The sequence below is a fragment of the Prosopis cineraria genome, unplaced genomic scaffold, assembly GCF_029017545.1.
Source record: "Prosopis cineraria cultivar Desert tree isolate PC_DT_omini unplaced genomic scaffold, ASM2901754v1 PC12, whole genome shotgun sequence".
NCBI classification, from domain to species: Eukaryota; Viridiplantae; Streptophyta; class Magnoliopsida; order Fabales; family Fabaceae; genus Prosopis; species Prosopis cineraria.
In genome coordinates, this window is record NW_026555343.1 from 3,705,454 (window position 1) to 3,767,252 (window position 61,799).

General features: G+C 30.7%; 2 protein-coding genes and 2 pseudogenes across 6 annotated transcripts; 3 read left to right on the plus strand and 1 right to left on the minus strand.

The window, feature by feature from the left end:
• Window positions 1–1,086: 1,086 nt before the first annotated feature.
• LOC129288205 (uncharacterized) lies at window positions 1,087–15,388 on the plus strand. 5 transcript variants are annotated; one of them, XM_054924696.1, is made up of 10 exons: window positions 1,087–2,074; window positions 3,643–6,396; window positions 7,030–7,302; window positions 7,561–8,289; window positions 8,600–9,415; window positions 9,534–9,944; window positions 11,828–12,457; window positions 12,624–12,695; window positions 12,906–13,427; window positions 15,060–15,388. In XM_054924696.1, exons 1-10 carry the CDS (start codon window positions 1,991–1,993, stop codon window positions 15,087–15,089), a joined length of 6,321 nt encoding a protein of 2,106 aa, XP_054780671.1. In that variant the 5' UTR covers window positions 1,087–1,990; the 3' UTR covers window positions 15,090–15,388. The 5 variants fall into 5 exon arrangements, with proteins under 5 accessions (XP_054780671.1, XP_054780670.1, XP_054780667.1 ...); XM_054924695.1 differs by having other exon boundaries at window positions 1,087–1,899; window positions 2,008–2,074; window positions 12,624–13,427; XM_054924692.1 differs by having other exon boundaries at window positions 12,624–13,427.
• A 2,837-nt stretch (window positions 15,389–18,225) lies between these two features.
• On the plus strand, window positions 18,226–22,821 carry LOC129288724 (3-ketoacyl CoA thiolase 1, peroxisomal-like). The gene is made up of 14 exons (XM_054925451.1): window positions 18,226–18,441; window positions 18,912–18,985; window positions 19,101–19,185; window positions 19,309–19,435; window positions 19,661–19,759; window positions 19,830–19,897; window positions 19,990–20,097; window positions 20,179–20,256; window positions 20,585–20,717; window positions 20,816–20,912; window positions 21,507–21,630; window positions 21,715–21,823; window positions 22,028–22,111; window positions 22,742–22,821. The coding sequence occupies exons 1-14, from the start codon at window positions 18,346–18,348 to the stop codon at window positions 22,783–22,785; spliced, it is 1,326 nt and encodes a 441-aa protein (XP_054781426.1). The 5' UTR covers window positions 18,226–18,345; the 3' UTR covers window positions 22,786–22,821.
• Window positions 22,822–23,180: 359 nt separating this feature from the next.
• On the minus strand, window positions 23,181–29,191 carry LOC129288297 (serine carboxypeptidase-like 11; annotated as a pseudogene).
• A 286-nt stretch (window positions 29,192–29,477) lies between these two features.
• On the plus strand, window positions 29,478–37,520 carry LOC129288300 (uncharacterized; annotated as a pseudogene).
• The last annotated feature ends 24,279 nt before the right edge of the window (window positions 37,521–61,799 follow it).

Below are 61,799 nucleotides of genomic sequence, written 5' to 3' on the forward strand. Positions count from 1 at the left end.
ATATTTTATTTTATACAATTATTTTTAAAATTATTTTATAAACTGAGACAGAGACTTGGAAAGGAAATGATATTGTAATATTTATTAGAGTAAATAATAAAGGAATAATTTTTCCTTATAAAATGTGTTTAATTTAAAAAGAAAGAATTTTATTTTATTAACTAATTCTATTGAATTCTATCAAACATCTAATAAAAGTCTTTGGGCAAAAAAAAAGAAATCCAATTAAAAGTGAGAGTATCAGTCGCATTGTCAAGCATTATTCCTCGCTGCATCACTCATACCTTCTGATTGCATCTCATTTTCTCTGCTTCCTCTTCCTCAGCCACTCTCTCTGTTCTTTCAATTTCTTGTTCTGTTTCCGTCTAGAGTCTTAGTTGCAGACTAAAGCATTTAAAAAAAAAAAAAATCGTGGGGTTTCTTCCCGCTAGTATGTCTCTCCATTCCTTCTTCCCAATGTTCTATTCAACTTGTTTTCATTTTCCAGTATCCACTAATTTTTCAAGACTGACATGTGTGGCCAACCCTAGCCATTTTCGGAGCCCACACGGTTTATGCGAGAGGAGCTGCCCCCACCTCATTAGCTGGTAGAATCACTATCTGGGATATATTGAATAGGCAGAACGTTGACATTTTAAGAGGATCAATTTATTCAAGTGTTAAATTTTAAAATTTTAAAAATTTATTTTATAATTTTATTACAATGAATTTATAATTTATATGTTAAATTTTAATAAATAAATAAATTTATTTATTTTTTAATCATATTAAAATTTAAAAAATATGTTATAAATTTATTAAAATGAAATTACAAAATTACAAAATAAACTTATAAATTTTTAAATTTTAATATTTGAAATCTAATTTAAATAAATTCAACTTTTAGGACCAATATCTCAGTCTTCCTATCAAATATTGAGGACCAATATCTAAGTCTTTCTATCAAATATTGATGATGATATGATTGATGAAGTTGATTTTTTCCAGCCTGGATTTTGTCGTGAGTGAGAGTTTATGTATTGACTTGAAAAAGCAAGTCATTTGGGATTGCAATTGCATCTTATTTTCATTGCCTACGATCTTCGTCTGCTTTTCCTGCAATCTGCTCTTCTTACTTATTCTGCTATTTCCTTCTACTCTCACCTACAAACCATTCCAAGGAAATTTGTTTCCTCTACCTCTCTTCATTCCTCTTCTAAGTTTTCAGTTCAACTTGGTTTCTTTCATTTCCCTGTTACAACTGCCTCCCAAAAAAAAAAAAGTGCCTTTGTTTAAAGATCTATTTCCTTGTTATCTCTTCTTTTCGTTGTTGGTTTTGAAAATCTTTTGCCAAAAAAACTAAAATTCTTTTTCTCATCATTGGAGGGGTTTGTATTATCTCGTTCCGTAGTTCATATACAAACTAAATTTATTAAAAGCCAAAAAAAATAAAAAAGTTGACGTCGTTGTTGTTTAGAGATTTCTTGCAACTCTGCTCTCTGTTACTTCTGTTTGTTGCTTTAAAAAATCTTCCAAAAAAAAAAAAAGAAGTTTCTCATCTACCTGTCCCTTAGAAGTCCTGGTAGTGTCTCTCTTCGTTCCTTCTTCTAGGTTTTCTGTTCAACTTGTTTTCTTTCTTTCATTTTGGGCAAAAGTTTCTTTCATTTTCTTGTATCAGCTTGTGCGAGAAAAAAAAAAACAAAAAAAGAAAACAAAAGGTGTCTTTGTTTGAGGGTCTATTTTCTGGATACCTCTTCTTGTATTTGTTTCCTTTGAAAAATCTAAAAGAAAAAGGGAAAAAACTTCTCATCCTCAATCCTTTGTTCCTTGGAAGTCTTTGGTACTGCTGCCTCAGTTTGTAGTTCTTCAGAGTGAGAGACAAGTTTAATTTGGCGTGAAGCAGAGAGTGATTCCGCTAAAGTTGGTCTCTTGATGTTTAGAATCTTTCTATTCTATAATTATTAATGTTCATTAATAATGTGAATTGTGTTTTTCCTCTATTTTTGTGGTTATGATTCTGGACAACAGAATATTACTTGTCAAGGGAAGGGCAACTGCGGCAAACACCTCTCTCGTCTTTCACAGGCTCTGTCTGGTAAGGTCCTTTCAATTTTTTATTTAAGTTTTGGTATCCATATTAAACACCAAATCTCGACCATTCATTTTAATTTTAAAATTTGATACGTTTGTTTATATTTTTGAGTAAAATATAACTTTAAAGTATGAGTAAAATATAACCACCTTCTCTACAGCTACATGGATCTAAGAAATATTCAAGTACAATTCTTAATACCGTTAAAAATATTCTTTTAAAAGTTTTAGAATTATTAATTTGTTTTTATAATTTAATTGTCTATCCTCTCCGAATTTTAAAAAGTGAAAATAATTTTTAGTCTAATATATATAATTTAATAGTCAACTAAGGTTGTGTAGATGAAAATAAAATTTCAAAAATATTCTAACATTATTAACAACTTCTGTAGAAAAAGTATAAATATCCCTTTTTTTATTGTATATTTATATTAAAAACTAAATGATGGAAATTTATATTTTTTATTAATGTTATTTAAAAAATTGTAAATTATTTTGGAATGGGGTTAAAAATGATGCATTGTTTTTTTTTTTTGCATTTTTATGATTTTTTAAAGAATAGCATAAAGTTATAGTTTTGATTTATTTAAAAAAAATTGTGAAAAATAATTATACCTTTTATATTTATAAGATATTAAGGGCCTGTTTAGTTTTTACTTTTTAAGTAAAAACTTGTTTGGATAATTGTTTTGGATTTAATTGTTTTCAAAAAAAAAAGAAAAATATTTTAAAATTGGTTTCATTTCGTTTTTTTTTTGTTTTCAAAATACATTATGCTTGGCCAATTTCTATCCTAAACAACCACCACTAAATGCCTGCAAACATGATTATCAGTCTATTTTGTAATTCTATAACTATTTTTTAATTAACGTAAGCATATTTTCATTTTATTTTATTTTGAAAAATTGTTCTGAAAACTATATTACAAAATAATGTAAAAATAAAAAGTGAGAATAGAAACTAAACAGGCTTTCAAGCGTCTTTAATTTCATATTTTGTTTCTGAATTCTCAGTGGAAATAATATTGAAGAAGCTATACAAAAAATCAACCAAAAAAAAAAGTAAGGACCTATTTGTTTTCTATTTTAAATGACTATTTTTTATTTTTAAAAATAAAAAAATTTGCAAACTTGTTTAGATAAATATTCTTCATTTAATTGTTTTCAAAATTGTTTTTATTTTTTATTTTTTTAAAAAATAGAAACAATTTCAAGTTGTTTTTATTTTATTTTTCTTGTTTTTGAAATATACTGTATTTGATTATTGAAAATTATAAACACCTTAACCATTTTTTATTATCAATCATCATCATTAACTGTTTATAATCATTACTATCAATTCATTTTTTAATTGATATAATTAAATAGATTTTTATTTTGTTTTGTTTTAAAAAATAATTTTAAAAACTATGTTAAAAAATAATTTAAAAAAAAAAAGAAAACAAAAACCAAATTTCTCGTTTGTTACTTGCAGCATAGGAATGCAAATAGGCATGTTTATGACACCCATTTCTCCATCTGATATGATTTTATTTTTTGATGGTTGTGTTGTGTTAATCGTACATCAATTTAGGAATCAACAATGGAGATTCTCGGTGCCATTGCCGGCGAAATAGCAAAGTATACACTGAAACCCATTGTACGACAAGTGGGATATTTGTTTTTTTACAAAGACAATTTTAAGGAGCTAAAGAATCAAGTCGAGAAGCTGGGGACGGCAAAAGAGCGAATTGTGCATGAGGTTGAAGCAGAGAGAAGAAATGGAAGAGAGATTGAACCTGATGTGGAGGAGTGGCTGAATAAAGCTAATGACACTTTAGAGAAAGCCAAGCGATTGTGTGAAGATCCTCGCTGTGTGAAGGCAGAGTGTTCTGGATGGTGTCTTCCTAATTTGATTTCACGCCATCAACTAAGTCGAAATGCAAAGAAAACGGTAGAAAATGTTGCTGAAGTGCTGACACATGGGAAGTTCGATCGAATTGGGCACCTCCCTCGTCTACCCACCATCACAACAAGAGATAATGTAAAGCTCGGGTCAAGGAACTTAATGAAGGAGCGCATTTTATCGGTTCTAAAAGACCTTAAAGTAAGTAGAATAGGGGTCTATGGATTAAGTGGGGTGGGGAAGACCACTCTAGCAAGTGAAATTGTTGCACAAGTTAAGGATGACAAGTTATTTGATGAAGTGGTTATGGTGACTGTATCACAACCTGTAGATATTGAGGGAATTCTTGATCAGATGGCAGATCAGTTAGGCCTGCGCTTTGAAGAGAAGTCCCCCATTGGAAAGGCAAGCCGCTTACGTGCGAGAATCAAACAGGACAACGCTATCCTCATCATATTGGACGACATCTATGAAGAACTTGATTTGGCTAAATTGGGAATTCCATCACTAGATAATCATAAGCTGGGAATTTCTACACAGGATAGTTATAAGGGCTGCAAATTGTTGCTCACTTCTAGAAACGAAAATATTTTACAAAAGAATGCAACTCAAGAGAATTTCAGACTCGAAGAATTAAATAATGAAGAATCTCTTGAATTATTTCAAATGACGAATGATGTGGGTGTCGAGTTGCGAGATATTGCAACGGAAGTGGTAAAAAGTTGTGCGGGCTTGCCTGTGTTGATAGTCGCAATGGCAAAGTTATTAAAAAATAAAGAAATTCATCAGTGGAAAAATGCCTTGGATGAACTGAAAAGAGTTAACAGTGGAATAGTGGGTGAGAAAATTTTTCCACCTTTGAAATACATGTACGATTGTTTACAAGATGATGGGGCGAAGCAAGTATTCTTGCTTTGTGGAGTGTATGGAACGTCCATTCTTGTTGGTGACTTGTTGAAATACGTCATTGGTTTGGATGTATTCAAATATATAAAAACCATTGATGGTGTAAGAAACAAGCTTCAAACAGTGATTGATGACTTGAAGGCATCCTGCTTTTTGCTTCACAGTGATGCAATTGCACGAGTGATCAAAATGCACGACCTTCTTAGAGAAGTAGCAATATCAATTGCATCTGGGGATCAACATGTCTTCACAATGAATGTTCCATTTCAAGATTGGCCAGGAGAGGATTTTTTTAAAAGGTGTACCTGGATAAACTTGTATCGTTGTTGCATCCAAACACTTCCTGAAAAGTTAGATTGCCCCAGTTTGAAATTTCTTCACTTAAATAGCAAAGATAATCCTTCATTGGAAATTCCAAACTCCTTTTTTGGGGGAATGAGAAACCTTGAGGTGTTGGATTTAACAGGAATGATGATATCATCGTTACCGACATCTCTTGCCACATTGACTGAACTTAAAACATTGTGCTTGGATCAGTGCTCTTTGAAAGTTATGGCTGGAATTGGAGCCTTGAAAAATTTAGAAATTCTCAGCTTCATCCGTTCATCTATGGAAGAGTTTCCAAGTGAAATAGGGCAGTTGACTCACCTAAGAATGTTGGATTTGAGTGGTTCTGGAATTGAGGTTATCCCACCCAATGTTGTGTCCAAGTTGACCACACTTGAGGAATTGTACATGGGCAATGCCTCGGTAAAATGGGAGGCAAAAAGTCCGACAAAGCAAAACAAAAATGCTAGTCTTGCTGAGCTCACGCATTTGACGGGCATGAGTACTCTAGAAATTCAAGCTGAGACTTGGATTTTACTGAGGGACATTGTATTTGAGAAGTTAGAGAGATATAAGATTGTTATTGGAGATAAATGGGATTGGCGAAATGATAATAATACCTTGAGGTTGTTAAAGCTAAAGCTTCACACTTGCTATCAATCAGAACATGGCATTAAAACGTTGATGGAAAGTGTGGAAGATTTATATTTAGAGGAAGTAAATGGCATTTCAAATGTGCTTCTCCAATTGAATGGCAAAGGATTTCCACAGCTAAAGCATTTGCACATCCAAAATAATGGAGAAATTCAGTGCATTATCAACTCAACAGGAAGGAATCAAACAAATATAATCTTGTTTCCAAAATTGGAGACATTAATACTTCATAATCTCTCCATGATGAAGGAGATATGTGATGGGCCACTGAGAGTTGATTCTTTTAGAAAGCTAAGAGTCATGAAGCTCAAAAGTTGCGAGCAGCTAAAATATGTCTTCTTGAATTCAATGGTTAAAAACTTTTCTCAACTTGTTGAAATTGAAGTCTCTGAATGCCATTCTATGGAGAACATAGTGTCTTTGGAAAGTATTAATAGTGGCATGATCATCAATAAAGCTGAGTTTATTCAATTGCGACACTTGGCTTTACAATATTTACCTGCAATGGTTAGTTTTTGCTGCTCTGATATTCCAACGTCATTCTTCGATGCAAAGGTATGCTCATTTTGTTGCATTTTAATATTTTGTATGCATTTGTTATATGGAAATTTGAGCAGCAGTTATAAAATATAGATCATATAATAGAAATTGTTATATGTTTAAAATTTAGCTGTATGTATTACTATCAAGACGAGTATATATACTTGTTTGTTTATATATATGTATATATATATAGGATATATATCAAAGAGTATCCTATGTGTGTGTGTGTTGTGTCTAGTAATTCACTACTAAAATATATATGAATAAGATATTTAGTTTTATGTTATTTGGTTATAATATATATATATATATCAAAGCATGTATCCTATGTGTGTGTGTGTTGTGTCTAGTAATTCACTACTAAAATATATATGAATAAGATATTTAGTTTTATGAAAAATGTTATTTGGTTATAATATATTACAATAGTTGACTTAATTTATAAAATGGACTGAAGAACAATGAATTTGATGGCGACACTATTTTCGACTGAGAGTAGTAGACACTGTGTCCTTTTATTGGGTCTCCCAAATTGAGAACTTAAATTGTACTCTGTTTCATTAAAATATAATACGTCTAAAAAGTGGTGGTTTTTTGCATATATCGGATTAAGATTTAGAGTAACAATTTTTTTTATTTTTGTAGGTTTCATTGTCAAATTTGGAGACCCTGAAATTAAGCTCGATTAATTTGGAGAAAATTTGGGATGATCATCAACATTCAACAGCCACTTCTTTCCGAAATCTAGTTAATTTAATCGTGAAGGACTGTGGCAGCCTGAAATATTTATTCTCACCTTTTATGGTTGAAAATCTAGAAAATCTCAAACGGCTTGAAATAAGTAAATGCCACGCGATGGAGGAGATAATGGCCATAGAAGTAAGTAACAATGAGATTACACTGGCTCAAGATCAGGTAGTATGATTTTGTTCTTGAGTTATTTTGAAGTTGCCAACATTTGCATTTATTTTCATTGTAGTTTTAATGAATATAAAAGTCTTAAATACCTCCCAATCTTATAACTTGGAATATTTCTTGAATTATAATATCCAAAATCAATCACACAAGCACATTCAAGTAACTATATAACATTAATATTAATGGTTTTTTTTAATTAGTTGAGGGATTGGTATTGGTTTATTGTACAATGTTCATGATTTGTTGTGCGTCAAATAGGCTGGGTTTCCCAAATTGGAGGAGATCATAATAAATGACATGAAGAACTTGAAGAGAGCATGGCACTACCAATTTGGCAGATCGAAGACAATGGAAGTGAACAAATGTGAGAAACTGGAGACTGTTTTTCCATCGGGCTCCATGCTTGAAGCACTAAGAAGTCTTGAGACGTTGAGGGTCAAAGATTGTGCTTCAGTTGAAGAGATATTCGAACTCACCACTGCTGATGGAATGCATGCTCAAGAAGTGACAGCACAGCTGAAAAATCTAGAAATAAGTGGACTGCCAGAGATGAAACGGATATGGAGCAAGGATCCCCAAGGACTTGTTCGCTTTTCCAATCTAGAACTCGTGGATATTGCGGGCTGTTACAAGCTGGAATATATCTTCCCCTTCTCCATTGCTAAGGATCTTCCACAACTTCAACATCTCAGACTAGTTTTGTGTAAGATCAAGGAAGTTGTTTCGAAGAAGGATGGATCATTGGATGAAACTACCATATTTGAGCTTACTCATCTCACCTCCCTGGTCCTAGGATATTTGCCTAAACTCAAGGGATTCTATGCAGGGGTTCATACATTAGAATGTCAATCCTTGGTAAGGTTGCAAGTGTTGGATTGTCCACATTTAAAGGTATTCAATCCGCGTGCAAATAGATGCCGGCAAAGTTTTGCTGATGACCGATTTCACTTCTCAATGCAACAATATCTATTTACAGTTAATGAAGAGGTATGGTTGATATAAGCTTTTAAACTTACCCATAAAATCGTTACACAAGTCATATTTAGCTTATATCTGCCTAATAGTTAGCCACTCGCTTTTGTGTGTACAGCATTGCTATATTTTTTGTTTATTTATATCGCATCTTGTCTGATAAAAATCTTCAAATTACATTGTCGTTACATTTTGTAACTATAAATAGCAAATTTATATCGTGTTATACGTGAACTCCAATTATTCTCTTTTTACTAAGTCATGATCCAAAACAATGACTCTGACTTCTAACGATGAAATTGTGCATTGTGCAATCATGAGGTAGGTGACTGGCAACTTGGATTCTTTGTACCTGCAATATTGGGATGCTAACGTCATATTGCATCACCAAGTTCCCTCGTACCGCAAACTCAAACATCTTTGGATATTTGCTTTTCAAGATGATCAAGCAAGTGCTCTGCTTCGGTTTCTCAAAAATGTACCTAGTCTCGAAAGGCTAAATGTTTCATTTAGCTCCACAAAGGAGATATTTTATGATGAATTGCTAACACATGAGGAAGAACGGAACAAAATTAACACCCGGCTTAAAGCATTGCGGCTACAGCGTTCACCGAAGCTTCAGAATTTATGTAGAGAAGGAAGTCAAATTCACCCTGTTCTTGAGGTTCTTGAAGTCTTAATGGTGGAAGAATGTTCCAGTTTAAGAAATTTAGTCCCTTCCTCTGCAACTTTCTACCACTTGACATATCTGGTGGTAATACAGTGCAACAGTTTGAAAAGCCTAATGACCTCATCAACGGCGGGAAGTCTTTTCAACTTGCAAAGGATGAAAATAGAAGAGTGTGATTCGCTGGAAGAAATTGTGACAGAAGAGGTGGATGGGGCAAAAAATGAAATTGCATTTAATAGTTTGTTAAGTTTAGAGCTAAATTATTTGCCAAGGCTCCGTGGTTTTTCATCAAGCAAGTGCCCCTTCAAGTTCCCATGGTTGGAGAGATTTGTTGTTAGCCAATGTCCTCAGATGCAAATTTTCTCAGACAAAGCAATAAGTGCACCAAAGCTTAGGACAACACTAGCGGAGGGAGAATCTTACTGGGAAGGAGACTTAAATGAAACGATTAGGAAGATGTTTCTGAACAAGGTCTGTATGATTTATCCAGACAAATTTTGAAAGATTCTGAGTGAATTGAAATAAATTGTTTAAAGCGTTCAAGTGTGATCTTATTATAACTGACACTATAAATTTTTTTTTTTAACAGGTGGCATTTTGTAGCTTCAAGCATTTAGAGCTTTCGAAATATCCGGAGTTAAGAGGATTGTGGTATGGCCAGGTTGGTCATGAAATATTTTCTAATTTGAAATCGTTGGTGGTGCGAAATTGCCAGTGGCTTTCGAGTATTCTTCTTTCTGGAAGCATGCTAGAAGCTTTGTTCAACTTGGAAGAGCTTGAAGTGACTGAGTGTGATACACTTGAAGCTGTGTTTGATTTGGGCGATATGAATGGAAGAGGAAGGATGGCGAGAGAAACTATTCAGCTGAAAAAAATGAGACTTGATAGTCTGCCAAAACTGAAGCGCATGTGGAAACATGATTCCTGTGAAATTGCTAGTCTGGGTAATTCAAGCGATGTTTGTGCCGGTGAATGCCAATCATCAAATGGAGAAGAAAGGGTATGCTCCATAATCTTAATTAGGGCGATAACCTGCGCTAAATTCAACGGGATAAAATAATGATAATTTTTCAACATCAAACCAAGCCTGATTTATTTTTTTTAAAAATATATAATACATATTAAATATTATTTTAAATTGTAGTTTATTATTTGAGTAAATTATAAATATATATTTTTTAAAATTTTTAAAATTTCATATTATTATATTTTCATCATTTTTAATCTCTCAAATATTTTAAAATGATATTAGAAATATTTTTAAAACTTTAAGACTTAGAAAAAATTTCAGTCCTCTATTTTTTAACTGTCCCGAGAAAAGTATAATGCATATTTCTTACAATAGTAGTAGTAATAGTAATTAATTTTTAGATTAAAATTTAAATTTGCTTAAAAATTGTTGACTATTCGAGCATTTAAGTTGGTTTGAATAAACTCCAAAGCTAGAATTGTTAGGGCCAAACATGATTATATAAGATTTTTTTATAAGTTTAGGCTCATTCAAGTAAGCCTGAATTGAGCTCCACATGCTTGAATGACTAACAATAATTTTAATATGTTTGAGTGTTCACATTCATTTGGCTTAAAAATGTTTTATGGTAATGTTGAGATAAAGAAAATTGCATTTATGGCTTGTGTAAATTTTGTTTAACTTAATTACATCTTTTATTTTTGAAATTTATACATTTAAACTTCCTGTGAAATCAAAAGCCATATAACACATGCCTCTCCTCCATGTTTAAAATTCCATCATTCAATAGTTAACTGTCCCTCTTTAAGATAAATATTATCTAAAAATCTTCTAGCTCCCAAAAAAATTTATCAGGGAAAAAATAATTTTAAAGCGTATATTTTTAGACTTTTTTTTATCATATTTTAATTTTTTTCAGTTAAATAAACTTACTGGTCCAATAAATTCTAAACGTTTAATTACATACGGAAAAATTAAAAAAAAAAAGTAAATTTGATATGTTATTGAATAAATTTTAATATAATTCGTTCTTATTTTGCTGTAAATTTTATTAACATTAATTATTTTTATTAATTTTAATATTTTGTCGGAAAGTATTTTAAATATAACCATACTTAATTTTACGAAATTCTTTAATTTGGGTAAAAAGAGTAGACACTAGACAAGTAGATTTCGAAGGAAAATTAATAATTTTAAACATAATTTCAATTAATATAATTAAGTATCCTTTAGAACTTTTAATAGAATATTTTTACCCATTTTTGAAATTGGACTAAAATATCGGTTTTAAAATGGAGAGAGTGTATCTAAAATTTCAACAAAACTAAGAAAGTCATTATATTTTTCTTTTAAATTATTTTCCCACTAAAAGAAAAATTTGTGGAGTTTCCAGAGTCCAACTGTATACAAGAAAATAGAGATTATCATCTTGAAAGGCTCCAAAACCATCTCATTTGGAACGTGAAAGGTTGAAAGTCATGGATTCAAAGCTTACGAATCTACACTCTCCAAAGACGCTTAATTATATTTTAATTGTCATGATAAGGCTTTTTGTGAAGTACTTCTGACTAATTTAGATGGGCATAAAAATAGAGAGGAGGGAAACAAGAGCCAAAACTTCTAAAAAAGGTAAAATATAGGTTTTAAAATGAAAATTTGTCCTCATATTTTTCTCTCCTCATTTTCTTCCCTGTTTTGAAGCTCATAATTATTTTAGGCAGATCCGCCGTCAGTCTTGAACGTTGAAAGGCATATCAAATTATTACGAATTTATTGTTGTTTTTAATTAAAATAGAAATAGTTTCTCGTAAAATATGCTTCTAACGAAGACTTGTACCAAACTGATACATTCTAGATAATATAGCACAGAGAACGTATAAAATATAACTCATGCTCTGCATTTGTTTAAACAGGTCGATTTCAAAAGTTCGGATCATTTGAAGCTCATTGCATCGAATTTGTTGACATTGCTATATTCATTGGAGGAACTAGAAGTGAACGATTGTGATTCCTTAGAAACAGTGTTTGATGTGAAGGTCATGGACGACACAGAAATGCATGTAAAGGAAGAAAGTCAATTGAAAAAGCTTACTCTCTTGGGACTGCCAAATCTGAAACATATATGGAATAGAGACCTTCCAAAAATACTCAGTTTCAAAAATTTGCAGATATTGACAATTGCAGGATGCCTGAACCTGAAACACGTGTTTTCGGTAACATTATGCCAAGATCTGCAGCGACTTCAAGAGCTTTCCATGCTTCATTGTGGCATTGAGGAAATTGTTGCAATTGAAGGAGAAGGACTAGATGATCTTGAGTTTGATTTTCCAAAGCTGACTTCCTTCATGCTATGTTGGTTGTCACGATTGAAGAATTTTTATCCAAGAAGACATAAGTTAGCATGTCCTTCATTGGAGACATTAGATGTCTGTGGTTGTGAAGAATTGGAAATATTTGACTTTAGCCATTTGGATTCCCAGCATACATCTACGGTGGACGAAATTGACATGCCGATTCAACAACCACTCTTTTCTTTTAAAGTGGTATATGCATGCCCTTTTTCTATTTATTTTTTCCTTCTTGGTTATTCTTTAAACGAATTTTTGAGTTAAACTAAGATAAATATAAATATTATGACTCTCACAAATCTATTAAATTATTGCATGATTTGAGAATTTATAAACTGTTATATTTGTTTTTGTTTATTAGGTGTCACCGACTTTAAAAGATTTTGCATTAAATGGAAAAGATTCTATGAAGATACTGGATAGTCATCATGAGGCAAGTCTCTTTCCTGGTGTAGAGGTGCTTCGCCTACAATGCTTTCAAGAAACTCCAATAATGTGGCTAAATAGGTTCCTTGAAAAATTCCCTAACATTACAACACTTGAAGTGCGTTGTAGCACTTTTAAAATACTTTTTCCTTCCGAGGAAGTTGGTTATGGTAGTTCTAAAACTCCCAACCGGTTAAAAAAGTTGTGGCTTTTTCAGTTGGAGCAGCTTGAGCAGATAGGGAATGATTACGACTCTCTGTCAGATGTCCTTGAAGTACTCAGTGTGACGTGTTGTCCGAGTTTAACAAGCTTGGGACCACCTTCAATATCTTTCACTAGTTTAACTCACTTAAAAGTGGAGGACTGCAAAGGGATGACCTTTTTAATGACAGCTTCCACCGCTAGAAGTCTTGTGCACCTCAAAAAGTGGCGGATAATAAACTGTGGGATGATGGAGGAAGCTGTGATGATCGATGAAGGAACACCAGAAGAGATCACATTTGAAAGCTTAGAATATTTTGAAATGACTTCTTTACCCTCTCTCAAAAGCTTCTGCTCTGGCAAACCCACACTCGTATTCCTATCATTTGAATTACTAAAAGTGAGAGGATGCCCGAAAATGCAGAATTTCTCATCAGGAGACATTATAGCCCCTCCGATTGAAATAGAAATAGAAAATGGAACAACGCATTGGACAGAAGACGTTAATGCTACTATCAAACAGCTGGTCACGGGACAGGTGTGTTAAACCTAAATTATTGTTGTGCCCTATAATTTAAAGCCAATACAAAAATTTGACTGACACTCTTTTTTAATATTTATGTTCCTCGTGTTTATTTCTGTTCATGTAGAGAAGCGATTGGACAAATACAATACAACAATATTCTTTTTATTAGTGGGGGAGACAGGGGGACAGGGGGGCCACGGCCCCCTATCTTTTTAATTTTTTTTTAGTAAAACGTAGGAATTATATATATTTGATCCCATCAAAATATATTTTGTTTGTATAATATATTTAATACTGAATATAATATTTACTTTCCTTTTAATAAATATAAAAATATTACACTAATATGTTATACAAAGTCGAAAAATGTTAGCATCTAAAATGTATGTATTATATATAAATATAATATAAAATATACTATTAAAAAATAGAAAAGTTGTCAATTTTAATTTAGAGTATATAAATGTAATATATACTACCTCAGAGCTTTGAAAAGTTGCTACCACTGTTCACAGCTTCAAGGCTTAGGCATGCATATGCCTTTTGTCTTCTTTCAAATTTTTTTTTTTTGGTTTACGTCCTATTCCTTTTTTTTGTTAATTTTTTATCCTCTACTGTTCACTGCTTCAAGGCAATTGTGTATGTGCCTGTTATGTGCAATTTGCCTTGTTTCATGTTGTTTTTGTCTGCGTCCCTTGTTTTTATAAATTTTTTCTCCTTTTTGTTTAATCAAAGAACTTGATTTGGCTACCCCTACAATCTCATTTTCTTAGGCCCTCCAATTAAGCGAATGCAAAGATAAAGTTGAAGTGAGCCACCCCAATCTCCAATATACTTTGCTTTTTCAATGTTTATGATTTTATTGTGCAGTTTGTGTTATGATTTACAATTCCTTTTATATATAATATATTGTGCAATTTGTGTTATGATCTTGTTATTTTTTTTTCATCTTAATATTTTATATAATATAATTTGCAATCTATATTTTTTTTAGGATTGAAAGATGTTTAAGGAAAAAAATTATTGATTCATTTTCTACGAGAGAAGAGATAGTTGTTGAAATATTTATGCTATGTTAGATTTTTCTTTCTTCAGTTATAGTATATGCTTTGAGATCTCAACCATCCTTACTTAAAAATCCTGGCTCTGCCTCCGCTTTTTACCTTGTTCTAACCAGAAAAAGATAATAAATTTGAAAGTGGATTATGTAAGAGCATTTATGTAACAATAGATATTTCTCCTATTGAATTAGGTAGGCAAGACATAGAAGGAAATGTAGTCCGCTTGGGATGAAATAGAGTGCTTCCTGGCTCTTTCTTATTTTAATGGCACTTGGATTCTTATGTTTGATATTTCGATGGTGGTTAATTTCTTTTAACAAAACCAGGAGTCAACATAGCTTCAACAATATTAATAGTTGTTTTCTCTGAAACATCTCTATTTTTAATTTGAAGCTTTAGAAATAAGGGTGAACTTGAAAAATCTTAATTTGATCAAAGTCAAATGATGGATTTGCCATAACTATTCATATAATTTTTGTTATTTGCATTTTTGTTTCGGTTTGGACTTTAATTTCGTCAGTCACTTGTCCAGTTATAAAATGAGACAGTGAATTGATGTTACTATAATCTCCCTTGTCTGCAGGAAGTTTCAGATTTTGATGACAGCGAATAGTCAAAGCGATAAGGTACCTGCAACTTATGAAGATGATCCATTTTATTTGTCATTTATGTTTGAGATTTTCTTTCAGTGAAAAAGGAGAAGGGAAAGAAAAATTGGTGGTCTATAGTAAATAACAGCTTGCTCCTTGAACAATACTGGATTGATGAATTTTTCAATTTACATTATGAAGTGTAAAATGTACTATTGTACCCGGACATATGTTTAGTTTGAAGGCATGTATGCAGAATCGAGTTGATCATCTTCATCAATATTGGATATGTTGCAATATACAGCTATTCTATGCATTTAAACTGTGATTCACTTTTAGGTCGATTTGCTACAAAATAGTAATAGAAAAAAGGATTGAGAATGCCGAAACTTGAAACACAACTTCTCTGTCACACAGGAGCACATTTTTCTTGTGCACTCTCTTAAAACACTGTTGAATGGACAGAATCACATAAGTTTTTGTTGTTTTTTTCTCCTTTTTATATGGCTATATGATTTAGATTTGGATATTGTTGGGTAGATAATGCTGGTTGATTTTTTTTTAATATATTTTAGTAAGTAAAATTGCAGAATCTGAATTTGGATGGTTGGGTATGAACAGAAGCATGAAAATTGGCCTATGGGAAGAAAGAGACGGGGGCATGATATAAAACCAAATTTTTGGTGGTGGTTGCCTACTAAACACATAAAACATGTTGGTGGACAAAAATAAATATAGCGATTGATTTTACTAATTATTACTTATAAACAACTCATTAACGTGTTTATCGCCGCTAATCCCTCACAGCCTCATGTACTATATATATAAATTTTATATTAAGCTACGTTATGGACTGGTTCGTCAGTTTAACTATTTGCATAACTTACAAATAATATAATTTTTAGTAGATTGTATATCATATACTAAGAACCATATACAGTTTTCATATTTTTATAAATAATATTATTTTTAAATATGGAACCGTCCTAGTTTCTACTGGTATTAATTTTTAATTAATTATATAAAAGGCAAAAGAGAGACAAAGAGGAGATTCTGAATTTGTTTGATGTGGAAGGGTCAATTGGCGAAGCCTTCCGTGATCCTTCTAAAAGCATTTCCCTTCAAATGTCCACACTTCCCACGACTATCTTGCTAAATTATTCTTGGTAGTTATCTAAGACGTATCATTATCAAAATGGAAAAACAGAAAGAATAAATAGTACTACCTCCATATCATAATATAAAATATTTTTTAAAAGCCTTACTTGATCTCAAATATAAGTATTAGATAACTTTTATATTTATTTTTTTAACTATACCTTTACTTTATTTATTACTCTTTTTTTAAAAAAATTATACATTAGAATTTTAATTACTATAATCAAGGCTCTTATTTAGAGTATTTAATGAAGATATAAATAAAAAGATGTAGACATTTTTAAGAATTTATGATTTCAATAGACATTATTCATAAACCATAAATTAATTAATTATAATTTATATTGTAATCTAGAGGAGTAACTAATTAAGCTTCTCGCCTACCCTCGTGTGACCGACTTCAAATTAAAATTTTCAAATATATATATATATATTTTATGATTCATTCTCCAAATCTATGTCTACAAAATAAATTTATATGTTTCAGAGATGTTTGACAAATATATTAAATTACGTGCTTTATTTTCTTGTGGCATGATATTTGAATTTTTAAATTTAATTGATTTTGTTAGTAATAGAATTTTTTTTTGGTCAACTACGGTCTTCATGTGTGTTTCGATAAAAAAATTTTCACATTTATAAAGTACTTTTAAAAAATTTTAAAAGTAAAAGTTGTTTGGTTTATAAAAAAGTTTTCAAAGTTCTTTCAAAATGTCCAATGAAAAAGTCACTAAAAGTCTATTTCCCCAAAGATACTTTTACTTAAATTTGCATTTTAAGTTGGAGTTTGGGTATTAATGAACAAGTGACTAATTTTGTTAGTAATAGAATTTTTTTTTGGTCAACCACGGTCTTCATGTGTGTTTCGATAAAAAAATTTTTACATTTATAAAGTACTTTTAAAAAATTTTAAAAGTAAAAGTTGTTTGGTTTATAAAAAAGTTTTTAAAGTTCTTTCAAAATGTCCAATGAAAAAGTCACTAAAAGTCTATTTCCCCAAAGATACTTTTACTTAAATTTGCATTTTAAGTTGGAGTTTGGGCATTAATGAAACAGTGATTAATTTTTATTTTACTATTATCCTTATAATTATTTGCCAAACATTATATTTTTCATAGATTGTTAAGCTTGTAATTTTTCATAAAGCACAAATTGCAGGGAGAGTGGGTAAATCATACAGGAAGCGATCATCATCATTAAAATAAAATTTTATTAATGTAAGAAAAATTTTAATTAGTCAAACAAACAAATAAAGGAAAGTAATTTATGAGGTTGGGAATAATGAGCAAGGTTAATGAAAAAGCGTTATTTTTTTATCATTCATTATTTGACATATCAAATTTTATATTATTTAAATTTTAATTATATTTATTTTTCAAACATTTCAAATATGCTTCATGTGTGTAATAAAAATTATATATCATAAAATCAATATCCTTTTTTATAATTATACATATAAATGTACTTCTCATTATATATTATTTAAATAATTTTTAGTTTATTAAATTAAATTTTAAAAAATATATTTAAATATAAATTTTATTATAATAATTAATTTTTATTAAATTAATTTTTATCAAATAAATTTTTGAAAAACTGACTTTTAACAAACAAGAAACCAATCGAGCCTTGATTTGGTTGTTAATCAAACGGTCCGCTTGAATGGGCTCTGTGGAAAACGTGGGGGCTTTTTCCACCAATACGTCAACGTCAACGTCAACGTCAACGTCAACTTTTTTTAATTCAACAATCCCATCATTAATTAGTTGTTGGAGTCTTTATAAAAAAAAAAAAAACTAGTGGCTTGGAGTCATTGCTACCCCCATATTTTATTGCACGAAAAACTGTTAAATGTTTTATTATTTTTTTAGGTAAAATTATAAAATTTGATTCCTTTTTATTTTTGTGAGAGGTCATTTTCTAAAAATTTTTATCCTTAACTTATGAAAGAAATTTTTATTTTAAGATCATTTTTGATCCCGTCAGTTGGCTATTCAATTTCTCTGTTTATATGCTCCTTCTCTCGTAGTTATAGCGTCCACCGGCGTCGGCGAAGGCTCAGCAACTAACAACTGACGAAGGAAGAGCGAGGGGCAGAGAGGCACTGGAAGGTGTTGCAAGATGGAGAAAGCGATTCATAGACAGAAAATGCTGCTTGAACATCTTCGACCCGCTTCCTCAATTTCATCTTTTTCCCATCAATCTACTCATCTCTCTGTAAGTTCATCTTCTTCAAGTATCCGTCTCTTCACTCTTCCACTGTGCATGAATTCCTCAGATTCTACTCCTTTCTCGTTTTTTAATTTATTGAAAGACTTCTATTCCTTATGGTCCGTCTGCCTTTTTCGCTCTTTATTTTTCACTTTTGTAGTTGCTACATGCTGGAATGAGTTTTCTTTTTTTTTGGCTTGTGTTGGTACTTGATGGTTCTCAAACTTCTACTCCTATTTCTTTCCCATACTAAATTTAATGATCTTTAAATGCTTATCTTGTATATACTAACAGGTCGGAGATAAAATTTCTGATAATTATATTGGTAGTTTCTTTGTCTTGAATCTTTGGAATGTTTCTATCTTGTAGAGTTAGTCAATTCAAGCATTTGCAAATGCTTGGCTTTTTCATCGGCCGCAACTTTGCTTTTGCTCTTTCTTTTTAAAGGGATGGCTAATTTTTTTTTCTTTTTTTAGGCATCAATCTGTTCTGGTGAGAATTTTTCTCATGGGCGAACATCTGCATCTGAAGATGACGTGGTGATTGTGGCGTAAGTTGATTAATTCGGGACTGTGGATGCCAACTTACTGAGTATTTCTTGATTTGTTATTTTGTTAATCACAGTATTTAGCTTATTGTCTTTTATCATTTCCTGCAAAAACCAGTGCATACCGAACTGCAATCTGTAAAGCAAAGCGTGGGGCCTTCAAGGATACCCTTCCAGATGATCTCCTTGCCTCTGTTTTGAAGGTAAAAGTTACTTGATAAAGGAAAACATTGGAAATAAAATTGTTGGCAAAGAATTGGGTTTATGGGAACATTTGTAATCATTGTGACTAGTACAATTTACCTCAATCATGAGTTCTCATGTAGGCTGTGATAGAGAAAACAAATGTGCCCCCAAGTGAAGTAGGAGACATAGTTGTTGGCACAGTAATTGCACCAGGATCAGAACGAGCAATTGAGTGCAGGATGGCTGCCTTCTATGCTGGTTTCCCTGGTAACTTTGTTAATCAAGTTGAAATGACTATCCTCAAATGCATCATTTTCAAATAAGAACCCAGCTGTAAAAGCTGATTGAAAACGCGATTTATGTGAACTTCCTGCCCGGTTTTACTAGAAATTGAATTTGCAGGTTTATTTACTGATACTTGATGCTTAAAATTGCTATGCTATTTTATCCCCAACATCAATATATGGTTTATCACTTATATGATTAAAACAGATACAACGCCACTCAGGACTGTCAATAGGCAATGTTCATCTGGACTTCAGGCAGTTGCTGATGTTGCTGCTTACATAAAAGCTGGTTTTTATGACATAGGTAAGAATGAGAATGTCTGTTTGTTTAAAAGATCTTGGTGTTGACTCCACCTTCTTATTCATTGATTCAGGAATTGGAGCTGGATTAGAGTGTATGTCTCGAGATAATGTTACTAGGCCTAGTAAAATTAACCCAAAGGTGCATTTAAGATTTAATATTTTGAAGTCCATATTTTGTTTTTACAGCTATAAACATGGTTTGTTCACCTTTACTTTTCATGTCCTTAACAGTTGGAAACTTTTGAACAAGCTCGGGATTGTCTTCTTCCTATGGGAATTACTTCTGAGAATGTTGCACTGCGTTTTGGCGTCACAAGGCAGGAGCAGGACCAGGCTGCTGTGAGTATGACAATTAAATATTCAAAGAACCGTTTAAGAGATTATCAAACTGAATGGAACTCTTTTGATTTGAATAAATAGGTTGAGTCTCACAAGCGTGCTGCAGCTGCAACAGCATCTGGTAAATTCAAAGAAGAAATCATTCCAGTTTCTACAAAGGTAAGTAGCAACAGCAAAGATGAACTTTCTAATTGTAAAATTAGATATAAGACATGAAAATGTTGATGAGGAGGCTTGCACTGAGGTTGAACTCTGACACACAATATGGTAGCTTCTCTGCTTTTTATTTGAAATGAAATCAAGATAGAAATTAACTTCGATATAAACTTCTTATGATAATAATAAAGGATAACTTAGAATCTTGGATAAGAATAAACTTCTGGACACTAAATAATGCTAAACTAAAACCATAGATAAGGATATACTCCTAATCCATTTGGGGTTCCACTTGAATAGGTTTCTTAACACTTGTGATAAATTTCTGCAGTTTGTGGACCCAAAAACTGGGGAGGAGAAGAATATTATAGTTTCTGTTGATGATGGCATCTGGCCAAATACAAATTTGACGGATTTGGCAAAACTAAAGCCTGCATTCCAGAAGGATGGTTCCACAACTGCAGGTACTCAGGAAATCTGTTCTTGTTAATTTTATTACTTTGGCTAATTCTTTAGCTGTTTGCTGGTTTATGTTGTGTCTTACTTTATCTTCTAAATTCAGGGAATGCAAGCCAAGTAAGTGACGGTGCTGCAGCAGTTCTCCTCATGAAAAGAAGAGTGGCTGTGCAGAAGGGACTACCTATTCTTGGCATATTCAGGTACACTATAATTATTGGAAAAATCAATTCTTTAGAGGAACGTGGAACTAGACATAGCTCTGCATGTATACTGTAATATGTGACTAAGTGGGTTATCCTTGCAATCCATGTTATCTCTTATATCTAATCCTTCGAAGGTAGTATTTTAAGGATTTAAAGTTAATGTTCCTCATTTTACCACTTAATTACAAATAGGCACGTGAAATCACTTATCTGGTAAGTATGAACTTAAGTATAGAAGAGGCATGTTGTGTTATTCCACCTATTCATAAATAGAATCAGGATCAGGTAAAACCTGCCTGATAAACTGTATAAGAATGTAGATTACTTTATTGGAGAGATTTTAAAGCTTTTGACCATCTGCTTCACGGTGTTCAAAATGGTGTAGGTCTAGCTACAATGATAATTATTCATAACCAGCAATTCATCAATACTTTGAAATCTTGCCAAATACAGCCTAAATTGCAATGAGGCCTCAGAGGAGGAGCTCATCCCTAATATTCTGTTACTATATTATATTAAAATGAAATTGATGCACGGATGATGAATTCAAACTTTCTTTGCATTCTTGGCATCTCATTTTTTTTTCTGTAGGAGTTTTGTTGCTGTTGGAGTAGATCCTGCCATCATGGGTGTTGGTCCGGCATTTGCTATTCCTCCTGCAGTGAAATCTGCTGGTCTTGATCTCAATGACATCAACTTATTTGAGATTAATGAGGTAAAATTTATGTCTCTATTTCTCTAGCAAATAGAAAATTATAACCGGGCAATATGTTCTTAGCAATTTGATGGTCTTGTTTAGGCATTTGCTTCTCAGTACGTTTATTGCTGCAAGAAATTGGCACTGGATCCCAGAAAGGTCAATGTTAATGGTGGTGCCATTGCTCTTGGGCATCCTTTGGGCGCTACAGGTACTCAAAAGTTGGGAAATTTTTCCGTTAAAATTACTGTCATAGGAACCTTGAGACGTCCATATGCTTGATTGTTGTTTTTTGTTTACTCTTCTGTCCTTGATTGCATATTATTGAACAGATCAACAGGACGGTCTCTGTTCACTTTTCATGTTCAATGTAAGATGCTTTATTGTGAAGTTATATGCTGCCATTTTGTGTCAGGTGCTCGCTGTGTTGCTACACTATTGAATGAGATGAAACGCCGTGGCAAGGATTGTCGCTTTGGTGTAATATCTATGTGCATAGGTATTTTTATCTTCTACTACTAAGAGATGAATGAAAGATAACACAGAAAATGCATATATGCTCAATCTTGACTAACTGAAATCAAAGTCACTTTTGTTGAAACTGTATTTCATGTGAAACTCAGTAGAATGGTTAGAATTCTCTCTCAATCTTTATGTATTCTAATGAAACCTTTTCCAGATAAAGAACCTTGTGTTGGAGATTCAGCATGAAAAGACTCTAGGGAAAATTTAATGCTCTAAGTTTGATTTCTCTGTGATAAAATTCTTAATAAATTCATTATTCGGATGTTCTCCTAATAGTTTATTCTTCTGCAATGAATTGGTGTTTTAATAAGTTGGTGTAACACAGAGACTGGCTTGCTTAGGAACTTGCATGATTTTCTTAGAAAAAGTAGTCTTATTCAAAAGGAAAAAGTAAGGAGGCAAAACTGTTGCTCTTTGCTATGACATAGAAGCAAAAGAACAGAACTGAATGAGGATGTAAGTAAAACTTAAATGCATATGTGGAAAGAAGAGATTTAGAATACATCAGTGGAAAAGTACAGAGATTACTAATACATTGATGTCAGACTGCGATATCAATTCCTTGTCTTGACTAATAACAACGAATTGTCCATAATCATTGCAGGGTCTGGTATGGGAGCAGCAGCAGTATTTGAAAGAGCGGACTAATAACAGATCTGAGATTTCAGAATCGTTAGGGATTGTACAAGTACAAGAATTGTTTGTATACGTGCACACATGTTGAAAATTTTCTACTCTGAACTCAGTCATGCTTGGAAAGTTAAATATGTCAATAATCTCTTTCGTGGAATGGAAATTCATAAAGAACATAAATGATTGCATCACATAGAACAACTATCTTAGTCTCTTAATTTCTTTGTGATATATTTCTTTTTCCCAGTAATGATATCTGGTTTATTATCTGTGAGAAAATTTATGGTCAAGAGTTTGGACTAAATTGAGATGAAAGTTCTGTCTAATTATTCACTAATCTTTTGATTTGAACATAATGAGTATATGATTTTTTCAATTATAACAAATTAAGGGCATGATTATATGAAGAATTATGCTGTTGTCTGCAAAATGGAAAAAGCTGTGATATTATTACAGGAAATTCGTGCACTTGTATTTGCTAATAGAATTGGATTTGTAGTTTCAATTTTGGCGTTGTCGTGAGAAGCTTTCTGCAGTATCAGCATTTGGCGGTAGAAAGTAAATCAAAATCTTTTAGAGCAAGATATTCCAAATTTCTTTACCGAAAACATCAAATAAAACGTTGAAATATGTTCTTTTTTCTTGGGGCCGATCGTTAGAGTATGTCATCATTCCTATCTTATTATTGTCCCCAAGAAAAGTGACCAAGATGGTGGAATTAAATCTCAATATTAATGTAAAAATTTTATTAATGAATGATTTATAATACTTTTATAAGCGTTATTTGAGTTTGGAAAGTAAAGGTATGCCTGGTTCTGAGTTTTCAGGATTTTACTCAAACTTTTTTTGAATAAAAAAAAAACAAAGGGAAATCTACGCATGGTAATTTTCCATTAAATAGTCTTGGAAGTTATTATTTTAAAAGATTAAAATTGCCATCAATTTTTTAAAATTTTTATTTTATTTATTTACATTTTAATATTCTTCAACCTATATTTGACAATATGTGGATGGGCGTTAAAATAGGCAGATGTAAATTTTCTTATATATTTGACCACCATGTAGGACCACTATCTTGACGTTTCTTGTATATATAGCACAGTGGGATTTTGTACTTTATAGAAAATTTCAGAAGTTACTTATGAATTTCCATATTAATTCATTTTACAAGAAAACTTTTATACCGATTAATTATTAAAATCCACGTATAATTAAATTATTAAAGTAATCATACATTGCATTATTTTTCACCAAAGTTGTGGTTGAAAAGATAACTACAAGATTTATATATCATATTGAAATTCAAAACCTTTACAGTCGCAAATGTCATTTGATTGGAGTACCTCCTTGTGTATCTGCTCAAAAGAAACCAAAAAAAAGGAAAAAAAAAATGTTAAAGCAAATAGAAAACATTTTGTTTTGAAGAATAGATAATATCTGCTTCAATTTTCTCAGTAGTTCCACCCAACATCCTTGTTTTAATTGAATTATAAGAAGATTTTTAATTTGGTTATATATTGAGTTGGATTCACAACTTTGTATGGTCCAATTAGATGCAGCTTTCTCAAAGACATTACTTTTTTGCATTTACACCAATTTAAATAAGAGACTTTGTGCTTAATCAGCTATAATTAAACCAAAGCGCGTTGAATATTAAGGAGAATTTTACAGAGTGATTATTTATAGAATCTATTATTCCTCTAAATGTTGCATAGAGACTTGAAGAGGATGTATTGAAAAAAAAAAATTTAAAACGGGTTAAGGGGTAAAATAGTGCCCGATTTGGTCAAGAATTAAGGGGAAACTAAGAAGTGGTTGAATTTAAACTGATCATGAAATCAGTAAAAACCAGTCATTTGAAAAATAATAGAAAAGGGAATGAAAAAATAATTCTGATGAGATATAGAGAATATACATACCCTGCAACTTGGGAATTGACAAACCATGGCCTCCAGTCATCAACAATGGAGTAGTTTAAATCTCTGATCCATGCTTGAGTTGACATAAATGTAACCACTGAGTCATGATCTCCACTGAGCGCCAACAAAGAACCACTTAGTCTCTTACCAAAATCTATATATCAATTATTAAAAGAAATCCATAATCAATGCAAATCGAATTTCTAATTTTGTGGAAATTACAAGTCCATTTTTTTAATTCTTCTTAACTTTTAAAATAATAGTTGATTTTAAAGTCCAGAGAAAATACAAATGTTGGTACCTATAATTTTAACATGATGTAGTATTAAATTTCTATATCTTTTTCCATTGCTCCAAACCCCTTAAGTTTCATATTTTGCAATGTTAGTCCTTATATTTTTAAATATGAACACAATGACTTAACAATTATTAAAGTTACATGCGGCTAAAACTTAGGATTTGGAGCAATGAGAAAAAGTATAGGCACTATACTAGAACCAACAATTATATTTTCTCTAAAGCTACTTATCACACAGTGATGTATTAGAAAAAAAAATAGAGTAGCATAAGTAAAGTGATATAAGGCTTGCTTATTTATTATGTGTGTGTATAAAAATGAAGTTTAACGTAATTGCAAATGCCAAAAGAAAAGAAAAAAACAAAAGCACACCTGTAAATCAAAGAACGATAACCTTGTCTGCTTAAATTACATGAAATTGGAAAGCTGGTGGTGACTTCGTAGCTATAGCCAGATTTATACAAACGTCCCCATTTTTTTTGCTTCCCTAAACCATAACCATCAACCAACAATGCATGCCTTTTCAAAACAATCGGTATTATTGACCTTAATTATTACATTTACAATAATATAAAGATTAAGAACAAAGGACAAGATAATTAATTAAGGAGAAGGAACTAAACTGTAGTGAAAAAATGAAAAAAAAAAAAAAAAAAAAAAACTAGCTGGTCATAAGCAAAACCTTTCGAACATGTAGTGCCTCTCGAACCTTGTCATCGTCAAGCCAAAAGTAGCTGAGGACAGACGGATAGTTCTAAATGACAGAAGGAGGATGAAAAGGTGATTATATCTAGATTTAAAAAAAAAATTCAATCTTAATTTGTGGATTATGCAAGGAAAATTGATATTTAATTAAGAACGGTCAGAACAAATTACTTACAAGTAAGGATTTTGAATTTTGATTTTTTTTAAAAAACGATCTAAGTCCTTTATTGGAAATTATTATTATATACAGAAAGGATCAGTATATTTTATTCCTATAATTTAATTTATAATTTATAATCATAATCAGTAAAATATATTGAAGAGTATGCAGTAGAATGTGATCTTTTCTAACCTCATGTAAGGTGTCGATGTCCCTTAGACATAACTGACTTTTGTGAAGGATCAGTATATTTTATTCCAATATTTATAATTTATAATCATAATCAGTAAAATATATTGAATAGTATGCAGTAGAAGTGATCTTTACTAACCTCATGTAAGGTGTCGATGTTCCTTAGACATAACTGACTTTTGTGATCTATATTTATGTAATCTCCTTACAATTTTTCTGCAACGACTGTCCACATACAATAAATTGTTTACATCATAATCAACTCAAATTTAATAAAATGTATTATGAGTTATCACAATAGTATAATATAATAATTATTATATTACCATATAAAGTTCATCGGGAATCAGTCCCATTCCATGAGCAAATTGGGGGAGAAATTTTTTTCTTCCCCTGTTGTGAAGGCGTTCCCAGCACATATCCCTGAAAAATTTGTGACATACGTTAAGCAGTGTGAATGAATTAAAATTTAAAAAAATAATGTTCTATCACTTTCATTCCAGTTAAAGTACAATAATACAAACCATGATCTTGTTTAGACTAAGATGTCTTCATTATAACCTCATAGCTAGGTTTACATTGTCCTGAGCAAATACATATCATGCCAAGCATGTTAGATTTTATATCTCAGCTTAGCTCTTGTAGAAGGTATTGCAGGCTGAAAGTGTGGTGTCTTTGGGCACTACTCAAATCAGAATTCTCATCACTGCTTCCAACAGAAAGTACAGTGAAATAGGTTGAAGTGTAGGACAAGGAGAAGATATATTGGTGGCAGACGTATTGGGAGAAATGGTTCAATGCAGATGATAGAAATGAAAAGTTTTTCCACTTCATGACTGTCAAAAGGAGGCTGAGAGTGGAAAAAGCTATGTGGCTTCTAGGGGAAGTGAATTGCAAGCTCTTAGCTGGAGAGGTGGTGGAGGAAATGAGTGATATGAAGGTTTAGATTTGATTAGTGATGGTTTCTGGAACCTGAATTTGATTGCTGGTTTAATTACTAAAGAAGAAGGAAGGGAATTACAGTGTGAACTCAGGTTACAAACTGATCTAGGAAATTGTTGAAGGTCAACCAAATCTGAAACCTGATTAATCTTTTCAAAATACTGACTAGCAGCTCTGAAGGTGGACGTGATTAGCAATATAGAAGCCTAAGAAGAAGCCTTAGTAGAACTGAAGGTGTATATTCAATGTTTTGTTTCCTTGGTTGCACGACAAGGAAACAATGCTGCTCGTTCGATGGTAGCTATAGCATTTAGACTTTGTTTAAAATGGGAAGAAAATAGCAAAGAGAGAGATTAAAACTAAAGGAAAAACTTTATATTAGGAAGGAAAAAAATGTCTTTTTCTTCTACTTTTCTCTCATTCCTATTTTCTTTTCATTTCCAAATGGAGGGTTAGACATGCAGAACCTTTGGGATGATGTTTTGATCCCCACCCTCATTGGCTAAATAATTAGAAAACATAGGTAACATCTTTTGTAGTGTCTTTGCTTTACATAGGTTGTATGTTAGGTTTTAAATGGTGTTTGTTTTCTGCTGATTTAATAGGTTGTCTAAATAGGTTGTTTTTTGTCCTTTCATTGAGTCCATTAGTGAGTGTAATATATATATATATATATATATATATATATTTACATCAATAAAATGGACTGACTTTTTGCTCCAAATAGAAAAAAACTACTATATGAGTTTTAGATCTAAAGCAGGAAAGGGAATGTTTTCAGAAAATCAATGGCAAACCTGGAGATTTATCCACGGTTGAATACCAATTTTATTTCCTGTGTACCAATAATGTCAAAGACAAATGTCAACTTTCTCATGAAACACAAGACGAACAATAATAATAATTAGACTCTATATATATATATATATATATATGCAAGCACCAAATGTTTCTTCTATGAATAATGTAACTTTTAGTCTTGTAATTTATTGAGTTGTACCGAATCAAAAATCTATAAGGATTAAATTATTTCCAGTCAAAATTTAAAGAATGAATCCATGACTGAAAACAAATTCAAGAACCAAAAAATATATTTTCCCCTTCTCTTATGATCATGGCTTAAACAATGTCTTGCATGTGTATTCAATTAACCATTTGAGAGTTTCTTACCATTAGAAATTTCTTGAACAATAGCAGGAATAGGAAGGCCAGAATATGAGTCACCTCCAATGTAAACTTGATTTGACAAAAATCTTGGATGATCAACCAGCCACTGCAACGAATACGAGACATATAGCTAGTTATGTGTTTATGCAGATTTATTCATCTTGCTTATTATTGTTTAATTCTCTGTAATTTCATTCTTGCAAGAAAAATTACTGAAAAACGAAAATCTTAAAAAACAGAGCACAAAACAGAGGTAGTTAACTAGGGATTGATTTAGGTACCTTTTCTAAGAAATTGATGGATATTGTTAATTAAGTTCCAATCACCTCGTTGAAGATCTGATTTAGTTGCATAAGAAAAGCCAGTTCCAAGTGGCAAATCGGCAAAGATTATACTACATGCCTGAATTAACAAATTAAATAAATACATCAACGTATCATAATCATGTGAGTATTAACTAATAACAGAGGATTTCAGTAATGGAACTTTTACCTTCGTCCATCCTTGTGGCCTCAAATCCAGATGAGGCACGCTACCATTGTATGTCTCAACCTTGAATTGGATTGGACCTACATAATAACATTATTTAAAACAAAAAACTCTTTGATTTGAGAAACATTTGAGTTCTAGATATGTAGTAACCTATATGAAACAAAAGGCCAGAAATGGAAGAGCAGCCAGGACCACCAGTGAGCCATAGCATAAGAGGATCCTCTTGTGGGTTGTTCTCAGATTCAATGAAGTAATAGAACACTTGTCCTTCTTCTTCTGATTCACCCACCCCCACATACCTAAACACACATATGGTGATTGACACACATTTTAACAAAGAGGAAGGTGATTAATTAGTTAATTAAGTTTCAAAATTGGGAAAAACAACACTAACCCAGTTTGCAGGTGAAAAGGAAGAGGCCCTTTGAAGCCAGGAAGGTAACGTACAGTTGAGCCAGAAGTTGCAACTCGAGTAGAAATCTGCAACAAGAGAGTCGCAAGAAGCAGAGTCCCATACATGATAATGCTAAATGAACCTTCGTCCAATATTTTGAAACCCGGACCAGACATTGAACTGGAAAGAGCAACGGGTCGCGGTTTTTATGGTCCAACCGATTAGACCGGCGGTCGAACCGGTGACATAAAAATTAAATAAAAAATAAAATTTATATGCGCAATTATATAAATAAAACATTAATTTATCAATGATACTTGAGATTTCGACCTCAAAAGCTAGATGCTTGGATTGTTGGAGCTAGAGATAGAGAGGCATGTTAGTACAAGCTTGTAATCTCAAAAGAAAATGTTGGACTTGGAGGCACGCTGTCATATCATGACTAACAAGCTTTCGATCTCGATGCTAAAGGTTAAATCTTTAGAGTTGGAGGCAGATGTTGGAGGAGAAGTTAGAGATTGAATTTGGACCATGAAGGAGATATTAGAGATTAGATAAGAGAAGAAAAGAGAGAATTAGTGATTAGAGAAGAGAAATTGTGAATCTAAGCAACTCAGCCTAAATTTCTTTTTTTTTTATTTTTTTGGCTTTGAACCGGGTTGACCCGGGTCCGGTTTCTGGGTCAACGCCGGTTCTCTCAAAACCAGGCGGTTCAATTTGGGTCAACCCGGGTCAGAAGTCAGATTGGTTCAATTGGTTGAACCGGACCGTTTTGTTCAGCGGGTGACGGTCAGATCATCCGGTCCGGTCCAATTTTTACATCATTGCCTTCGTCTCTTCTTCTACTTCGTAAAAAAAAAAGAAATAATTTTAGAGCCATTCAAAAAAAATGAAATAGAATATTTAAAGAAGAGATAAAGCCGGTCAACCCACCAAATTTCTAATCAATCCCTAAGATCACTTTTTTTTTAAATCAAATAATAGAAAGACAACTTAAAAAAAAAAGAATGAAGGAACAAATTACCCCGGACTCTAGGTCAATTAATATCATACATCTTAAACTTATTTATTACATAAATTATTCTTTTAATTTTTAAAAATAATATAATTTGATCCTTGTTATTAATAAAAGTTAATTTTGATCATAATTAAAAAATGATAAAAAAAGACATCAAAAATTATAAAAAAATAACAAGATTTTCTTTTTGTCATTTTCTATAATTTTTAGGTCATTTATTATAATTTTTAGTCCTTTTTTATTATTTTTTTCTGTCATTATTTAGTCAATTAACTGTCAAAATTAACTTTTATTAATATTAAAAATTAAATTGTACTATTTTAAAAAAATTAAAAAAATAATTTATATAATAAATAAGCTCAAAGTCTATAGTAATATTGAATGTAAATTTTAAAAATAATTTATTCATTAACTATTTAACAAATGGTATTGGAATAAAAAAAAACAGAGGCCTTGTAGTGAACAAAGACAGATGCAATAATGAGAAGATATACGATTATCAATATTAAAACTCCTATCCCTTTCATGCCAGCTACCCTTTTGTTGAAAATATCCCTCCAAATCTTGGGTTGAATATTGTAAACTAGGGTAGGTACGTAGAATCAGATTACATATATGATATCATATATGCCCATATGATACACGTGCACTACTAAAAAAATTATATATAACACCTTATATATAAATAAACTGATATAGTTGAGGTAAGATTTGAATTGAAGGAATATATAACAATTATTTCAATTAAATGCTATATATTTTTATGATTATATAATGATTAGTTGAAAGAATCGTTGTAAATAATTTTATTTTTAATTTTTTTAAAAAATTAGATAACGGTTGCTAATAAGTAATTTCTCAATATTGTATATTATTTTTAAATTTTATTTAAGTGCTTACTTTCATTTGTGGCTCTTGCTCTTGTGTGCAGTTTCTCTCTGTATTTTCGAAATCCGTCTCCTTGCATTCCATATCTCCTTCAGTACTCGTTCAATCTGCTGCTGTCAGGTTCCATATCTGTGTTCGTCTACTCAATCTTCCGTGCAAGTTCCCATTTTTGGTGCTTAAATCTTCATGTTTGTCTCTAATACAGGATAGTAAATGGTATATATAAATGCTTCAAAAAGTAGTTGAGTGCCTTGCATTTGATGGCATCTATTGCTGAAATTTTTGTTGAAATGTTTCAAGTTTTCAAATTTTCCAGAGAAATAGGTGTCCCCAAGAAGCATATTTGACAAAGATGTTGATGAGTAATGTTTTCAAAATCAAATTGGATATTGAACTGAAAAAACAAATGGTTTATAGTTTATATGTTCAATCGAGTTGAATCAATGATCGAATTAGTGATATAATAATTAAATTAAAAAAATATATATATGTAAATAAAAAATTAAATATAAAAAATAAATACAAAATTGATACATAATTTAAAAATAAAATCAAATATTTTAAATTTATAATGATTTAACAAGCCACATGATATAACATAACATCAAATAATTAAAAAAAGGGGTCATTTTGTAAAAAGAAAAAAGGGGGTCATTTTTTGAACTGTCCATTTTTTAAGAACTAGATCTAGTAACCGACTTGATTCGGTTTCCTATCCAAAAGCCCATCCAAAGCATTGTAATCCAGCCCAATTTTCAAAAAGTTTTTTCAGATTGACAGGTCGATAGGTTGACTATCTGGTCTGGTTCAGTTTTTAAATAATTGTTTGAGTCTACAGTTTTTGTTATTTTAGGGTTTTAATGCTAAATGTGGAAATTTAAAACCTCTACCTATTGATTTATATTTCCATTTTAAAATGAAGTTATTCCGTCAAATACAGAACATTGCAGAGAATACGTGCACCTATACATCCCACAAGCCACGTAGAATTGATCTTCCCATGCCTAGTTTATATACATCCCACAAGCCACGTAGAATTGATCTTCCCATGCCTAGTTTATTGACTAATCCATATTTCCTCCATGACCACATGAGACTTTCTTATTCGTAGATTCAAAATGCCAAGTTATTCTAATTTATTGGTATACATCTCATAATAGATCTTTCCATTTAGTCTCCCTTTGATTTCATTTGTCCGGTATGTTAATCATTATAATTTCAATGTCATTTACTTCAAACGTAGAGATGTGTACCAGAATCATAACTCGCCTTAAAATTGCTATGTGAAACCTATAATAATAACAAATTTGCCATAAAAAAGGGGACAAAACAAGCACCCACACGCGTTCGCGTCTCCGTTTTATCTCGTCATTGCTTCTCGAGTGTCAATGGAAAATAATTTTTTTTTTAACACCCGAACAGTAATGTCGTTTTATCAAATGAACATAAAAAACAAGAGTTCAAAGATAAACAACAAAGAACCTACGAGGCATCACAAAATACTTGTAAGGCAACTGCTAGTAATAACGGTCTTATACAATGAGATTCAAATTAATTTAGATGGAAGATGATAATATTTATAGGCTTCTTAGGATACCGAAAATGTTGAAATAAAATAATAAACAACCAAGAAATCATAAAACAACACACAAAAACCAATACCCAAGACGCAATACAAAGTCCATAAAACAAGAAGAAAATTTAGGGAGTCGGCTTTGCTCCTTTACAAAGTCGCTTCTATTTTGTTCCTCTACACTTAAGAGCAAATTTAGACTGTTTAGATTAATTTGAATGACTCAGATTATTTTTTATTCATATTTCTATTTATAAAAATAAAACATTTAAAAAATTATAAAAAATATATGGTAATAAATTTGATAATCAATATGAATAATCTAGATTTTTATAACCAAAATAGATCAATTTATAAAAATTTTAAAAAATTATAATATTAAATCAAACTAGTCAAATTATAATAAAAATTATAATATTAATTACTTCAACCTGTCTTGGTTTGCTTTTGTTTTGATTTCAAGAAATCCCTGCATAGATCATATTTCAATCTTAGAGAACTTCTTGTTCTTCGTTCTTACCTTTACAGTGGCAAATATCATCTGATTAGAATACGTCCTCGTATGTCTGGTCAAAAGGAAACGAACATGTGAGAGAGAGAAGAAATTAGCAAAGAAATGTGATAGATCATATATTTTTATATATTTTTATCGTCGACCTTTTTATTAATAAATTGTAACTAATTGAGATTAATTAAAATATATTTTATTTTATGGATCACTTTATATTTTGTGAGAATTAATGAATTAAATTTTAAAAATTATGATTAAATTGTTCATTTAATATATTTGCACATGTAACTATTAAATATTATTTTATTTTGTGCAGACTTTTGAATCTTACTAGCATTCACTACTTGTGCGATGCACGGTACCATAAATTTTTCACAACCAACAACAACTCTTGTAGAGTAAATGTAGAGAAATTAATACATGAATTATTAATATCAAATGAGATGCTGAAAAATAATAACATGACACTATAATTATTTTCAAGACAAATTCCTAAACACCTCTCGGTATACTACATTTGTTGGGCTTCCGGTGTATTTAATTTTATCATCTCAAATTATAGTTTTTGGGTAAAATTGTGTAAATTATAATTAAGGTCATTAAGGGTAACTTAACCATTTTCATTGAATCATTGAACTTTTAGCATGGTGCCCCTGACAGCCGCAGAAATTGAAATTGAAACGAGAGAGAAGAACGAAGGTGGGGCATGACCTTTTTCAAAAATAAGGAACAGAGGGAGTGAGAGGCGGGAGCATTGTCGGAGAAAAGCAAATAAGATTCTGTTTAATTTAAAGAGAGAAAAAAAAAGGAAGGTAATGAAGGGAAAGAAATGTGAGGGAAGAGGAAGGAGGCTCCCTCCAATTTGGAGGGAGGGGCTCCCCATGTTTGATAAGGTAGTGGGGGAAGGAAAATTTTAAAATTTTTCCTCCCCTCCTCTCTCCAACCAAACAATACCTAAAGAGCGCATAGGCTTACGGGCTCAAGTATCTCTTTTTTTGGGTCATATTTGATGACAGTGGCGGACTTACGTAGTGGTCAGTGTGGGCAAATGCCCCCCTGAAAATAAAAAATTTACATGGGTATATGTGGTAAATTTTGCATCCTGTCCTCACTCATCTTTTTTTTTTTGAACCCAGTGAAATTTAATCCAAATCAAAGCAATAAACTTAGCCCAAATCCAATCTTTGTAACAAAGCCCACAAAACAAAAAATGAACAATTGATCCTCACCCAAACGACAAAACCTCATCCTCAATAATAATTATTTCAAATAATAAAATCTAACAAAATTTAGCTTTTAAAAATTGTGCCCTAACAGTCGGTTGGCCCCATACGCAAGAGAAGCAGTGGCAGACTCGCACAAGAGGAGAATTGAAGAATTGGATTTTGGAGAACCATAGCTTCAAGCTTTAGCAAAAGAAGAACACGCCAAACTCAGGTACTTTCCAGTTTTTCTTGAATCTTCTCCTTGATTATGAACATAGAGCAAGCAGTCGAGAGCTGTGAGTTGAAAAAAAACTTCACTTTCATGTTTGAATCTGTCAATTTAGGGGAACGAAAATCATGGAACTGGAGAGTCAACTAAAAAGAGAAGTTGAGCAGTTGAGCCAGAGATGAGACTGAGAGATAATGGAATTGATTGAGGAAAAAGATGAAAAGGTTGTAGAAAAAGTGATTTGAGAAGGAAAAGTCATTGAAAAATGAGAGCTTGCATGTGGGTAGAAGACTATGGAAAGTTATTTATTAATTTTTAAATAATTATTTAATATATTTACTTTTGATAATGTTGGTGAGTGTTGACTGTGGAATGAACTTCATTTGCGCATCAATATTAAAGATTAAAATGACAAAAGTGGCTTGCATGTGGCTTGTAATAGATTATCAAAATGTTGGCTTGCAATAGAATACTATATAAATAAATCTAATTGATTGTGAGTTGCTTTTGTTTGTACTGAGTAGTTATTTTGAATCTTGAGACAATAAATTTCAAGAATAATTGAATCATGAGATGCCTATTTGTTAATTATAAAATTAATTTCTATTTTTAGTTAATTATTTATTTATGATGAGAAATTTTTTTAAGTATATTGATTAGATAATTTTGATTTACAATAGGTGAATCACAAATTATTTGAATTTTGAAAAGAATATGGAAAGATTCTTAAGAGAAAAGTGCCATGTGAGGAGCATCAATCTTCATCCATACATCATCAATCAAATCCTCACCACCACCATCAACAACAAGAGAATCAATCTTTAGAAGAGTTGCCATCGGACTCAGGAAAACGGATTAAAATTTCATCCTATCATCCTAATGAGAGGGATAAGATAAGAAGAGCTTATTTACAAAAGGGACCATGTCAAGCTATTCAACGTAATTTTCCCCAAAGAAGAATTGGGAAGACTTTGAGAAGATTTTGTCCCTCTTGATTTAATGAATTTGGCAATTGGTTAGAGTATAGCATAGAAAAAGATGCAGCATTTTGCTTGTGTTGTCACCTTTTTAAACCTGATTTTGGGAAGCAATCTGGTGGTGATTCATTTGTTATGGAAGGATTTACAAATTGAAATAAAAAAGAAAGACTCTCATCTCATGTTGGAGGCCCTAATAGTGCTCACAATATTGCTTGGAAGAAATGTCAAAATTTGATGAATCAAAATCAACACATAGAAGTTGCAATTGCCAAGCAAGATGAACAAGTTTGAGACTTATACCGAAAGCAATTGACAGCTTCAATTGACTGCATTTGCTTTCTTTTGAAGCAAGGATTAGCTTTTCGTGGTCATAATGAATCATGTATGTCAGCCAATAGAGGTAACTTCCTTGAACTTCTAAAGTTTCTTGCTAATCACAATGAATTAATTAAAAATATTGTCTTAGACAGAGCTCCTGAAAATAGTCGTTTAACTGCTCATAAAATTCAGAAGGATATTGTTCATGCTGCTGCTGTGGAGACCACTAATGCAATTATTAATGATCTTGGAAATGAATTGTTTTCCATTATTGTTGATGAGGCACGTGACAATTCAAATAAAGAGCAAATGGCTATTGCTTTGCGTTATGTTAATAAAAAGGGAAGCATTGTTGAACAATTTCTTAGCATAATGCATGTTAAGGATACTACAGCTTTATCATTAAAAAGGGCAATTGATAAATTATTTAGCACACATGGGTTGAGTATATCTAGTATCCGTGGACAAGGTTATGATGGTGCTAGTAACATGCAAGGTGAATTTTGTGGTCTCAAAAGTTTGATTTTAAAAGAAAATTCATGTGCATTTTATGTACATTGCTTTGCTCATCAATTACAACTCACCTTAGTTGCCATTGCTAAGAATCACATTCAAGTTGCTTCTCTTTTCAATTTGGTGTCTACTTTGTTAAATGTTGTTGGGGGTTCTTGCAAAAGAATTGATATGCTTCATGAAAAACAAATAGCTAAAATTAGAGAAGTTTTGAAAAATGGAGAAATTTCCACTGGACGAGGCTTGATCCAAGAAGTTAGTCTCAAGCGAGGTGTTGACACACATTGGAGTTCTCATTATGCAACTTTGGTTAATCTAACAGTAATGTATTCTTCTGTGATTGATGTGCTTGAAATTATAAAGGAAGATGCCTCAAGTACAGACCAAAGAGCTGAGGCTAATGGTCTCTTACAGTTGATAGAAGCTTTTGATTCTGCATTTACTTTACATCTAATGAAGCATGTACTGGGTATTTCACATGAATTGTCACAGGCATTACAAATAAAGATTAAGATATTGTCAATGCCATGAATTTGGTTAACATTGCAAAGAAACAATTACAAGTTATGAGAGATAGTGGATGGGAGTCTTTATTAGATGAAGTAACTCTGTTTTGTAATTTGCATGATATTGATGTTCCAAACATGGAAGACCTTTTCTTGTCTAAAGGGAGATCACGTCGCAAAGGTAAAGCTCAAGATATTACAGTAGAACATCATTACCGAGTTGAATTATTTTATACTATTGTGGACATGCAACTTCAGGAACTTAATGATCGTTTCACTGAGACAAATACTGAATTGCTCCTTTGCATGGCTTGTTTAAATCCAGGAAACTCGTTCTCTAGTTTTGACAAGAGCAAATTGATTAAGTTTGCCAAATTTTATCCACATGACTTTTCTTCAACTGATTTGGTGATGCTTGACAATCAACTTGAGACTTACATAATTGATATGCATGGCAGTGTTGAATTTACATCTCTGAAAGATATTAATAGTCTTGCAGAAAAATTAGTTGAAACGGGAAGACATGTTGTTTATCCACTTGTTTATCTTTTATTGAAGTTAGCAATGATTTTACCCGTTGCCACAGCAACAGTAGAAAGAGCATTCTCTGCCATGAAGATTGTGAAAAATCGATTACGCAACTGAATGAGAAATAAATGGATGCATGATTACTTGGTGACCTACATTGAAAGGATGTTTTTAACAGTATTGATAATGAATTGATTATTTAACAGTTTTAAAATATGAAACCACGTCGACAATAATTGTAAGGTATGTAAATATTTGATTTTATATAAATTTTACTTGATATTAGTATAGTTTCTTATGATATGACAATAGTTATCTTTTCTTTTAAATAGATTGCCCCCACTGGCCTAGGGTCCTAGGTCCGCCACTGTTTGATGAGTATAGGGATGATTTGGACCCTTCATTTTTTAAATGACATCTGCCATTAATTTAAAATTATTTTTAAAATATTTTTATATTAAATTTATCAAAATACAAATTACAAAAAATTATAATATTAAATATAAACTGTTCAGCGTATATTTAGATGATCAATTAATTAAAATTATAAAATTATTAATATTAAATTGAACCTTTTAAATTATATTTATATTGTTTAGAATATATTTGAATAGTCAATTTATAAAAATTATTAAAAAAATATTAAACTAGGTCATATAGATTAAATTTGTATTTGCTAAATTGGTGATAAACAAATTTATCAAAGACTTCTATATTTTTTACATATTTTTATTTTAATAAATATAAAATAATAGTAAAAAGCTTAAATTTAGACAATTTAAATCTTATAAGGGGTGATAAGTATGGTAATATTTATCCTCTAATAACATAAAAAGTATTCAATATTTAATATTCTAATTTTTATATACTTTATTTTTATAAATATCATATTAAAATATTTTAAAAATAATTTTAAATCAACGGCAAGGATTATTTGAAGAGAAATGAAAGGCTCAGATCTCTCCACAAGGGTGATGAGCGCCCAGCAGCACTGAATGTGTTTCCCTCGTTTTTTTTTTTTTTTTTTTTTTTTTGTTTTTACCTCCATCTTCCCTCCATTTCTCCTTATCTAACCGTTCAATTTGTATTCCTGCCATTCAATATTCTGTCTGCCTAGACAATTTACTTTCAACTGGTTTTGACACTTTTTTTTATTAAAAAACACAGAATTATTTGTAAAAATAAATGTTATTATACTTTTTCAAACTATTTAAAATAAAATGTTATTCTTATGTTTTAAATTAAAGTTATTATAAATTTAATTATTAAATAATTTTTATCTTTATTGTATTGTTCATAAATAAAAATATTAAAAATGGGAAAACATTGTTTCGGTGAGTAAAAATATGTTTGAGTGAAAAATATTAAAATTTTAAAAACTTCCTTGGAGAGAAAAATCAATTTTTATATGCTTTTCAGAATTTTAAATCAACGCCGTTACGTCTCTGAGTAAAAATTATTAAAATGATACATTCATATATACACATATTTTAATAAAAATAAAGATTTAAATACTTTATAAACAAATATGGGTTAAAGATTATTTTTCTTCAACACTGTACACCCAGTACTAAATACAAGGGCAATATTTTCTTATAGAATTTTTTTTAAGAACAAAATAATCCTTTTATCATAGACCCTTCATCCTCTTCATATATCTACTAGCATGAAATAATTATGGGAATTCCACACAATGATAGTGAGATATTCTAACTTATTTTGCCACTATTTCATTACTAATATTAAGTTTGGCTCCTACCATTGTCACCACTACTTCCAACTTCTTTGACCTATGTCAGAAGGTCAACATGGATCATAATACATTGTTATCATTATGTGAGGGTCTTCCAATTATTTCACATCAACAAGTAATAAAAAAAAGATGATGAATTTATGATGGAAAGATAATTTTTCCCTTTAAAAAAAATTATGTGGAGAATATTACCTTATCTTTTAATATAAGGTGTTTAGTGCTCCTAATAAAAGTTTAAGGAAAAAAATGATTTTGAACCCAAGAAATAAATAAATATATTAATATTTTTTATTTATAAATAATACAATAAAGATAGAAAGTATTGATTGATTAATTTCATAGTAATTTTAATTTAAAACACGAGAATAAGATTTTAATTTAAATAGTTTATCATTGGATTTTAATTTAAATAGTTTGAAAAAAATATAATAGCATTTATTTTTACAAATAATGCTGTATTTATTTTAATTAAAAAAAGTGCCAAAACCAGTTGGAGTAAATTGTCTGAACAGATGAATGGAGCGTCAGATAAGAACATACAAATTGCAGAGTCAGATTAGGGGAAATGGAGAGGAAAGGGAGAAACCAAAAAAAGGAGACACCTTGCGCCCATAGGCGTACGCGGTCGCAAGCTCTTCGTTGTCTTCTTTTCTTTCATTTCCAGCAGCAACGAAGATTTCCACCTTCATGCTCCATCCCCCGGTTCTGTCTTTATTTTGAAGCAATGGAGTTCTAGGTTTTTTGCAATTTAGCTACAAGATTCTCGCTCTAACTTTGTAATGGGAATCCTATAGCTACAATGGAGACTTTGGTTTGAAATTTTTATCTTATTTCCCTCTCTTTATGTTCTTTTTGCTATGATTTATTTGTGCTCAATGTATGTTCATATTTGTGCATAATATTTGGATGTTTTGTGAAGGATTTTGAGCTGAAAATTAATGGTTGTAGCTACATAACTGAAATTAGTAGGCTTTAATGAAATTTTCATATTTAAAAGTTGTTCAACAAAAATAAAGGGGAATATCGCAAGGTGTGCCAGAGACACAGAATCTTAAAAAAATGGAAGAACTTAACTTCTAATCAAATGCGGGAAACTCGAGCTCCCTTATTACAATTCATCCGAATATGAGAATGTGAAGTAAAAAAAATTAATGTAGTTACAAAAAAGAGATATATTAATTAAAAAAAGAGGTGGTGAGGCTTTGTCGGCCCTACAATAGAAAATAAAAATTAAAACTACATGATAAAAGAAAAAATAAAATAAAATAGCAGACGTGAAGTTTGAGATTGATAGTTTATTGATGCTGATGATGATTGAGAGAGGGCTCCTTTATTTATAGATGATTTTGGCTTAGTATCCAAATCTCATAATCGCTAGCTTTCTTAAATTTAGGGAGCACTTTGATCGCTCTCGCAAGTGTATGAGATCACAGTAATAAATTATCTGGAGTATTTCAGGTGTTGAACCCACAGGAAAGTTACACTTTTACTAATTTAAATAATTAATAGTTTAAGAAAAATAGATAAAATGAATAATTTTGATGAAAATATAAAAAATAAAATTAAATAAAAAAATAATAATGATGAAAATATAATCACTTGAAGCGTTGGGATTTAAGATTCACCTTATAGGTTGCTAGTTTCTACCCTTTGAGTTGACTCGGATCAATTATAGTGACAACTATTCCTAAAGTGTCCTAATATTCTTCCGAATTATTAGTCCCTCTTTAATTAGTGTTGAATTCGTTCCCACGATATCCAAGCAACTAATTAAACCGTGAAGCTATAGTTTAAATCACAATAAATTTTTAGAACTATCCCTAGCCTAGTTATTTATATTCATTTCTCTAGATTTAGGTTCTTTCTTCACCTCCTAGTCCATCAATATTACCCATAGACTTGACTAAATGGTGGCCAGTCATTAAATCAATATAAAAAATAAGAAAAATAAATATAATTGAAAAAAGCAAAAATATTCATAAATATAAATGCAAAGAGTCAAAATAAAAAAAATAGAAAACTAGCTTCCCAATTGGGCTACATCCTTATCTCAACTGGGTAATTTAAAAACACATAATAAAATTAAATAACACCGTTCTATTCCCAATCATGAAAATGATCACAGCAAAAATTAAGGAGTAGAAGAGAAATAATTATAATTTGTGAAACTCTTTAATGATCTCGCTTTCAGCCTTTAGAATGCTTCTACAAGCTCCAAATATCTCAGAGAGAATTTTTGAGATACTCAGATAAGTGATTGCATCCCTTCTCTCTTGATGGAGGGAGTATTTATAGTTAAAGTGAAGGCTCCTTCTTTTATTCCTTGTCGATGTGAGACTCTAATATGTATATATATTTCTCTTTTCCTTCTTTCCTTTTATTTGGTTTATTCTTTTTCTCTACAAAATATAAAGATAAAAATATATGAGTGAATTTTGTATTAAAATTCTTTTTTATCTTATAATTAAGTGATGAGGAAAAAATATATAAATATCAATTAAATAGATATGAAATCTTAATAAATATAATTAAATTCAAACTAAAATCTATACCTATTTAATTATAAAATATGCACTTATCACACTTCCTTCATCTTGTCACTCATCAGGGATGGAATATAGATGATCTTGACTTAATAGTTAAGATTTCATAAATATTTTTTCAATTAAAATTGATTAAATTGAGTTGAGTCTGAACCTCCAAATTTAAAATTTGGGTGCAAACAAAAGTTCATCAAATCCTCCCTATTGTTGCTGTGGTTGTTGCAAAACTTATATTTTTCAGGTTTGAGTATATTTATTTTGCTATCTTTCTTGAATATTGAGATGTCATAAGTTTGTATTTGATTAATTAGAGGTTTTAGAGGAGAATTGGAGGAGGAAATTGATGAATTTTCTCTGTGCGTGTAAATTCCAGGATTATAGTTGTCATTTTAGTGTAAATTTCAAGATTATTCCAAACTTTGCATATGCTACTCCAAGTGTAGGAAAAAGAGTTAGCTTTAACCACCATTGAAATTTTGGGTTTGTTGTATTTGTATTTGTCTCATAAGGTCTACACTTAAAGACAATCAAGTTTGGTGATGAGACCCCAACAAAGCTTCATGATGAAGGCAATATTTGGATTTTTGAACTTCTTAGTGCCAAGTCCCCCATCTTTCTCATTTATGGCAATGCAATCCCAAGAAAATAGATGAGGTTTTTTGTTACCATTAGACTAATTTCAAAGGAAATTTTTAAATATTTTTTTTCAATTCTAATAAAACATTGTCAGGCAAGACCATGGTTTGCATGATATAGCTGGAAAGAGCTAAAAGAACTGACTTAATAAGAATAGATTTTCCAACCATGTTCAAATAGCGTCTTTTCTACTTTTCCAATCGAGAGTTTGTGTTATCAAGAAAAGGGGCAAAAGTAAATTTAGAAGCCTTTTCATGAACAATAAGGATTTCAAGGTATTTTTCAAAATTTCTTGTGAGAGAAATTCCTAACTTATCACTAATTTGCATAGCTATATTAATGTTGACATTCTTTGAATATAAGAGTTTGGATTTGTCAGTGTTTATCTTCTGTCTAGAGGCATCACAAAAATCACTAATTTGACAAATATGTTCATGAGTAATGTTTTCAGAACCATACCAAATATTGAACCGAAAAGGAAAGTGATTCATGGTTCGTATGGCTCAATCGAGTTGGATTAATGGTCAAACTAGTAACATAATAATTAAATTAAAAAAATTATATATGTATATAACAATCTAAATATAAAAAATCAATATGAAATTGATGCTTAACTTAAAAATAAAATCAAATATTTTAAGTTTATTATAACTTAACAAGTGACATGATATAACATAACATCAAATAATTAAAAAGGGGTCATTTTGTAAAAACAAAAAAAAGGAGTCATTTTTTAAGCTATCCGTTTTTTAAGAACTGAATCTAGTAGCCGACTTAATTCAGTTTCCGATCCAAAAGCCCATCCAAAATAGTTTAATCCAGCCCAATTCCCCAAACAGTTTTTTTAGGTTGACAGGTCAACAGGTTGATTGTCTGGTCAAGTTCATTTTTTAAATAATTGTTTATGAGTCTATAGTTTTTATTATTTTGGGGTTTTAATGCTAAATGTGGAAATTTAAAACCTCTACCTATTGATTTATATTTTCATTTTAAAATGAAGTTATTCCATCAAATACAGAACATTGCAGAGAATACTTGCACCTGTACATCCCGCAAGCCACATAGAATTGATCTTCCCATGCCAAGTTCATTGACTAATCCATATTTTCCTCCATGACCACATGACACTTTCTTATTCGTAGATTGAAAATGCCAAGTTTATCTAATTTATTAGTATCTCATAATAGATCTTTCCATTTAGTCTCCTTTTGATTTCATTTGTCCGGTATGTTAATCATTATAATTTCGATGTCATTTACTGCAAACGTAGAGATGTATGCCACAATCATAACTTGCCTTAAAATTGCTGTGTGAAACCTATAATAATAGCAAATTTGCCATAAAAAAGGGGCAACACACACACACACACACACACACACACACACACACACACACACACAAGCGTCCGCGTCTCCATTTTATCTCGTCATTGCTTCTCGACAGTGTCAATGGAAAAGATTTTTTTTTTTTAACACTCGAACATTAATGTCGTTTTATCAAATGAACATAAAAACCAAGAGTTCAAAGATAAACAACAAAGAACCTACGAGGCATCACAAAATACTTGTAAGGCAACTGCTAGTAATAGCAGTCTCACATAATGAGATTCAGATTAGTTTAGATGGAAGGTGATAATATTCATAGGCTTCTTAGGATAACGAAAATGTTGAAATAAAATAATAAACAACCAAGAAATCATAAAACAACACACAAAAACCAATATCGAAGACGCAATACAAAGTCCATAAAACAAGAAGAAAATTCAGGGAATCGGCTTTGCTTCTTTACAAAGTCGCTCCTATTTTGTTCCTCTACACTCAAGAGCAAATTTGGATGATCAGATTAATTTAAACGGTCTAGATTATTTTTTATTTTTACTTATATTTATAAACATAAAAAATTTATAAAAATTATAAAAAATATATTGTAATAAATCTGATCATCAATCTGGATAATCTAGATTTTTATAACCAAAATAGATCAATTTATAAAAAATTTAAAAATTTATAATAGTAAATCAAACTATTTAAATTATAATATTAATTACTTCAACCTGTCTTGGTTTGCTTTTGTTTTGATTTCAAGAAATCCCTGCATAGATCATATTTCAATCTTAGAGAACTTCTTGTTCTTCGTTCTGACCTTTGCAGTGGTAAATGTCATCTGATTAGAATACGTCCTCGTATATCTGGTCAAAGGGAAACGAACATGTGAAAGAGAGAAGAAATTAGCAAAGAAATGTGATAGATCATATACTTTTATATTTTTTTTTCGTCGATCTTTTTATTAATAAATTATGACTAATTGAGATTAATTAAAATATATTTTATTTTATGGATCACTTTATATTTCGTGAGAATTAATGAATTAAATTTTAAAAATTATGATTAGATTGTTCATTTAATATTTGTGCACATGAGACTATTAAATATTATTTTATTTTGTGAAGACTTTTGAATCTAATTGAAGATGGAGATTTGTTGGGCTTCTGGTGTGTATTTAATTTTATCATCTCAAATTGTATTTTTATGGTTAAAATTGTGTAAATTATAATTAAGGTCATTAAGAGTAATTTCATCATTTTTATTGAATCATTGGACCTATAGCCTGGTGCCGCGTGCCCCTGACAGCCGCAGAAATTGAAATTGAAACGAGAGAGAAGAACGAAGGTGGGGCATGACCTTTTTGAAAAAGAAGCAAGAGAGGGAGTAAAAGGCGCATAGGCGTACGGGCGCAAGGTGTCTCTTTTTGGGGCGACATTTGGTGCTCATCAACGCTGACGAGCATAGAGATGATCTGGACTCTTCATTTTTTAAAAATAATATTCATTTAATTTTTTTATAAATTATTTTTACCAACTTCATTAATATTAATATAAAAAAATATAAAAAATAAATGTATATAAAATTTTATATGTACCCTTATATAATAAATTTAAAAAGTGTATCATGTTATTTTTCTTCTATTATGAAAAGTAATTTTAAAAATATTTTTTAAATATTATTTAAAAAGTCATACCGTGACTTATAAATAGAATTAAATATATCTTTTAAAATATGCCTTATAAATGAGACCGAAGGAAATATCTGCCATTAATTTAAAATTATTTTTAAAATATTTTTATATTACATTTATCAAAATAAAAATTATAAAAAATTATAATATTAAGTATGAACTGTCTAGAGTATACTTAGATGATCAATTAATTAAAGTTAAAAAATTTTTAATATTAAATTAAATCTTTTAAATTATATCTATACTGTTCAAAATATATATGGATAGTTAATTTATAAAAATTATTAAAGATAATATTAAATTAGGTTATATAGATTAAATTTGTACTTGCCAAATTAGTGATAAATAAATTTATCAAAGACTTCTATATTTTGTTACATATTTTTTATTTTAATGAATATAAAATAAAAGTAAAAAGCTTAAATTTTGACAATTAGATCATATTAGAGGTGATGAGTATAGTAATATTTATCCTCTACCAACATAAAAAATATTTGATATTTAATATTCTAATTTTTACATACTTTATTTTTATAAATATAATATTAAAATATTTTAAAAATAATTTTAAGTCAATGGTAAGAATTACTTGAAGAGAAATGAATGGCTCAAATCTCCCCACAAGGGTGATAACTGATGAGTGCCCAGCACTGAATGTGTTTCCTACGTTTTTTTCCCCCTCCTTTTTCCCTCCATTTCCCCTTATCTAACCGTTCAATTTGTATGCTCTTATCTGACGCTCCATAGCACCACCTGCCATTCAATATTCTGTCTGCCCAGGCAATTTACTTTCAACTGGTTTTGGCACTTTTTATTAAAAAAACACATAATTAATTGTAAAAATAAATGCTATTATACTTTTTCAAACTATTTAAAATAAAATGTTATTCTTATGTTTTAAATTAAAGTGATTATAAATTTAATTATTAAATAATTTTTATCTTTATTGTATTGTTTATAAATAAAAATATTAAAAATGGGAAAACATTGTTTCGGTGAGTAAAAATATGTTTAAGTGAAAAATATTAAAATTTTAAAAACTGTATTAGAGAGCAAAATCAATTTTTATATGCTTTTCAGAATTTAAATCAACGTTGTTACGTCTCTGAGAAAAAATTATTAAAATAATACATTTATATATACACATATTTTAATAAAAATAAATCTTTAAATACTTTATAAACAAACATGGGTTAAAGATTATTTTTCTTCAACACTGTACACCCTATACTGAATACAAGGGCAATATTTTCTTAAAGAATTTTTTCAAAAACAAATAATCAATATTTTATCATAGACCCTTCATCTTCTCCATATCTACTAACATGAAATAGTTATGGGGACCCCGCACAATGATAGTGAGATATTCTGACCTATTTTGCCACTATTTCATTGCTAATATCATGTTTGGTTCCTACCATGATCACTACTACTTCCAACCTCTTTAACTTATGTCAGAAGGTCAAAATGGGTCATAATACATTGTTATCATTATATGATGGCTTTGTAATTATTTCACATCAATAAATAATAAAAAAAGATGATGAGTTTATGATGGAAATATAATTTTTCCCCTTAAAAAAATTGTAAGAGGATATTACCCTATCTTTTAATATAAGGTGTTTAGTGCTCTTAAAAAAAGTTTAAGAAAAAAAAAGATATTGAACAATAAAAAAAATAAAAAGTATTTAATGATTAAATTCATAGTAATTCTAATTTAAAACACGATAATAAGATTTTAATTTAAATAGTTTGGAAAAATATAATAGCCTTTATTTTTACAAATAATGCTGTATTTATTTTAATAAAAAAAGTGCCAAAACCAGTTGAGAGTAAATTGTCTAGACAGATGAATGGTAGGTGGTGCACCATGGAGCGTCAGATAAGAGCATACAAATTGCACAGTCAAATCAGGGGGAGTGGAGAGGAAATGGAGAAACCAAAAAAAGGAGACACCTTGCGCCCATAGGCGTACGTGGTCGCAAGCTCTTCGTCGTCTTCTTTCCTTTCATTTCCAACAGCAACGAAGATTCCAATTTTCATGCTCCCCCGATTCTGTCTTTATTTTGAAGCAATGGAGTTCTAGGTTTTTTGCAATTTAGCTACAAGATTCTTGCTCTAACTTTGTAATGGAATCCAATAGCTACAATGGAGACTTTGGTTTGAAATTTTTATCTTATTTCCCTCTCTTTAGGCTCTTATTGCTATGATTTATTTGTGCTCAATGTATGTTCATATTTGAGCATAATATTTGGATGTTTTGTCGAGGATTTTGAGCTGAAAATTAATGGTTGTAGCTGTATAACTGAAATTAGTAGGTTTTAATGAAATTTTCATATTTAAAAGTTCATCAAATCCTCCCTATTATTGCTGTGGTTGTTGCAAAACTTATACTTTTCAGGTTTGGGTATATTTATTATGCTATCTTTCTTGAATATTGAGATGTCATAAGTTTGTATTTGATTAATTAGAGGTTTGAGAGGAGAATTGGAGGAGGAGATTGATGAATTTTCTCTGTGCGTGTAAATTCCAGGATTATAATTGTTGCTTGATTTTAGTTTAAAGTTTGAATGAGTTGTCATTTGACTTTGAACTAGATGAAGGCATAAACCTTCAATGAATATTCAAGAATTTAATTTGGAATTTTCTTAAGTAATCTCAACCAAAGGAATCAAAATTTTAGTTTGGACGAGGACCAATATATCTTAGGAGAAGAATTTCTAGTTAATTGCATTTCACATTATAAATTCTAGTTAAGTTTTGAAGAGCTCTTTTGCTTATCTTATTTTTGTTCATTGGATATTTCAAATTCCAATTTTAAAACCCCCTGCTTAGTATTTTAATTTAACTTTTGTTTTATTTGTCAAAATTATAATTTAATTAGTTAAATCCTTGATTCCTTAGAAAGGTCTCCAGTGATCAACAATGGTGTAGTTTAAATCTCTGATCCATGCTTGAGTCGACATAAATGGAACAAGTGGGTCATGATCTCCGCTGTGACAACAAAACACTAAATCTTTTATAATTATATTGTTATTATTGGGGAAAAAAATTTCGTAAAATGATAACAATCATGTATATAAGGCCAACTGATATGATTTACTCTTCTTAATTTTTTTTTCATTGTACAATGTGCTATTAATTTGTAATTTTCATTTATATATATAATATAAAAACTCTAACATAGAAATCGTATCCTTTATAACAGTTCATGTAACGTATAAACGGAAGCCACACTTTAAACGAAAAAGGCATGACTGTAAATCAAAGATCGATAGCCTTTTCGACTTAGATTAACATGATATGGAAAGGAATTGGTGGTGTCATAACTATAGTAATTACAACGTTGCCATTTCCTCGTGCTTCTCTGCACCCGCAAGTAACCAACCTTTAAACTTTTTATTTTAAAAAAATTGATTTAATTTCACAATTTTAATATAATAAAACTTGGATAATCATAGATGTTATATCTTATTTTTTTTCCAAAAGAAAAAGCAGAAACTAATTATAATCAAACCTTTCGAATATGCTGTGCCTCCTGAACTGTGTCATCCTCAATGCAATCATGGCTAAGGGCAAATGCATAACTCTAAAAGATAGAAAGGAACAAAAACAGAAATATCAAGTAAATTTATAGTAAGTATGCAATAAAAAAAAATTACTGTGCAACTTAATGGTGGTTTTGCTCGTGAAAGGTGAGCACCAAGAGTCCTTTGAAATTTGTTGATGAGAGATCTTCTTCCACTAAAAAATCCACGAGGCCGATCGAGGCAAAGCCAACTCACATTTGATATCCAAAGTGTGAAATATGTTAAGTCTCGACATGAGCTGAGAGATGAAAGAAAAACAGTTTATTGCTAACAAGATAATTAGTTATTATAACTTATAATTACAGTATAAAAGAGAGGAACAATGCGGTGGTTGCTTGCCTCGTATAACTTGTTGACGTCTCTTAGGCATTATTGATTTTCAGGATCGGTATTTAAGTAATCTCCTTTACAATTTTTCTGCAGTGACTGTTCATATAATAAATCGTTAATTAGATGAGCACCCAAAAAAATTGTTAATTAGATTTATAAATCTATTATAATCATTTAAATTTTTCACCATATAATTATTTCATTATTTACAACAACTTAACAAAAATTGAATATCATTTAAAGTTACGTTCATCGGAAATGAGTGCCATTCCGTAATTATCCTTTTCATGTGTTGTGAGGGGATTCCCAAGCACATATCCCTGGAATAATTATTTTGACATCATTAGTGCTTTTTAATAATGAAATATTATTTTCAATCTTATTCAAACATAAAATTTATTTGCACTAATAAAAAAGAATTATTTTGGTGGAAACACTTGCTTAAACTACCATGTCCTTGTTATTCTTAAAGATCTTTTTTTTTTTCCAGTGTCACCATTAGAAAACATGACATTTGCAACGGAAATTTGTGACGGATTCAAACGCTTTGCAAAGGCATCGCAAATCTTTCTCAAAATCCGTCCTAAATACTTGGGACGGAATATCGCGTTGCAAATATTTGGTATGGAATTTGGCACAGAATATTGTGTCGCATTTGGAACAGAATTTGGGACACAATATTGCGTCGCAAATATTTTGGGACGGCATTTGGGACAGAATATTGTGTCGCAAATATTTGGGATGAAATTTAGGATAGAATATTGCATTGCAAATATTTTGGGACGGAATATTGTATCGCAAGTATTTGCGATGAAATTTGAGACAGAATAAGACAGAATATTATGTTTCTAAACTTGTCTCAGATTTTGCGACAACCATCACAAATATTTGTTATGGAATTTGGGACTAATTATTCTGTCCCAAATTATTTAAGATAGAATCTTGGAATGAAATATTCCTTCACAAAAAATTCCATCTCAATTCCGTGACAAAAGTGTCGCAAAATATTTAATAACACTTAATTATAAATTTTATTAAATATGTTAATTTTAATGCATATAATAAAAAATTAAGAATAGTTAAATTTTTTAATAGAAAAATTGTGTTAGAATACTTAAATTAAAATTAAGAATCAAATAAAAATTTTAAAAATAAAATAGAGGTGTAAAGATAACATTTTAAATCTAAACATCTTTAATATCCCCCAGTATGAAATATCACAACTACCAGTGAAATTTTTTAGCTTCCTATATTTGTTTTCAAAATTTTAAAATAAAATTTCTATCTCATATATTTAGGGATTACTTTTGCAATTCCATTTGCAAAATATTATTTCTTTCAAAATTTAAGTTTATTTTCTATCATTTAAAATTTTTCTAAAAATTTAAACAAAAAATAAAAAATAACAAAAGGAGCAAAAAGTCAAAAAATTTAAAAAATTTATATTACAAAATGAAAAATTAATAATATAAAAATAATTCAATTAAACCAACGTTTTTTCACACACATATATATAATATTTATTTATCTTATTTTTTATATTTTAATTTATATCACATATATTTAGGGATTACTTTTGCAATTCAATTTAAAAAATATTATTTCTTTCAAAATTTAAGTTCATTGTCTATCATTTAAAATTTTTCTAAAAATTTAAACAAAAATAAAAAAGAATAAAATTAAAGGAGCACAAAGTCAAAAAAATAAACAAAAGTTGCATTACAAAATGAGACATTAATAATATAAAAATAATTCAATTAAACCAACGTTTTTTCACATTATATATATAATATTTATTTATCTTATTTTGTTTATATTTTAATTTAACAACTTATATATTTTTTACAATTACAATTTTATGCTATTTCTTTACGTTAGTTATATCGGCAAAGATACATTTTTATTTTTAAAATATTTTTTTAAGGATCACTCAATATCCTAAAATTTTTATCATAACAATTTTGACCTTAAATTAATAAAAACATAATAAATTAGACCCTTCTGTTAATTATTGAAAATGTCCGTTAGTTGTGGTCAAAGTAGGGCCCAATTTTTGTGCTATTAGGGTTGTTTCCCCTTTCTTTCTCTCACTCTCTTTCTCTCTCTTCAAAGATGAATGACACTGGACTAGCACGTTGAAGCGACACACCTGAACATTGCGAGTCGGTAATGAAGCGGTAGCTCTAGAGCACCATGGTTCTGGGGTTGTTGGCCACAAGTGGAGATGACGTCGATTGTACCAAAGATGATGCAGTCACAGTAGAACTACGTGATGAGGGTGTCTTGGTATCAGTCTAGATAGCAATTGTAGAAGATGGCTACGTGCATGGCCATGAAGAAAGGAACATTCGTACCCGCAAATTCAGAATGTTTTGAGATAGGATCGTTGTGAAAATAAAAATTGAAGTCTCTCTCTATGAATTAACTCTATTTTTCAGACATAAAACAAAGGGAGATCGTCGTCGATGATGGAGAGAGAGGGAGATGAAGACGCCAATCTTTAAGGTCGATGGCAATAGAAAATGCGGCAGAGACACGAGCTTCAAGGTAGACAATGATGGATTCTTGAAATATATGGATGATTTCATGATCGAGCATGGGCCGTTTGATGGTCTCCTTGGTTTCTCTCACGTAATTGTTTTCCCCCCTCATCTAACGAATTTCATAGTATTCATTATTCAAATCCATCGACCTACAAGTTGAAACCGTAAAACATGTGAATTTGAGAATACAGGGGGCGATATTGTAAGGTGGGCTATTGGGTTTTCAAGAGAATGTGCGTGGAAACTAGAGAAAATTTTTAGCATATAGTCGTATACTTTACTCCACCCTCCTCCCTTGTTTTTCATATTCCTAAAACAAAAAATAACTATGCTAAATTACTGAAAGTGTAAAATTATAAAGTTGTTGGTAATAGATTTTCTATATATAATTCTATAGTTTGCGAATAGTAAAACTTAGGTTGATGATGTGTAGGGTGTGTCACTGTGCAAGGTTCCGAAAGTAAAATTCTTGATAATCATAGGAGGGGCTAAGTTCAAGACACCTTAGGTGGATGAGAAAGCATGTTCCTCACCAATTTCGTGTCCCTCCCTCCACTTTCTAGGTATTTCCATTATTTTACCTCAGCTTTGCCCACACCTCACTGCTTCTTTGTCATTGTTTTACTTATAAAAAATATAATTATATAATATAGCATTCTTTGTTAGACACTTGCCACCGGCCAAATTCCTCTGAATCTGGTTCTTTTTTGCTGGAAGTGGGAGAGCGAAGATGAGAAGAGGAGAGTGGGTGCTTTCGGTGTCGTCATCTCAATGCTTCCACACTGGAGGAGATGATAACGCTGAAGACTGAGGTGGCAATGAAGAATTATCACTGTGGCTCTTCCACCTAGTGAATTCATCTCCATTGTCACATAAAATGGGCTCACATAAAATTTCTGATGGAGTCTGTGTGAATTTAACGTTAGGATAATGGGTGCAGAAAATTAATTACATTGGGGCAAAAATGCTACACGAAATGCTTTAGGATGTTAGGTGGTCCTTGGAGAAAATATTAAGGACAAAAATACACCTTTATCCTAGTTATATTCCTATTGCTTTTTCCTCCAACTAGGTGGACGTAAATTCCTTGACTGGCGTACATCGTATATTGTAGTTATACGAAGTTTTTTCAATTTAGGAGAGCCTTTGTTTCTCTAACCCTAATTGCCGCCACAGCCACTCCTCTTAGCGTCTGTCAACTCTCTATCATCTTCATTTTTTCTCGCTCCTATGGTTTCTTCTTCGATCTGGAATAGCACAGCTAATGAATGCCTAATCGAGATCCTTCGCAGTTCCTGAATGGAGAGCTAGTTCTCTAACCCTTGCCGCCGTTGCACCTACATGTCACCATCACTGTTGAAAATCCTTGTCGCTGGAGAGTTCTTGTTGCTCTTATAAGGGATCAACCATCTGTTGCTCAAAAAAGCTGTCACCACACCATTTGAGTCTCTAAGATTGCCCTTTGGTTTTCGTAAAAGGAGAGGGTCTCTCTTTCAAAGCTTTTGCTCTTGTTTTTTTCTTTGTTCCTATTGTTACAACTGCATTTTTTGGGCTGCTCCTTCTTAATCATGAGTTCTTCTACTGCTCCAAGGATTCACTAATGCTTTTTCTCGATGGAACTAGATATCTTTTTTTGATTGTCTTCCTTGACATATTCACTTATTTCGGCTTGAGAACCATGATGCTATCTTCTATATTGGTCTCTAATTGCCTTGTGCTTCATCACAACAATATAACAAAAAATTCACTTCGAGTATGTCATTTATTCTGTGTTTTTTTTTTTTTTACCTGGTTGGAATTCTAATGTAGTTATGGTTGAAATTTGATGGATTTATTTTGGTAATGCATAAATTAGCATTATAAAAGGAGGACCTCTCTGAGTGTGAATCTTTGACAAACTCTATAAAGTTTTTAATGATGGACGATTGCTAGTTGTTGATAACTGTGAGGTATGTGAATAAGTTTTTAATCGTGCCTTATTTTGGCTTTTACAATTTGGCCTTCTGGGTTTGCTCTTGTGATTTTTTTTTAATTATTAATATTTGTCTTGGATAATTTTTAAGTGGGTTGGGGCTATTTACATCCTCCAAATGGAGTTGATGCTTAAGATCCTATTAGAAAGTCCGTTAAAAAGATACAGCTACTTGTTACTTCTTTTTATGATGAGCCATATGACCTTGCATGTTGTTAAACATGTCTTGTAATGTTTTATACTGATATATGTCAAAATGCTTAGTTATTTAAAACATGCAAACTATTTTGCATTTTATATTTATGGTTTGGTTAGTTCATAATTCAAAGATAAAATTAGACTTCCAAATTTATATATTTGCTAACCATACAATTGTTGTTCTTGTCATGGATAGTAATAGTGATCATGTTGATACTTTTGGGTTGTCAAGCATGTTTTACCTGCTTGAGTCGTAGGGTTAAGGCCTTTCAATCTTGAATTCTTCTGTTGGCCTATACTATTTTGACTATTATTCATAAGACACATGGATTGCATTTGATATTTTTGTCATTTAGTTGAATGACCAATTGAAGGAGTTGAGTATATGTGTGTGCACTTTCTTCTTGTGCTGATTCATTTATATATTTAATTTAATAGGTTGGAGTTGCAGAAATGAAAATTGCAGTTGCAAGGGCAAGTGGCCTTCTTGTTCTTGCTAAAAGTTTTGGTCACTCAGTTTTCAAGGACTCATTTTTAGCATAATTTTGAGGATAGGGAGCAATCACTTTTGGCCTTTGTTTTAGGTGGGTATTTTTTTTTCCAAAATTTTTTTTGACACTTCATTTATATTATTCAATTCCAGTCCCCTATGAAATAATTTGTTATGCTATTTATATTTTTCATTTATGTCATATTACTTCCCATCTCCATAATCTGTGATAGTCAATTTTTAGAGTTCTAGGAATTGCTATGACATTATCAATTTGATTGGTATAATTTTTAGTTTGGAATGACTTGGGATCTTAATATCTTATTTCAATAATGACTTGGGAACTCCCTTGAAAAAAATTTGACATGATTATTTTCTTTTTGGTTTTGGTTTGCGGTGCAGGAAATGTGCAGGGTCTCGTTTATCTTTTGCTTATGATATAGAATCATGGTGAAAGATTGTTGCTGAGTGAAGAAAATAATAAAGATGATAAAGTTTATGGTTTTGTATAGTGATAATGATTTAATGTCCACTTTAGATTTTTTTTATTGATTTTAGAATGGTTTGACATTTGAGTATGATTGTGATATACTTTTGAGTACTTAATAAATTAATGTGATACTTAATTATTTATATGCTTCGATATAATTTATGATTTAGTTATTTTTGTGTATAATAATAATAATATATGATTATTATTATTATTGTAGGTTGCGAAGTAACAATGAAAAATATTTTAAAATCATTGCAAAAAATAATAATTATAATTATAAAAATATATAATTAATTAATTTTGTCATTGAAGATGGAGTTGCAATGGATTTGAGATGGAAGTATCCTTCACAAAATTTGGGACAAATTTGCGACTGTAATTCCTTCACAAATATTTGCAACGTATCTATGACAACATTTGTTGTCCCAAATTGGTGAAGCCTTTGTGACAACCAGATCTATCCCAAATTTGAGACGAAATATCTGTCCCAAAAATAGCATTGCAACTTTGCGATGGACACTAGATTTCCGTCGCAAAAAATTCGTGATGAGCAAATTCATGACGGACACCCTTTTGTCACAAATTCCATTGCAAACATTGTTTGTAACAAAATATCCATCTCAAATGTAGGACAAAATCCATCTCAAAATGCCTACTTTCTAGTAGTGACAAGAAATGAAAAAGGTATCCAACCATGGATAAATCTCCAGGCTTTGTCATTAATGTTCTCAAAATATCTCCTTTAATTTATTGCTTTAAATTAAATTGTACACCATAAAGATACAAATTTCATGAAACTACAACCTATTATCTTGAAAGTGACGGTTTGCAAGAAAATAATAACATAGATAATGGATTGTTTAGATCAACAAAAATATAAATTACATGGTGTTTTGTGAAGGCTAACATGTAACTTTATTGTGTGAGGCTATATGTTTGCTCTGCAGTGTATTGGTTTGGGGTGCAAAGTCATAGACTTGGGGTTTAAGGTCATAGGCTTGGGGTGTAAGGTAATATGCTTGGAGTACAAGATGATAGATTTGATGTGCAAGGTGATAGATCTGGTATGCATTTAATACTTAAACGAGGCCCACTTAATGGAGGGTATCTCTACCCAAACAGCACACAACATCATTCCAATATAAAAATAACAAGGAAAAATTGCCATAAAATCCCTCCTCAGGAGGGAAATTGTTTTGAGGGATTAAAACTAATTTAAAGACTAAATGCATATCAGGCCTATCATTTTGCACACCAAGACTATAACCTTGTACTTCAAGCCTATCACTTTGTACTCTAAACCCTAAACCTACCACTTGCACACCAAGCATGTAACCTTGCACACTAATCCTATTATTTTGCACATCATAAAGGGGTAAATTTATGGAAACACAACCTATTATCTTGAAAGTGACGATTTACAAGAAAATAATAACATAGACAATGAATTGTTCAAATCACAAGCATGTAAATTACATGATATTTTTGAAAGCTAACATGTAACTTTGTTATGCAAAGTCATAAGCTTGATGTACAAAGTCATAGATTTGAGGTGTAAGTTCATAGGCTTGGAGTACAAGGTGATATGCTTGGGGTGTAATGTAATAGGTTTGGTGTGCAAGGTGATAATTCTAGTTTGCATTTGGTCCCTCCAAACAATTTCCCTCCCAAGAAGAGATTTTATGACAATTTTTTCAAATGATAAATCAGAATTTGAAATCAAATTATAACAATCAGGAGGTCAAAATAATAATCTAGACACCACCAACCACATTCACAATCCTCAAGTTTGTCAAAACAGGGGTATTACAAGTTTAAACTTAAAAAGTCAAATACAACCAATACCAAGTATTTGTACAAATAACTCCTTATTATAGTATATGTACCAAGTATATATGGTACATATAGTAAAATGTGGTCCATGTTAGATTAAGGGAGGTTGTAACAATAAGTTAGGAGTACTAGAAAGAGTTAAGAAAATTTAGTTTAGTTATGATAAATTATAAGTAGTAAATTTAGAGGTGAGGTTAGGCTCTCTAACTCTAGAATTATAGTTGCTTAATTGGTTTCAAAGTTGAAACTAATATTCCACAATGCTATGAAATGTGTAGAATATATATACTATTGGTGGAGATTATGGAGGAAGGAAAATTGTAAGCGATAATCTTTTGGTAAAAGCACGAGATAATTATGCTTTTATTTGTGTTTAGTGCTTGCTTACTTTTATTTGTGTGATTATTTGAGAAAACTATTGCAAATGTGTATTGGGAAAGTTATAGAATTGTGAAAATATGAATATTGTGTTTTGAAATGTTTTTGTCAAGTGGGATGCTAGAATATTGTTGAATTGTAAGAAATGAGAAATTGTGAGACCATATGATATTGCATATATTTGTTCAATGATGGTGTTAATTGCATGACTATCTATGGGAGGTGTATGTTGGGAGATTTGTATTTGTGTTGGTGTCATGTGGTATGCCCTATTGAAGGTAGTGGCTTGTATGAGCTTGTACTAATCTACCTTTAGTAAGGTGATTTAGCACCAAGTAAAGATTTTGGCTCGAGGACAAAAGAGGGAAATAAGGATGGTTATTTTTGTTATACAATGTAATATCTATTTGTATGTGATTATAAATGTTTAAATTACCTACTTAGCAAGCTCACATATAATTATTAGCATGCATTATCTTGAATAGGCCTTGGTTACTAGGGTTTTCAAATCTCACCCCTTGTGGTTAACATATTTTAAGAGAAGCATTAAGTTTGGCACGTGTAGAAATCCCTCAAGCTTAGCTACGTGAAACAACTTTCTCTTTTAGCTTGTATTTATGATTTTAATGATGTGTTATTGTCAATGTCATGGGTTTTCAAATTGCTACATGTTATTTGCTTTTGAGATGACTATAAAACTTGAATTTTATATTCTCTCTCTCACACACACTTGGTATTTATTGAGGAATTGATGGTCTTTGATAGTCTTGGATGTTTGAATTGGCATGATAGCTTATCCATGTGTTTTGACTTGTTTTTGAGTTGATCAAGTGGTCCTATTGTGGTTGCTGGCTTGGTTTGCATTTTGTAGGTAGCATAAAGTTGGCAAAAATAATATTTTTGGTCTAAAGGCATGTGTGAGATTAACTTTTATATAAGATATTGTGTTGAGTCAAACCAAAGCCAAAGATTAGATATGATGTTCTTTTAGGGGACACTTGGGTCACTTAATCTGCTTTTGTAGATGAAAAGATAGGATGTCTATTTTGCCATTTTGTGTTTTTATAATGTATAACAGTTTTTAAATTTCTATTTTATTTTTTGTTTGTCATATTTTAATTTATATGAGATCTTTTGAGTCTTTTACACTTATTTTAGTTTTGTAAATATTTGAGTTCTCACTTTTGGAAATAACTGTTTATTAAGTTCAAGTCTATTTATTATGGTAGTTTCTAATTTATTAAGTTTATTTCTATTTATTATAGTAGATTCTTTTCTATTCTGGTAATGATTTTTTAAAGAAAGTTGCTTCATTTCTTTCTACCATATGGCAGAACTTTTTTTTTTTTTTACTACGGTAGTCATTTAATTAAAAGGTGAAGGTAATTATTTGTAAAAATTTTGAGGGCATTACAGAGGTCATTGCTCAATATCTTCCCAACATAACTAAAACTATCACTTGAAAAAATATTAAACAAAGGGTGAAATAAAATAAACATCTTATTAATTGAAATAAAATTTCCAATTACCTTAACCATTGTTGAATTATAGTTCTATTATTAAAATAAAACATATCACCATCTAGGACAACTTCCAAATTTAGTGATTTTGTAATATGACCCTTTCCCTTCTACTACTTGTATTTTATGATTTAGGCACTTATATGCACCCACCTTTTGAAGCTTACAAGGCTCCAATTTAGTGTATCACCAACCCCAACACCTTCCATTATTAGGCCACATGTAGATGGTTTAGTAAGTGAGTTAATCATGGGTCATATGCTTCTTCTATCACACAGGCATAGATGCAGTAGTTTAAACAAGTACCATTATCGCGTGGTGATAAAAGGACAAAATACTAACACTAACAATCCAACTCAGCCGAAAATACATGTGTATTTACATTAATATATATATATATATATATATATTATATTTATACCAATAGTCAGAAAATCATATCCATCCATTAATATTCATATCAGTAACCGAGTGTCATGAGGATCAATTTAATGATCATACTGGTTTGTGATTAAAGATAAAAGGAAATAAAATTCCTAATTACCTCTACTTAAAGGTGGAAATAGGTTAGATTAAACTAGAATTTGACCAAATCAGCTTAAGCCTATGTGATAAATTAGAGATTTAAACCTGACCTAAAGCTTATAAAAGGGTATTTTCATGGCTAAGGCCTAAGCCTATTTAAAGCTTGACTTATTTAAAAGTAAGCATTTTAAATAAGCTTGCATTTTAGTTTTAAACATCTTAAATATACTTTAAAACAATTATAATATACAATATATATCCTGATTTATTAATTATAATATATAATAATTAAAAGGACTTACCAACTATAATATAATATAAAAATAAAGTGACAACATTAAAATTAATATATAAGTCCAATATGATTAAAAATATCACTAAAAATAATAAAGAATAAATTGCTTAAAAATTAAATGATGAAATTGATGTATTTGTGATATATTACATAATATATATAGATATATAGAACGGCCTGTTGGGCTTGTAGGTTAGACAGCTTTAAAAAAATAAACCTAACTTATTTAACTAAATAGGTTTAATTAAAAGTTTGAGTCTAACTTAAGCATATTTAGTAGTTAGGTTAGACTTAAAGTAGGTCAGGCTAGAAACTCTTGTTAAAAGCTTGATTTATTCCCACCCCTACCTCTACCTGACCTTTAAGCTAGAAGAGGAAAATCGCGGTCCATATGTCAACCCAAGTTTTTCCCGATGCCAATGCCCCACAAAGAGATATTCTTAGCCTACCCATTCAAATATTGCTATCTTAGCCTTATCGTAGTCAATTTATTTATTTTTGAGCATATTCTCAAGTATTTTAGAGCAACAAATCTAGAGAAACTAAATCAATTCCAAATTCAATAAAATCTTAAATGAAACTATTTTATCATCCAAAGTTTCTAACCAAATCAATAGTCAAGCCAAAAACATTTCTATATCATCCAGAACAAAAATCACTCAAAAATTTGAATTAAATATTCCAAAAATTCAACACATTTTTCAATCTAATCCTAAATTCAAGTTCCAGCAAGTATCTTTGAGTTTCATAAAGCCATAAGACAAGTCTACAACCATCAATTCTACCAAAAATTCGAATTTCCCTTATTCAATCGCCTAGGGTTTTGTGTTGTTTTTGGACCCAATTATCCTTGTAATCTTGTTTACCTTATTAAAATACCATCATTGATTTATCTTAATATTTTGGTTCTTAGTTTTCAAATTTATTGTGGGATCCTATTTTAGATATTTTTTGTAATTTAAAAAACTTTTAATTACCATGATAGGCTTTATATTCAAAGTTAAATTCATGTTACGGCAGTAGACATTTTTTTTAACCATGATAGTCTGTTTAAAAATAATTTATTCTATAAGAATTTTTTTTTTTTTTTACCATGATAAGATTTGGCAAACTTGATTAACTTTTTTCTACAATGGCTGTTCCTTTTCTATCATAATAGTGATTTGAAAATAATGTATTCAATACTTTATACTATAGTAATCTCTTTTTTATTATAGTAATGTTTTAAAAAGTATAGTTAAGTTCTTAATAACCATGGTTGATACCTTTATATCACGGTAGAGTTAAGTAAATGAGTTTTGCAAAAGAAGAGCATTACATAAGTCAATTAGAAAATAATTCACAATTAATTCCTAATTTCCAGCCAAACCTCATTAAGCTGGAATATGTCAAATATTCGCTCAACAATTGAGAATGTTGCAAGCTTTTCATTCCTATGGTTCCCTACTACAGCGTTCAAAATAGGGGGGGTCTTGGGGGTTCCCCACCCACTATGTTTGTCACGCCCAGTAATATGAGAGTGACTGGCATGAGATATGTATCTAAACACACATCCCATAAGCCTAATTCAAAAAATGTTCTATTTTAAAAATACTTTTCTTTTAAATAAAGCTTTAATATTTTTGTAAAAATTCTGACAGAATCTCCACTGAAAATGGAATCTCCTAAAATTTTATAACGCAATAATTTTACATAGAATATAATATCAATCAGGAATTTAGCTCCTTCTAACAAGCAAATAACATATATCAAATTAGAAACCTAGCTATAGGTTACGTGGAGCAACTAACTTTACTTCGAAAATAAAATACATGAGTTCAAATATTGATATTAAAAGAAGATAATGCTAGGCAAAACTCCACCCAAAACATATGTATGCCCTTCAAAGGTAAGTAGTACGATCATAGTCAACTAATAAATCTGAAACCAAAATAATTTCTAGTGAATAACGTCCCAATGATAAATAATTAAATATAAATAAAAGAAAAGTTAAAAAAAACAATAATGTAAGTTAAAAAGACAGCGATCTCCATAAAGATTCAAATAAATGTAGAATAAAAGGATTCTATATAACTTTAAATGAAATCTTGAACCATTAAATTATCATATCAAATATTGTTATAACTTAATTTCAAGGAAGCAAATAAACAAAATAAATCATTAAAAATATATTGCTAATTAAAACTAATGGGATATAAAATCATTAAATAATTAAATTCATATTTATAGGGACTTATCAAAACAATTAACAAACGTGGACACACAATCCACGAGGGCAAATAACCAAACGCGGCTTATGCCATGAAAACAAACGTGAACACACAGTCCACGAAGGTAAGTAAGCAAACGCAGTCGAAGCCACAAAACAAACGTGGAC

Excerpts from the sequence above, each read along its gene's own strand:
- LOC129288724 (XM_054925451.1), top strand. The coding sequence starts at position 18,346 with ATGGAGAAAGCGATTCATAGACAGAAAATGCTGCTTGAACATCTTCGA. Across the intron at positions 19,186-19,308 it reads TCCTTGCCTCTGTTTTGAAG|GCTGTGATAGAGAAAACAAA; the intron begins GTAAAAGTTACT and ends GTTCTCATGTAG. Across the intron at positions 22,112-22,741 it reads TGTAATATCTATGTGCATAG|GGTCTGGTATGGGAGCAGCA; the intron begins GTATTTTTATCT and ends TAATCATTGCAG.
- LOC129288205 (XM_054924692.1), top strand. The coding sequence starts at position 1,991 with ATGATTCTGGACAACAGAATATTACTTGTCAAGGGAAGGGCAACTGCG. Across the intron at positions 12,458-12,623 it reads CACTCTTTTCTTTTAAAGTG|GTGTCACCGACTTTAAAAGA; the intron begins GTATATGCATGC and ends TTTGTTTATTAG. Across the intron at positions 13,428-15,059 it reads AACAGCTGGTCACGGGACAG|GAAGTTTCAGATTTTGATGA; the intron begins GTGTGTTAAACC and ends CCTTGTCTGCAG.